General features: G+C 38.2%; 1 protein-coding gene across 1 annotated transcript; it reads left to right on the top strand.

Annotated features, from left to right (window-relative positions):
* The first annotated feature begins 39048 nt into the window (after nucleotides 1-39048).
* Nucleotides 39049-63561, top strand: LOC149818518 (ferredoxin-thioredoxin reductase catalytic chain, chloroplastic-like). Its single transcript, XM_089984929.1, has 6 exons — nucleotides 39049-39320; nucleotides 50979-51091; nucleotides 52488-52537; nucleotides 52646-52717; nucleotides 61701-61761; nucleotides 63315-63561. Exons 1-6 carry the CDS (start codon nucleotides 39197-39199, stop codon nucleotides 63357-63359), a joined length of 465 nt encoding a protein of 154 aa, XP_089841055.1. The 5' UTR covers nucleotides 39049-39196; the 3' UTR covers nucleotides 63360-63561.
* Nucleotides 63562-72089: the final 8528 nt, after the last annotated feature.

The following is a 72089-nucleotide window of genomic DNA, read 5'->3' as shown; positions in this document are numbered from 1 at the left end:
GGTTCACAAATCAGTTCTGCAAGTTCCATTGAGCAGTGGGGCATGACACCGATCACTGCTTCGTCTTCAAAAATATTGTTCAGGATTGCGTCGACAGGAGTCTCTTTGTTGAAGACGAAGAGGAAGATGACCTAGCCGTCATGACCAAGTCTCTCCCGGGCTACTCAGAAGACTGAAGATGCCAGAACTCTCCTACTTTTCTTCCCTTTTACCAGTCATCTTGTAGGGGGCCAGTCAGCCCAGTCTTTTTGTGATCTTTTGGTCAAAATACTTGTGAATATTTCAGTTCTTTGTTATCAGTTTTTGCCCATCAATGAAATGTCAATTTTCCTTTATATCTCTAAATATCACAATACTTTCTTCCTCTGCCACATAGGGGCATTTGCTTTTGAAAATCTATATTTCAAAAATCTCTTCATCAGCTTCTGTTAAAATCACATTTAAATTTTTGTTCTTTTCAGAATGCGGGACTAATCTGGACATCATTCATGAGAGAAATGATATTACCTATGAGGGCTTTTTCAAAAATCATGAAATTTTAAAAAAAAATCTTCGTTATGACCAAGGAGTTCAAATATTCCTTGGTCTAACCTTTGACAAAAAAATCAACCCTCGTGTTGATCATGTCTTCAAAAAATAAGTTTTTAAACCATTATATTGAAAGATCAACCCTTGTATTGGTCTTATCTTCCAAAATGAATTGTAAACTTTTATATTCAAAGATCAACCCTTGTGTTGGTCTTATCTTTCAAAATGAATTTTAAACTTTTATATTCAAAGATCAATCCTTGTGTTAGTCTTATCTTCCAAAATGGATTTCAAATCTTTATATTCAAAGATCAACCCTTGTGTTGGTCTAATCTTTCAAAATGGGTTTCGAATCATTCAAAATCAATCCTTGTATTGATTTTAAGTCATTATATTCAAAGATCAAACCTTGTGTCGGTCTTATTTTCCAAGATTGGTTTTAAAATATTATTTTCAAAGATCAACTCTTGTGTTGATCTTATTATCAATTTCGAACTGTTATTTTTAGAAATCAGATCTATTGTTGATCTTCTTCTTCAAAATTAGGTATTCAAAACCATTGCCTTCGAAAATTAACCCTCATGATGATCTCTCATGTTTGATTTAAAGGATCAGATCTCGCGCTGATCATTCTTCTTGTGGAGGATTTTTCTTCCCCCAAAATGATTTCTCATTTATCTTTTAAATAAACATTTTCCTTTTAAGATCCCATATGCAGGCAGGATCAGAAAAACTCCTTTTTCTTTTAAATCTTATAACTTTTCAGTTAATTTTGATATCTTTATCAGTTTCATTCATTTTATTCAAGTTTATATCAATTTTATCAAGTTTTTATCAAGTTTATCAATATTTCCTCAATTTCATTAAAATTTTATCAATCTTTTTACCCTTTCAGGTTAAGGGATAAAACCTGATGCCTCTTCCCCATGAGGTATTTCCTTTATTCTTATTTTCCCGCTCAGGTTAAGGGATAAACCTGACCCTCATTGTTCGAGGTGTTCCCATTCAGGATAAGGGACAATCCTGAAACCCCTCGTAGGAGCCACAATGCTACCTATGAGGATTCTTTCGTAAATACAAGTTTTGCCAATCTTTATTGATTCTCTAGATTTATATCAATTTTCTTCATTTTACTTTTCTTAAAATCAGGATAAAAGGATAATCCTGAAACCCCTCATAGGAGCAACAATGCTACCTGTGAGAATTCCTTTCCAAAATAAATTTTCAAAATTTTTTTCCTTTCGTCTTCTCCATTTTTATAAATTTTATTCTTCTTCCCTTTCAGGTTAAGGGATAAACCTGAATCATTCCTTTCTAAATTCTCATCAAATGTCTATTCCATTTCCCCTTCAGGATAAGGGAAAATCCTGAAAACGCCGACAATCATTCTTGCTCGAAATCTCAAGTATCTTAAAAGAATGTCGGTGTCCCCTTTTTTCTTCAAATCTCCATCAAAAAACCCAGTACTCATACTGGGGCATTTTTTTTAAAAATCCAATACTCATACAGGTAAGCCTAGCACTCGTGCTAGTGCCTGGCTGACCGATCAGTTAGCCTCTCAGGATCAGTCTTTGCACTGACCCTTCATCAAAAATCAAAGCTCTAAATCCAATGTTGACCTTCGGGTCATTCAAATCTCAAATTCAAGCCTTCATGTTACAATCTTTCCTCAATTCTGCCAATCTTCTTCTATCCCTTCTCATCAATTCTCCTTTAAGATTCGAGTTTCGACTCGAACTTCCAACTCTTTCCCTGAGATTCGAGCCCTGACTCGAATTTTCCAGCTTTCCTTTGAAGATTTGGGTCTTAACTCGAGTCTTCTTTCCTTCAAAAATCTAAAAACTTTCAAGTCTTCCTTGGAGATTCGAGCTCTGACTCAGACTTTCCTGCTTCCCTTTGAAAATTTGGGTTTTGTCTCGAGTTTTCTTGCCTTTAATAAAAGAATTTTCAAGTATTCCTTTGAGATTCGGGCCCTGACTCGAACTTTCCTGCTTTCCTTCAAAATTTTGGGTTTTATCTCAAGTTTTCTTGCCTTCAATAAATAGACCTTCAAAATCTTGATTCGAGCCCTGACTCGAACTTTCCCGCTTTCCTTCAAAAATTTGGGTTTTATCTCGAGTTTTCTTGCCTTCAGTAAATGAACCTTCAAGTTTTGATTCGAGCCCTGACTCGAACCTTCCTGCTATCCTTCGAAAATTTGAGTTTTTATCTCGAGTTTTCTTGCCTTCAATAAATGAAATTTCAAGTTTTCCCTTGAGATTCGAGCCCTGACTCGAACCTTTCAGTTTCCCTTTGAAGACTCGAGTCTCGACTCGAATTTTCCTATTTTCCTTGTAAAAAAATCTGAGTCCTAATTCGGGTGGTTTTTCAAAACCAACTTCCGAGTTAGGCTTACCTTCAAAATCCAGTTTTATGTCAAGCTTACCTTCAGAACTTTAAATTCACATTTACCTTCAGAATTCAGCCTCATGTTGGATTCTTCCCCCAGAATCCCATTGATATTATCAAAATTCGATGTTAAGCAAAGGTTTCGTCATTAAGGATTTCAGGAATATCTTGCCAAATTGCCATAAAATAGTTGTTGATCTCAAACTTTTATTACATAAAGAATTTCCTCAAATCTCCTTAGTATTCCTTCCAAAAGGGTGAAACTTTTGTGAAGAAAGGCTCAAAACGCCAAATTTTCTGTTGGTCAACCAAGAGGATGAAGAAAAATCTTCGACATGACCGGTAAAGGAAATATTCAATGATGCAGAAGAGTCATAAAATGAGCTGATATTGATCATAGCTATGGCACATTCTTAAAGATTATTCTTTGCCAGTAAGACAATGGAAATATTCTGGGCAGTCAGAAAAGAACCTACCCTCATGTCTCCTCAAGTCAGCTAAGCTGCAAATCAAATATCCGCAAAAGGGATCTCTCAATTGTCATCAAGATGAAGGTGAATTAAGCGAGTAGACCCCCGGGGCCAAAGAAGGTTTGAAACATCTCCAAGATGACGGAGTTTGCGATAGATTCTTCCAGGGAAAGTTCGGATCAACGTCGAGATGAAGGCAGATGTGATGGACCTACCGACAAACCCTAAAAGATATTTGATTCCAACTATCATCTAAATACCTTTGAGTCAATACCATCATATATAATCCCTGAGATAAATGAAGGATCGGAACATCTCCAAGATGAAGGAGTTTGTGACGTACACTTCCCCGAAAAAGAGAGAAAAGTCAGGACATCTCCAAAACGAAGGATGATGTAAAAGCCCAAGAAAGCCCCGTGACTCAAAAAAGTGCAAAAGATCATCATGGGAAAATGCCCAGGATATCAAACTGCCCAAACTGCAAAGAATCTTCTTTACCTATGTAAAATTCTTCTATCAATATCTTTTCATTTATTTGCTTTTATGAAGCTAAGAATATTTCCTCTCCTTTCATATCAAGGAAATTGATAGCATCCTTGAAGAAGACCAACAACTAAATTTGACTTTGATCCTGGATTCTATAGAGTTAACCTAGTTGGGGGTAATGCTCTAGGTGGAAGTGGGAACATCTTCTGAAAGTGCTTACCTTAAGATTACCTTGAAACAACTACAATTTTATCAATTTGGCAATATCTTTCCAGCTTTCCTGATGAGAAATGAGAACTTGACATCTGTTATTGATATATCTGGGTGTTGCCTTTTTCTCTCTTTCGCGTAGTCGAAAGAGTTGCCTTCCCCTCTTTCATAAGAGTCGCCTTCCCCGTCTTTCGCTTTGTCGAGAAACTTGCCTTCTCCTTGATAAAAGGATTGCCTTCTTCGTCTTTCGCTCTGTTGAAAGACTCGCCTTCTCCTTTCTGAAAGGATCGCCTTCCCCGTCTTTCGCTTTGTTGAGAGACTCACATTCTCCTTGATAAAAGGATTGCCTTCTCTGTCTTTCGCTTTGTCGAGAGACTTGCCTTCTCCTTGATAAAAGGATTGCCTTCTTCGTCTTTCGCTTTGTCGAGAGACTCGCCTTCTCCTTGATAAAAGGATTGCCTTCTCCGTTTTTCGCTTTGTCGAGAGACTCGCCTTCTCCTTGATAAAAGGATTGCCTTTTCTCGTCTTTTGCGTTGTCAAAAGATTTGCCTTTCTCCTTGATTAAATGATTGCCTTCTTTGTCTTTTGCTTTGTCGAGAGACTCGCCTTCTCCTTGATAAAAGGATTGCCTTTTCCCGTCTTTTGCGTTGTCAAAAGATTTGCCTTTCTCCTTGATTAAATTATTGCCTTCTTCGTCTTTCGCTTTGACGAGAGACTTGCCTTTCTCCTTGATTAAATGATTGCCTTCTTCGTCTTTCGCTTTGACGAGAGACTCGCCTTCTCCTTGATAAAAGGATCGCATTCCCTGTCTTTTTGCGTTGTTAAAAGATTTGCCTTTCTCCTTGATTAAATGATCGCCTTCCTCGTCTTTCGCTTTGTCGAGAGACTTGCCTTCTCCTTACCAAAAAGATCGCCTTCTTGATATCTTACATTTTGCCTTCTCCTTACCAAAAGGATTGCCTTCTTCATATTTTATATTTTGCCTTCTCCTTACCAAAAGGATTGCCTTCTTCATATCTTACATTTCGCCTTCTCCTTACCAAGAGGATTGCCTTCTTCATATTTCACATCTTACATTCTCCTTGTTAAAAGCATTGTCTTCTTCATATTTCACATTTCGCCTTCTTCTTACTATTGCCATCTTCATATCTTCATATTTCACCTTCTCCTTGCTAAAAGGATTGTCATCTTCATTGCCATCTTCATATTTTCGCTCTCACCTTCTCTTGTCCAAAGGATTTGTCTTGTTCCATATCTCGCCTTGTCAAGAGATTCGTCTCCTTGATAAGAGGTTTGCCTTATTCATCTTTTACCCCATCAGAAGATTCGCCTCTGGTTACCTTCTTCATCGTTCATCTTGTCTCACATCTCCTTACCTTCCATCTCTCACATTCCCAGAAGAGTTACCCCATTCAGTTGAAGTATCTCTCCTGTCCCATCACGGTTTCGAGAAATCCGTATTATTGTTCCCACTCAGGTTAAGGGTCAAACCTGTACTTCCTGTGAAAGGTCATTAAATTCAAAAGTTGGTTTCAGTCTCAGCAATGAGACGTCCAAAGTTCATCCCTTTCTCAAGCTTTAGGGAACCCCATTTCCTTCCTCCTTTCGCAAACCCCTTTCGGATTTGTTCGTCCAAACTCCGAAGGTCCCCATCATGGTTCTACCATCGAAGAATCCATGCTTTAACCCTACTCGAGCTTCATCTCATGAGACGTTTGCCAAAAAAAAAAAAAAAACATCCCATCGAGGTCCTCACATATTCCTTCCCCCATTCAGCTTATCTTGATATATCTCCGTCCCATCCAAGTTAAGGGCTAAGCCTGAGTCATTCCAAAAAGCTGATCTCACCTCATTCATGAGACTTGATCGAAATCCTTTCATCATTTCGGGATCTTCGCCCAAAGTCCCATCACGATTTCCTCATCTCTATCATTCAGTCATACCATTGTCGAGGATTTCGTCTCTCCCCAAGCCATTCAAGATAAGGTTTTAAGCCTGATAAACCATGTCTTTCAAAATAAATTCTTCCACACCCAGTTCAGATCTGTTGACTGGGCATTTTTCAAAATTTGAAGTATTTTCTTTGCCACTAAGCTCGGCTTTCAACCGTCTTAGTAGCAAAGAGGGGCATCTGTGAACACCCCAAATTTTTCAAAATCTTTTAAATATTCCCTTTTTGCCCCTGAATTCATTTTTAAGCAAATGGGTCATTTCAAATCTAAATTCCAGTTCAATTCTCAAGTCTTATTGAAATCAAATTCATTTCATATGTTTAAATTGATTTCGGATCTGGATCCATCGTCTAGATCCTAGTATGAGTCTCCTTGTTCAAATTTTAAATCAAAATTATAGAAAATACCAAAAATAGCCTTTAAATAGCTCAGATAGTCCATTCGACATCCGTTTGGATCCATCACATTGTATTTCTCGATTCGAGCATCAAAACTCGAACATTTTCTCAAAACCTGGGTCCAAACCCATTCCTTTGAAGAAATTTTCCCGAAATGGATTAAAATTCTCAGAAAAATACTTTTGTAAATATTTCTCAGAAAAATACAAAAATTTAGTGTTTGAAACTTTGTTTTCTTTTAAAATCTTAGTTTTCTCCTACAAAAGTGGAAAAGCAATACAAAAATCCAGAAATTGAGAAAAGCAAATAGTTTAATAAATTGAAATATTGAATTTTGGCCAAAAAAAAAAACCTCTTTTTGAACCATTTTTTTACAAAATTCTTTCAAGGGGGCCTTCTTTTGGAAATTTGGAAAATCTCCAACAACCATCTCCCGCGCACTTCCCCTCTCTCTCGCCTACCCTCCCATCTTCAACAACTTCTTCTTCTCTCAGCCTCCCATCTTCAACTGACCTCACGCTCAAGCTCTCGATTTCCCTTTAAGAAGAGGCCTTGGAGCCTCTTCAAGGGCATCCATCTTCGACCCCTCCATCCTCTTCTTCTCCTTCACAATGATCCGTTTCCTACCTCTCCATCAGCATTCCTTTCTTCTCCTTCACCCAGTCCCTTCCTCGCATCTGCCCACCTTCATCTGAGGTTTTTTTTTTTTCTCAGCTCCTCCCATCGATCGAAGAAAACCTTGCAGTATAGGGAAGCAAACCAGCTCCTCTCTTCCTGGTCGGCCGAAGGATTTTTTTTAACCTCCAAAAGAACTACCCGATCGATCAAAGGGTGTTAGCCTCTCTGTATCCATCCTGCAACACCAGATGATCCGGTAGGTGCCTCATCCCTTCTTCGTTCAGTTTCTCCCCTATTAGCAGAAAAAGATCAAAACCCTCTGCAAATCAGGTAAGAATCTCTTTCTCTCGACTCTGATTTTCGACTTCCTTTGTTCATGCTCCCGCTAACGCACCAAGGGTGGTGTCGGATTGCCTATAACAATCCTGACTCATCCCCTGTGCTACAACAACGGAATGTTCATTCCGACATTTCTTTCATGTTTGTTAAGTTTTTTTGGGTTTCTGATCAAATATCTGCTTATATTCGATTTTCTTATTCTCTTTTGCATTACCTCATTTTCCATTTACGTTTTAGATCTCTCATTCCTAATGAATTTCTGTTTTATTTTGATCGTCTGTTGATTTTTAAATTTCTGTTTTCGTTGTTTATGATTTGTTTGTCTTGATTGTCATAGTGAGTTTACATTCTCAATTCACATAGCATCCAGCATATGCCATCCCCTTTCATCACCCACATCATCCCTGGTAATCGTGGCAACAAGGCTGCAATGGAGGTCGTGCAGCGTTGATATACATTGTTGTATCTGTACGTTGCTAGCAATAATAAAGTCATAGCTTAGTAAGTTCTGCAGCCTCTGCTGTGAGTTATTGGCCTTCTGATATAACGTTTCAGGATGTAATTGAGTGTTAAAGCATAAAGATCACAATAGTGATCGATATTGGATGCTGCTAAAGTAGACCTCATTGGATAGTGCATAGGTAGCAATAACAACTGTAGTTGTTATTTTGTTCCTCTACATGAGCCAAAAAATTCTAGCAATACGACATGACTATCAATACCTTTTCCAGAATAAAACATGTAACCTTCGTTCAGTCCTGGCATAAGACTCGTTTGATAAGAGGTTGTCCATGAGAGTTATCAAAGAATCTCTTTCTACTAGTGCAAATGGTCATGCTAGTCAAATTATCAACATTGATTCGCTTGAAGACCTGATCAACAAGGCTAAAATAATGAAACACTGTCAAACCAAGCTGATGCATCTGTGTGTTAGAATATGCAGCTCCCCAGTTGATTCTTCTGCAAAGCCCCTACATTCTCCAGATGCATCCAGGAAACAGCAGAAGCTAATTCTACATATAGCATAAGTTCTGGTAGGACACTTTCAAAGAAATCATTGGACATGGCAATGAGATACATGGATATAGGCCGCAGCATCACTGAGAGCTGGAGGCCTCTTATGATGAATGTTCCTGCTTCCTCTATATACAGCATCACATCCAGGCCTGCAAAAGGCAAGCTCGTCAGCATTCTATATTCGCCTCTCGCTGCAAGCAGCAATGCTAGTCCAAAACATAGCGTTAATTTTCGCTTGGATGGAAGTAAAATTAAAGGCGAGGATTTAGTCTGTGAAAAAGGTTGTTACTCTTCCCCAGCAGGTCAGCCTGAAGGTGCATCTGGGAGGAGCAACAGTGATTGTGCTAATTGCTTTCACATCAGAGAAAACTATGTCTAACATCATCCATGTCACCATCCTTCTCTCCACTTAGTCTGATTCATTCCAATACCATATTCCACATTAGTCCTTCTGCATTGCCCCTTTATTTCCTGTTCTCATAATCTATGCCATTGATTTTTGTTCCTTACAAATGTTTTTACAATCTGCTCCATCCCATTCCATTGGCCTTGTAGCATCATAAGTTGTGGAATTATCGTTGGCAGAATACTTTGCATTCACCTGTACTCTTACTTCTTTAAAGTCTGCATAGGTATAACTTTTGCATAAACATAATATCTGCATAAGTATGGCATTTGCATTCCAGCAATTGATTAGTCATAGTTTTTCCAACATTGTTGCATTGTCACCTTCTGTGTGAATTAACATTATTCTGTTAAATATTGTTTTATTGTATCATAACAATGTTGCGTTCCCAGTTCAACTCAACACTCACCCTACCCTGCTGTTGTCGCAACACTACCTGTAGCCGCTTCGCTTCTCACGGTGGCTAAGACTAGACATTTCCCATGGCTGTTGTTCACAGCATCTTGATGCCCTTTGCCCACACCTTCAATCCCAATAATCCATCTACACCACCTATCACCTCTTCACTTTCACTTTCACACCCTATCACCTATAGTATATCGCCCGCACTTTACAGAAAATTTTAGTGACTGGAGCTTCTTAGGTGTACTGTTACAACATCAACTCTCTTCATTTACACAGCAACACCACGTTCACTTCTCCATCTCAATGTTCATACCACCTGCATACTCATCTGCACATCTGTTGTCAACACTTTCCAATGTGCTACACACACACACCTCACTTACTTGCAGCCATACGCTCACTACTTTCAGCACTCATCTGTGCACCATCACTACTTATCACCTGTACATAACCTCCAACACAGCATCAAGCACTGTTATAATACTTTCACCCTTCCCTTACACAGCTTCCTATCGTCTCTGCAATACTACAACATCATCGCACCTTCTCAAGTCTTCATCCCACAACAGACTCCACAAGTCCAGCAGATGCGTTTCGCTCCAAGTGTGACAGCAGCATCTGCCGTGAGATCAACTGCTGCAACCTCACTAGTCACTTCCACAATTCACTAATCCCTGTATATCACTCATTACCAGCCCCTTTGCGATTCTCGTTCAGTATCTTCCAGGTATGCCCTGCACTCCATTGTACCTGCAGTAGTCTTTTTTTTTCTTTTTTTTCCTTTTTACATATGTTGTAGCCTTTTGTTTGTGTTGTACCCCTTTTATATGTTGTAACTTTTAATACGCCTATAGCAGTGCTCATGCACTGTTGTGGTCCTTCCTCTGGACATCTATAGCAATGTCGAGTATGTGTTGTAGCCCCTTTTACATGGATATCACAACACCTCCCTCAGCCCATCACTTGTGCATTCTGCACTTACCTCCAATGCACGTGCATAAGTACCTCTTGCATGTTATTCACTGCCTATCAGCCCTCCCCCCCCCTATACTGCCTTAAGTTAGCATTTCCTTCTTCCTTGTACAAATTCCTCATTCTGTATAAACCTTCAGCTTATTTAGGCATCGGCATCTCATCAAGCATGATGCATTGAATTTTCCATTAGCATAAAAATGCATGAACATTCCATCATTTGCATTTTAAATTCAATATGATATTTCTTTCTATGTGCATCTTTTATCTTGTGCTAACTTAATTTTTGCAGGAAATATTCAGAAATTGTTGAGATGTCTTTAGATTCAGGATTTCATTATCTCTTTATATTTCCAAACTTGCAAATAACTAGATATAATGAAAATATTCACATTTGCAATCTTAGATAATAGAATGAATGAGCATTATAGATATCATAAAGTACTTGTTCTCATATTTTCTCTTTTATTTTCTCAAAATTCTCACAATGGTGAAACACGAATGGCATGTGCACCATTTCGTAAGAGGTAAATTAATCCTAAGTTGATGATTTACATCAACGGTCATAGTCGGGATGTAAACAAGACTTAGGATTTTTATCTTTTACGAAATAACACCGGATCCACACTGGATCCATTTTCAAAATTTATCATATTTTCCTTAAATATTTTCTTATTTTATTAGAATTTAACTTAAAATTAACTCAAATTATATACCAATGGCCATAGTCAGGGTATATTGAGAGTTAATTTCATTTTAAATTCTATAAAAGCACCAAATGTGTTTCATTCTTCATCTGAATTTAAATATAGATTATTATATAATACATTCAATGACCATAGTCAAGAATGTATCATATCTTCAATCTTGTTTTAATTCATTTACAGAATGGAATAGTGTGAACACCCCAAATTTTTCAAAATGTTGTAAATATTTCCCTTTTTACCCCTGACCCCATTTTCTGGGTAATTGAGTCAGTTTTAAATCTAAATTTCATTTTGTTTCTCAAATTTCGTTGAAACTAAATTCATTTTACATATCTGACTCAATTTCAAATCCGGATTTACATCAAAATCGAAATTTGAGCTTCATTATCCAATTTTAAATCAAATTCTCAAAATTATCAAAAATAACTTTTGAAAAGCTCAGACACTTCGTCCGGTATCCGTTTGGATCCATCGTGTTGTAGTCCTCAAATCGAGGTTTAAAACTCAAATATTTTCTCAAAACTTGGGTCCAAACCCATTCTTCTGAAGAAATTTCCCCAAAAATGGTCTGAAATTCTCAAAAAAATACTCTTATGAATATTTCTCAGAAAAATACAAAAATTTAGTGTTTAATCTTTGTTTTCGTGTAAAAAAAAAACTAGATTCTGTTCCAAAAATACAAAAAAAAAATAGAAAATCATGCAAAAAAAAAACCAAAGAGATTAGGAAAAACCACGTAGTTTTGAAGATTTTTGCCGAAAAACTCACCTTCAACCATTTTTTTTTTTTTTAGAAAAACCTGAAAAGGAGGCCTTTTTTTTGGAAAAACTAATTTTCGAGGTTTAAGGGTCGAGTTAGGGTTTTGAAAACCCTAACTCGCCTTCCTCCCTCAGCCGCCGCTCTCTCTCCCTCCATGGCCTCCATTGACCCCTCTTCGCAGAACCACCTTCCTTGTACTCCGCCCTTAATCACCATGGCCATCCACCATCCGCCCTTCATCTCCAACGAACTCGCACGCCCCTCTCCTTCACGAAGCTTCCACCTCCCATGTGCGATCTCCTCTCTACCACCCTCCGATGGCAGGAACCCCCCCTTTCTTCAACCCTCGGATCATCCTCCCCACGGATGGTCCGTCGATCCCTAACCTCCCATCTCTAACCGCCCTCCCATTCTCGAAACCTCCACGGTTTCTTTAAAAAGGAAAGCCTCCATCCAGGGAGGGGAGGACTTCTTTTCGCTAAACACTGATTCTCTACTCATCATACCCTCGAGGCACCCCCCTTTCCTCCCGAATATCGATCACTTCTGAGCATTATTCATTTTTTTTATCCACCGAAGTCCATCCACTCTCCGCCCCTCATCAGTCGATCAAGCCTCTCTTTCAGCAATAGAAGGTTCTGGTTGCAGAACGAAGGAAGATCCGGTGAAAAGGAGGGAAGGCCACCCTTCTCCACATTCAGAAGCCCTCTACGCACGAAAGGAATATCCTCTTTCCCCCTTTTCAAGCAGGCCACGGTAAGATTAATTTTCTTCTCTCCTTTGACTCCATTTGTCCGCATCATCAATATCTCTTTCCTCTTCTGTATAAGCACCATATGCAATATTGGTTCACCTATAGTGACACCAATCGGCACCCTGCAACAGAAATTTGGCCCTCTGCTGGGTCATATTTTTTTTATTTTTTTATCTTTTCTTTTATATTTCTATCATTAGTCTTTTAAAATTCTTGTCTTATTCTATTTTAGTTTACATCTCAATTTCTGATTTGTATTTGAGTCCCTGTCCCTTACTTTCTCGCTTACCTTGATCTTTATTTTCATTTTTTGTTTGATTTCCATTTCTGCTTAGCTTGGAATTTCGATTCCAGATTACTCTGACCTTAAAGCACGGTGATCCATGGTATTTGGTTGAATGACTACTTGATGGCCGACCAAACAAATTTTGTTGATAAAATTCATAGAAATAGTTCCTCCATCTACTTTCAATCGAGCTCCAGTAGAGCATCGTCTAACAAGTTTGCCTGGGGTCCGGATCAAACTTGAACGCCATTAACGGAGTCTTACTGGGTTTCACTAAGTTTGACAAGGAAGGTTAACATGGTTGTTACTGGTTTCATTTTTGGCTAAATGATGGTCTTCAAATCCTTTTTGTGTCTAATTTCTCATTTCATTTTTTGGTTGGCTTACAGTTTCCCCCTTTGATTTTTCGATTTTGTTTATAGCGATCATCCTCTGATTTTTTTTTTCTCTCTGCTTTTTCATTCGGTCATTTATTCTTATCCCAATCTCATGTTTCTATCTAAGTTTTGATTTGCATCTTATTTTATTACGTTCCATAGCATATATGCATTTACACTGGCTCCTTCAAGCATTCATATGCTTTGATTCACTATGGTGTTAACTACCTCGATAAGTTTTGTTTGCATCCAAGCATTCGTGCTTGAATCGATTTGGGAGTCATTGAACATTAGCTGCTGGCGATTCTCTGTGACATAAAATGGTCAAAATTAGATTTACGTCTGGTTTGTTGTGGAACCCCATGTCTGGTTTCAGTGCTTGAAGATTCTGGTGTAATCCCATCATGAAACTCACCTTTGTACAGATCTGTCAGGAGGGTCTGCATCTGATTCCATCATACCTCACCACTGATCCAACTTGCTCAATCAGTTCTGCGTGGTGGGAAGCATATACGATGAAACTCTGCTCAGCATGATTGATCGAGCTTTAGGTTCCATCATTGCCTGTATTGACTATTTGTCTGGAGTCACATTTTCTTTTTTTTTCCCTTTCTTTTTTTCTTCTTATTATCTTTTTCCTCTTTTCTTATTTTATCAAGGATATGTTTGTTAAGAATTCGATCCACCCTCAAGTATCATTCCTTATTGGTCCCTGTATGCTTGTCTTCTTGCCTTAGCTTATATATTTCCCTCTGATTAGTTTCATTGCCTGTTATATCTCTCATTAATTGTTGATTGCTTGTTTTGGATTTCATCTGTATCTATCCCCTCCCTATTTGGTACTTACGCTTATGATATAGCATCCATCAGCTTCATTTATTGCACAGCAGTGGATTTTCATCTACAGTTTTTTTTTTATGCACGTCGTATGTACTCTGTGCATCACAACTATCAGAATCCCTGTAAGTTTATGTCATGGATGCTTGAAAATTTTTAATGATCTGAAGATATAATGGGTGGAGTGTATGATTATATCTAGTTGATTTCGATTCGTTTAAACATTGAGGTCATGTGGGATCACTGAATATTACTGCAAAATTTCAATAATTATTGGATGTTAATGATCATCTAAATCGGTATCTAGCAATGCTTAAAAAAAAATTTTTTTGGTCATAATCCCAACTTTAATCATGGAACCAAACTATTCCAGTTGCAAAAATGTTTCAATGATCATCCTTTTAGTGATACGATTGTTACTGAATTTCATCAAGGAGCGCGGCCTTCTTGGAATAAATCCGATAATTGGTCTACGATGGGACCCATTTCGTATTCACCGATGGTCGCTAGTAGGAATGGCTAGATCTGGACTATGCAGCAGATTGGCATTGCATTCTTGGTTTGATATCACTGGCTGCACTCTCAATAACCAGCTCCAAGATTTTTGTTTTTCTTTCTTCTTTTTCTCCTTCTTTACCCACGACACATCTTCACACTAACAAAACCAATCTGTTCATACTGTTGGAGCCCATACTGATTTCTAATTAAGTGAATGGCTATTCATTTCAGGTTATCAGTGATCTACAAATAGTGCCAGTCTACAGCAGGTTCGATGCTTCCTCCCTAGAATTCATTTTCTTCTCTTTTCGGGCTCATCACGAATTCCCATCTTGAATTTGTTGTAAAATCTTGTTCATCATGATTTGCTAGAGAGATACGTTTCCTAACTGATTAATGGTATTCATCACAAGGTATATAACCTGTGTATTGCTAAACTTCATCCTAGAATCACTACCTGTAAAAAAAAAAAAAATTCTTGTCAAAACTTACATGCTTTACCCTCTGAGTATTGTACTGTGCACAACATTTCTGACATTTTTTTTTTTGCTGTGTATTTCTCCACCTCTATACAGCACTTGTCCTCATTTGCTGTCACTTGCCACTTAGATAAAACGGGAACCCCCGGCCACCTACCAGCTGATGCCCTGCACAGTGGCTCATGGGTCATCATGTTTTTCATTTCGTACCCATCTATTTCCTGTTATATACTACATATACAATTCTGATGGTGTTCTTACTCAATAATTCACCATCCGTCCATTAAATTGGTTTTGTTTCAGTGGCTGCTGTCCGAAATTCTCAGTTAGCATTACACTGAGTGAAATATTGCCCACCGAGACTTGAGATAATTCACTGAGCCCTTTTTTTTTACATGCTGATCAAGGCGCTATCTGCTGAAACCTGGGAGGATTCTGATCTTGCTAAATAAATGAACATCCGAATATTTGACTACAAGTGTCAAAGTGTCCAAATGACACTCGGGTTCTAGTTGATGGCCATCATTTTGGCTAAATGTCGGCCTTATTAATAGTTATGTTATCAGATCAGTTTAGTGCCCACTCATTGAGTTCAGTTTGAATAGTAGGATATTAAGTTTGAAATAGATCCTATCCTTTAATACCCAAATGATTATAGTCAAAGGTTTTTGTTAGGTATTATGACTGGTAAATTAGTATCATAGGTTTCAGCAGGTTAGTAGTGAACCTGAAGGTGTTAATAGTGGAAAATCCATCATGTTAATAGGGGTTGGTAGTTAACCTAAAATCAGTAAGTGTCAGTCTATGGTAAACAATATGTGTTAATGTGTTAGCAGTCCCTGTTAGCCTTGCATGTTCATAGTAAAGGTCATGAATGTTAGCCGAATGAGTGAATAAAAGTGACATCAGCCGGGTAGGCCATGTACCCCTCTCATTCAGCATGAGCATAGCACTTTGTGTTAAGATCAATACAAATCATATATGATCTTGTTTTCAATGAAGCACTTTTCTCCTATTAAGCTAATTCATTCTTTTACAGGGAAGTCATGAGAAATTTGTATTGTTATCTTAAGATTATAGATGTCCTCCTTCCAGATTTCAAAGATTGTAACAAATCAGAACCTTAATGAGAATTTACATTTTCTGCTCTAGATTAGAATGAATGAGCATGGTAAATATCATAAAATTGCTCATTTTCATGCTTTTTGCCTTTATTTCTTTCAAATTCTCATGATGGTGCAACACGAATGGCACGTGCACCATTTCGTAAGAGGTAAATTAATCCTAAGTTGATGATCTATATCAATGGCCATAGTCAGGGTATGGACAAAACTTAGTATTTTTATCTTTTACGAAATAACACTGGATCCACACTGGATCCGCTTTTTCAAAATTCATCATGTTTTCCTTAAATATCTTCTTCTTTTATCAGAATTTAACTTAAAATTAATTCAAAATATATACCAATGGCCATAGTCAGGGTATATTGAGAATCAATTTCATTTTAAATTCTATAAAAGCACCAAATGTGTTTCATTTTTCACCTGAGCTTAAATATAGATTATTATATAATACATTCAATGACCATAGTCAAGGATGTATTATATCTTCAATCTTATTTTAACTCATTTAAAGAATGAAATAGCTTTTCAAAAACCAATTTCAAAATTCTTCAAATCCATTCATCATTTAGGACAGAATTGCATCATATTTCCGAAATTTCCTTTTTTTCAAAACTCCAAGTGATGAAAATATCTTCCTCAGTCTATCTTCAATTCTTATAAAATCCAATTCATCCTTTCATTTTCAAATTCAATTTCATTTTCAATCTCAAAGTTCAATTTAACTTTTGAGATTTCAAAGTCGTTTTCATATTCAAATTCAAATCAGATTTCAAAGTTCAAATTCGACTTTGAAATTCCAAATTCATTTTATATTCAAAACCCTAAGTCGAACTCAAAGTTCAATTTTAACTTTGAGACTCTTGATTCATCTTCTAAATTCAAAAATTCATTTGACTTTGAAATTTGTTTGTATATTCAAATTCTAAATTTCATTTTGAACTTGGACGTTCTTGATTCATCTTCTGAATTTAACTCCAAGTCCATTTTAGGATCCAAGACTCAACACTCATATTGGATCTCAGACTTCAGATCCAATTCCTCTTTAGGATCAAAACTCCAAATTCCACTTTTGGATCTCAGACCTCAGATCCAAATCTATCTTAGGATCCAGAGTCCAACTCTACATTAGATCTCAGACTTCAAATCCAATTCCTCCTTAGGATCCAGAATCCAATTCCACCTTGGATCTCAGACTTCAGATCCAATTCCTCCTTAGGGTCCAGAATCTGATTCTACATTGGATCTCAGACTTCAAGATCTGAATCCATTCCAAGATCCAGAATCCAATTTTCATTCCCAAGTCCAACTTCTTTTCAAAACCAATTCATCTCCAGATTTCAAATCCAAAACATTCCTTAAATTCATCTCTATCTTTAATATCATTTGGATCCTTCAGATCTATTCTAAAATTCAAACTTCAAAATCTAAATTCAAATTCATCTCAAGCATTTCATTTCCTTTCCTAAATTCAAGTTCAAAATCCATTTCTGACTATTGAAACTTCATTTCCTTTCATTTTTTTCAAAGCTTCAAAGTCATTTCTTTCTCATTTATTTTCCCAAACTCTGATTTACTTCAAAGACTTAGAACTTCCCTGATCTATCTCAAGGTCTAAGTTAAAATTCAATCATTTCTTCACTCTCTTATCAAATTCATCTCAGAATACTTGGAAATTTCCAAAACTTTCAAAAGGAGCATACATTCCTGCATTACACAAGCATGATTCTTTGTGCATTCAGAGTTAGAATAAATTCTTAGATTATATTTAGGCAAAGCAAAAAGGCATAGATTCGATCCTTGGTTCGATTACCCCTGGTAAAGGCGCCAGGAACGGTCGAACCTCGTACCGACGAGCGAATCCCGTCTCTCCATTTTCCTGCAAATTTTCAAAACGGAGGCGAGTTAAATTTCTAAATATTTTTCAAATTAAGGTCAAGTGAGACCGCGCAAAATAGTTCCTCTTCTCTCTTTCTTTCTTTTCTCTTCTCTCTTTCTTTTCTTTCCTTTATTTTTCTCCCTTCAAAAAGGAGGAAAATAGAGGTCAGAAAAGGAAGAGAGAGAAACCACCAGAGAGGAAAAATTTTGCGATGACCACAGTTTTGGCGACCGAGATGGGACTCGTCTTCGTCCGGTTGAATCTATGCCTTTACTTTGCCTAAATATTTTCTAAGTCTTTATTCTATAAATGTCAGCTTCATTTCCATGCAAACCTTAGGAGCCTAGACTTTGTCCTAAGCTGACATTATTAGCATATAAGATCTAAGTATGGTTTGGTAGGACCATATTGAGGAGATTACCCATGTTCACATTAGACTTAGGTTTTAAATACAACTCTCCTTAAATTCTAGGGATTGAATGTAAACAATGTATGCAAGTGTATGCTTCTCTTTATTTAAATCTATCTCTTTAGGACTTGCATTAGAACCTTCTGATTTTATTGCATATTGATCATATTTTCTTTAAACATCCCTACCTATATTGTCCCGGTCTTCACATTGCTGGGCTGTCTCACTGAACCATAGTTCAGGAGAGAGCCTCACAACTGGACCACTTATTTGGGTTCGCGCCCCCTACCACGTACCTAAGGGTCATAGTCCAAGGTATATCGGTAGGTGCTCAAGGATGTTGGAAAGCCATTACCTTAGAACCGGAGAAATATCTTATATGCCACGTACTTCGAGCTTCGGCTTGAGTATATCGGCATACCTTGATTGGAATCAGATGATCTGAACCGTAGAGTTAGGATTAAGGTCCTACAAGCTATCTCAAATATTGCATATAGAGTCAGCCTTTAGGGAGTGTTGTGTGCACATCCTTGTTTGTGCAGCTATGATTATGCGATGTTTTCCTTGTGTTCTCCTATGTATATCAACCTCTTTTAAAAACCCTGGGTGTACTATTCAAAATTTTCCTCTATTTTCCAAAAACACCAAGTGTATACTTTTCCTTTTACCTACATTCTTTTCTCTTTTGTGTCAAAATTTTCCTTAAAAACCCTGGAAAGTCTTTTCCAGAGCCCCTTGATCTTTCGGAAATTTCCAGGATTTGTGTCTATCCTTTTTCCATCATCAAAAGTCTATCCGTAAGTCCTGCATTCTATCTGACTCTTTTCCTTTTTGCCTCAGTATCACTCCGATGGCATCTGAATCTCCCGATGCTATCTTTCCTTGGGATCATGTCTTCTATCAAATAAGGGATGGAACCCCAGATCATCGGGACATCCAGTCTCGTACCTTCTTCCCTCGGTGGTACTATTCTTGGTTCACCGCCTTCTCGCGTATGTTCCCAGACCACTTGGATGATTGTGGATTGGAGATGGCATCGACAGTGGGCAAGCGAACCATCAACGGCAGTCTGATTCAAGCTATGGCAGAGCAATGGAATCCGCGTACCTGCACGTTTTGGTTTCCATGGGGAGAGATGACTTTGCTAATGGATGAGTTCAGTGATATCATGGGATTGCCAGAACCAGCTGGTCAGCCAGATGATCCGATCGAGCAGCAATTCTTGATCAATGTCAAATGGGTAGATGTTCGAGAAGCATTGGTCAGAGCTACAGGGAGCAGATCCTGACCCCTTGCAGGGATCAACGGAAGTCAGTTCATCGATCTGTTTGAACTCTATCACAAGTATGGAGCCTATGAAGAAGTCGATACCTTGTCCCGGGATGCCATGGTCCTATGCACAGTGGGACTAGCGTTCTTTCAGGATGGTCAGAATTTCATAGATATCAGAGTCGCCCAACTTTTTCGAAGATGGGGAAGCAAGCAGACTCGTCAGCTTTCAGTCTCCATGGCGGCTCTAGCTTTTCTCTACAGAGGTTTGGCTCGATTTGCCCTCGGAGAGACCATTTTGGTAGAAGGGTGCACGTATGCCTTGCAGTCGTGGTTCTTGCAACATGTGCCGTCAAAAGCCAGTTCTTTCAGATTCAGCAACAAGCAGCCAAAGTCAGCCATTCAGTGCCGAGCTTTGATCGAGAAACTGCATCAGGAGGAAATCATTTGGGACTTCTTCGACAGAAGAGAGATCGTTCCTCGCTACACCTATGCTCGTGACAAGCGCTACAAACTACTCGGCCCTTTCTTCTGCGTAGACTATCAGCCAGAGAGATGTCTCAGACAGTTTTCGCAGCGGCAGGTTCGTGTCAACACTCGCTTCCCGATAGGCCGCATGCCAGAGTTCGATCTACGGTCGGATTAGTGGTCTGGATCATACCACGTCGCCAAATACACTTGGGACTCCTTTATTCCTTTGTCTATATTTCCCGGTCCTAATGTATCATCAGAGTATCGAGAATGGTGGCAAACTGTCTGCCCACCTTCTCTTTGTATTTAAATTTTGTCATTTATGAAAATGCAAACTTTTGTCCTGATAAAAAGCTTTTATGGCCAAATCTTATTTTGTTTCATGTAGTTACGAATTCATCCCCAGTGATGAGACCCATTTTTTTACATTCTTTCTTCGATTATCTCTCGTCATGATAGACGACCTCGCCTAGGTCATAAGGCACATTTTTGTTGCCACAAAAGGTGACACAATCATTGCAAAAATTTGTGATGACCCAATCTCTGGTGATGGGATAACTTATTTAAATTGACTATCAAATTCTTCCTTCATGTCTTTTCCTAAAAGAAATCACATTTTCAAAAATTTCCTCCGAACCCTAACCATTCCTTTCACCTTCGCAGGAAATCACTGGCATTGGCAAAATGGTTGTAACAAGAGCAGGAAAAGAAACAGTTCCTCAACACGACGACAATGAGGCCGAAGGGATAGATTCCCCCAAATCAGTCAGGGGATAGAATCAAGTAGATGATATAGATCCAGCCATGTATAATCTATTCAAAAGAATGATGACCAAAATGATGACTGAGCAGGCCGAGGCTAGTCAGAAAGAAGTTGCTCCAAAAAGCAAGCCAAAGAAGAAGGTTGTAAAGAAGCCAGTCAGGATTGTTAGAAAGAAAGTACAGCCTGACACCACTTCTAAAGAAGCGGAATCAGTAGAAGATGAATCGGAAGAGGAAGAGCAGTTTGTTTATCAGAATCCTCCACCGCAGTTTGTAAAAACCACTGCAGAGCCCGAATCAATCAATAAGTATGTTCTCGTTAATGACCCAATGCAAGAGCAGATTAAAGAAATGAATCGGGCTATCAAAGATATCCAGGCTAAAAGCAAGGGCAAGCAGACCTACTCCGGTGAAGATTTTTATCATGGTCTGGACGGGGATGACAATTTGGAGAATCTCCCCCGCAAGTTCCTTAAATTTGACGGAACTAGCAACCCTAAGGCTCATTTGGCAACCTTTTATGTCGAATGCGGCCATTTCAGGAAAGACAACCGGGCATTATTCATCTGCTTTCCTCGTAGCTTAGAAGGGGTAGCAGCCATGTGGTATGCAGACCACATTAATCCTATCGAACTACGAGAGTTCGATAAGGTCGTAAACTTGTTCATTGAGCGCTTCATGTTTAACGTCGAAGCCTCACCAACCCTCAATCATCTGTACAATTTGAAACAGATGGAGAATGAGAAAGCCAGCGAATTTATCCACAGGTGGAGAAGCATCTGTAACAGAATGAAAGTTCCCATCCCAGAGGAGCACGCCCTGCAGATTATTCTGAATAATTTTGCCCAGCCTCTGAGGAACCTCATTTCTACATCACTTGCTAAGTCATTCATCAAACTGATTGAGAGAGCCGAGTGGCTCGAGATCGGCCTAGATAATGGCCTGTATGAGGGTTACCCTTTCGTCCGAGGAAACCCTGAGCAGAAGAAAAAGGCTCATGTTGCTTATTCCACGGATTTTCCCGACAACAGAAGTAGCTCTGGCAAAAAGAAAAGCAAGAAGAATCGTAGCAAGAACTCAGGGCATCCCAGGGCCGAAAGGACAAATTCGGCAGCCCAGAAGGGAAAATTTGTTAAGCCACAGCCTGTTCAGTCAGCGCCCCAGTCAGAAGCAAAGCAGCCGGAAAAGCCAAAGCACGAAGGTTGGAGTTATGATCGGGAATTTTCAGCTTTAGAGCAGTCCCGCGAAGACATCTTAGAATATATGATGTCGAAAGGAATGATCAAGCTCCCCAAGGTGGCGGACCCTCCCGTCGCTATGGGTAAATGGACTGACAAGTTCTGCAAGTTTCACCAGACTGTGGGACATGACACCGAGCATTGCTTTGTCCTCAAGAACATCATTCAGGATTGTATTGACAAGAACATGCTGATTGAGGATGAGGATGAGCAGCAGCCAGAAATTTTGTCCAAGCCATTTCCTAAACATTCAGCTTCGGTCATCACAGAACAGGTATTCTCTCTGCAAGGCAGTATCCAACCATGTTCTAAACAGGACATTCAGGATCAACATCAGGTCCTAGTCCTTCGCCAAGCACAATCTTCCGCCAAGAGGGCGAATGACACTACACTTTCTAGTAAATCAACAAAGGCAGCGACAGGAACTGCCAAGCTAGTTCCCAGGATCCCGAAGCGCTTTATCAAGGCAGCTTCGAAGAAAGAAGAGGCTTCAGGGTTAGTTCAGAAGCCGATTACTGCATTATCCAACATCTCTATCTTGGACCTGACTCACGCTTCATCTGAGCACCAGCAAGTGCTAGAAGATCTTCTCAGAAAGATCAAGGTCAAGCCTAGCACGACTTCGCAAGATATGGCTCAGATCGTCAATCAGGCCATGACAAATGCACCGATCACTTTTTCTGATGAGGATTTGCCAAAACCTCATTCGTTTCATAACAATGCCCTATATATAGTCGTGCGAACCAGGGGCATGACAGTCCCTCATGTGCTCGTTGATGGAGGCAGCAGCCTAAATATCTGTCCAGAAATGACAGCCAAGGCTTTGGGACTAAAAGAAGAGGAATATACCCCGGATCCGATCACGATCTATGGTTTTGACAACCACGGACAGACAGCCAAGGGGAAGATATTTCTCAAAATTTTCATCAACTATTCGGTACATACTGTCCTGTTTCATGTAGTGAATGTGCCACCTACATACAATCTGTTGCTGGGGCGCACCTGGATCCACAATGCCAATGCGGTCCCATCAACCCTACACCAGTGTATCAAATGGTCGAAGGGGGGCATGATCACTACGGTCCTAGGAGAGGATCCGAAAGAACGACTCCCGCAGCCAATGATTCCCCGTCCCACTTTCACTGCCGACATCCCGAGCATCCGGGAAGCCGAAGAAATTGATCTGAGTGAAAGTCTGAATATGCTAAATTTGAAAGAAGTCCAGCCAACAAAAAATGTCACCGCAGTTGTTCAGTGGCAGGGACCTCGCTTCTTCAAGCTAGGAGGATGCCTCGATTGTACTTTATTCAAAGATCACCCGCTTTTTCCTCGGTTCTCAAAAACAAGGAAAGGATTTGATCTCCTAATGAAGCACGGTTACCAACCCTTCAGGGGTTTGGGCAGAAATGAAGACGGCATCTTGGAGCCGATCGTCCCCGCTCAGCATATCACCGGCACAGGCTTGGGTTTCACAGGTCAGTCATCAGGAAGATCTACCATCTTCGTCAAGGGAGCCCGACAATGAAGACAATGCCAGTGTTTTCTGTTTTCTTTCCTTTCTGTCATCTTGTAAGGGCAAGATCTGCCCCAACTCCTTTCTTTTCTTCAAATAATCACTTGTAAATATCAAAGTTTACTTAAATCAATGAAAAGTTTGTTTGCTCTATTCATCTCGGTGTACACGAATTCTTTGCTTATATTTTTTTCTATATTGTCATTCTCCGTTTCTGTACAAAAGGCTATTTTTCGAACATTTTACCTTTTTCTCAAAGGCCTCCTTTTCGCTTGCAGGATTGCCGGGATTATGGCTCCTAAATCGTTCAAAAAGCTCGTTATCAATACCAACCTTTTTCAAAATAAACCGGCCAGAACATGCAAGGCGAAGGCAGGAACAAAAGTCAGCAAAATGACAGAACAGATTGAAGAGTCGGCAGAATTCGACTCGACAATTCAAGATTTGCCAGAATTTGCCAGCATTCAGAAGCAGGATGAGCCATCGCCGTTAGTTCAAGATCCAACGGAGGATGTCAATATTGGTTCGGAAGACGATCCAAGAATCCTCAAAATTGGTTCCAGTCTAAGTTTAGATGAGAAGGAAAAGCTCATCTACTTCCTCAAGCAGCATCAAAAAGTTTTTGCTTGGACTTATAAAGATATGCCAGGTTTAGACTCCAAGTTAGTCGAGCATCGCCTTATGTTGAAGCCGGATTGCAAACCAATCAAGCAGAAACTAAGAAAAATGGATCTTCGGGTGGCACCGCAAGTCAAAGAAGGACTTGAAGAATTGTTAAAGGCAGGATTCATTCGGACTATTGAGTACCCAGATTGGTTGGCGAACATCGTGGCGGTTCCCAAAAAGAATGGCAAAGTTCGAATCTGCATCGATTTCCGAGATCTGAACAAAGCAACCCCGAAAGATGATAATCCACTCCCCAACATCGATCTTCTGATCGATAGCACGGCAGGCCATGCCATGTTCTCCTTTATGGATGGATACTCAGGCTATAATCAGATCAAATTGGCCGCTCGTGACCAATCCAAAACCTCTTTTACTACACCTTGGGGGACATTTTGCTATACGGTCATGCTATTTGGGCTCAAGAATGCTGGAGCAACCTATCAGAGAGCTATGGCCGTTATCTTTCATGACCAGATGCACAAGAACATGGATGCCTATGTGGATGACATCCTGGTCAAGTCCAAAGAAGGAGAAGATCATCTTGATGCTCTTGGCCAAGTCTTTGAAAGACTTATTCTCTACAAGCTGAGGCTCAATCCACAGAAATGCGTCTTCGGAGTGGAGTCAGGCAAGCTGCTTGGCTACATGATCAGCAGGAAAGGCATAGAGGTGGATCCTGCCAAGGCAAAGGCGATCATTGATATGCCGCCTCCCACCAATCTTAAAGAGCTGCGAAGCCTTCAAGGTCGTATTCAGTCTATACGGCGCTTCATCTCCAATTTGGCCATGAGATGCGAGCCCTTCAATCACTTATTAAGAAAAGAAGTGAAATTCGAGTGGGGACCAGAATGTCAGCTCTCATTTGAGCGCATCAAGCAGTACCTCCTCAATCCACCTGTTTTGAAGCCGCCAGAACTTGGAAAGCCGCTGCTCCTGTATATTTCTGTCAACCACAATGCTTGCGGCGGATTTCTCGCACAGTATGAGGAAGGCAGCCGGATAGAGCATGCCATCTACTACATCAGCAAGACTTTCATCGACTACGAGAAAAGATATTCTCAGATGGAAAAGACATGCTTAGCCTTAGTGTGGATGTGTCAGAAGCTGAGACATTATCTAATGACATCAGAGATCAAAATTTTGTCAAGACTTAACCCTCTCAAGTACATCCTTGAGCAACCTTTCCTTACTAGACGGATTGCGAAATGGCAAGTCCTCCTGATGCAGTACGATTTGGAGTACGTTTCTCAAAAATCAGTCAAGGGTCAGTCCATCGCAGATCAGTTGGCAGATTTCCCGTTAACAGAAGAGATCAAGGCGGAAGACGATTTCCCTGACGATCGCATCTGCAGTGTTCAGGAATCTTCAGTCTGGACTCTATTCTTTGATGGGGCTAGGAATATGTCTGGTATAGGGATTGGGATCTTGTTGATTACTCCCGAAAAGGAGATGCTCCCTTATTCCCTCAAGCTCAATTTCCAATGTACTCATAACATGGCCGAGTATGAAGCTCTAATACAAGGCCTCAAAATTTTGCAAAGCTTTGATGTCAAGAGAGTACACGCCTTCGGCGACTCATTACTTGTTGTCAGTCAAGTTAATGCTGAATGGCAAGTCAAGGATTCAAAGTTGATCCCTTATCAGAAGATTGCCTTAGCTCTCATAAGCAACCTTGAAGAATTTCAGCTCAATCATGTCAAGAGGGAATACAATCACATAGCCGATGGCTTAGCCTGCTTAGGCTCTATTTTGCCTTTTAAAGACAGTGAATCCTGTCGTTCCTTCGACTTGATCAACCTGCCTACATTTCAACTGAACAAGTGAACCAAGCCACCCAGAAAGAAAAGCCTTGGTACCAAGATATCAAAAGCTTTATTGAAACCGGCGAGTTTCCAGCAGAAATGCCAAGAAAGGAGCAACACGCGATTCAACGCATGTCAGTCCGCTATTTCATCCTTGCCAATACTCTCTACCGTCGTGGGCTCAGTTTTGAATATGCCAGATACTTAGATAAGGACGAAGCCATGGAAGTTGTCCAAGAGGCACACGAGGGAATTTGCGGTGGGCACGTCGGCTACCAAACACTCGTCAAGCAGATTATCCGCGCAGGATATTACTGGAAAACCATGCAGCAGGATTGCCATCAATTTGTAAGGAAATGCGTCAAGTGTCAAATACACGCACCTTCCATTCATGCACCAGCCGCATACTTGCAATCCGTGATCTCTCCTTGGCCCTTTTCAATGTGGGCCTTCGACGTAGTTGGTCCAATCACTCCTTCGGCTTCTAATGGCCACCGATATTTCCTCGCAGCTATAGAATACTTCACCAAATGGGTCAAAGTTGTAACTCTGCGAACAGTAGAAGGCCGACATGTGGTTTCGTTTATTCATAAAAATCTTCTTTGTCGTTTCGGCGTCCCGCACGATATTGTGTCAGACAATGGCAGTCATTTCAAGAATAAGAAGATGAAGACCTTCTGCTCAAAATTCGGAATTCATCACCACTTCTCAGCCCCTTACTATCCCCAAGGGAACGGCCAAGCAGAGGCCAATAACAAGATTTTGATCCGCATTCTGGAAAGAACTGTGGAGACAGGCCGTGATTGGCACGAGAAGATGCACGACGCACTTTGGGCGTACCGAACCACCATTCGAACACCAACCAATGCTACGCCTTCAGAGCTTGTTTATGGGACAGAGGTAGTGTTACCTCTCCACGTTCAGAAGCCCGCACTCAAGTTTGCGTCGCTCATTGAACTTTCGCTTGATCAGTATCAGCAGCAGAGATTGGTACAACTTGATCTATTAGATGAAAAAAGGCTTAAGGCAGCAGAGCACGCTCAAGCCTATCGTCAAAGGATAGCTCGTCACTACGCCAAATCGGTCATTGAGAGAAGATTTCGAGTCAATGATCTTGTGCTCAGATCGACAACTCATCTCAAGCATCGGCCAAAGGGCATGTGGTCACCCAATTGGGAAGGCCCTTATGTGGTTAAAGAAGCCCTGCCTCGCAATTCCTATCGTCTGATCAACGCAGATGGAGCAGAACTGCCCGATCCTATTAATGCTTTACATTTGAAAAGATTTTACACTTAAATTGTTCGTCATAGCCTTTTGTGCTCCTCAAAAGTCTTTTCAAATAAAGCAATATTCTTCTCACATTCCTCTCCCTGATACTGGGGCATTTTATTTTGATCTATACTTATTTTCCTTCATCATGATGCAGGCAGGATCAGACGAATCCTTTTCCTAAAAATCTTACTAATTCATTGCTAACAATAGTTATCTTTATTAAATTGCGTTCATTTCATTCTCTTTTCAAATTTTGTCAGTTTGTCAAAATTTCATCAAGTTTTATCAATTTTACTAAATTTTATTCCTTAAAACCCCCTTCAGGTTAAGGGATAAACCTGATGCCTCTTTTCAATGAGGTATTCTTTTATTTTCCTCCTTCAGGTTAAGGGATAAACCTGATGCCTCTTTTCAATGAGGTATTCTTTTATTTTCCCCCTTCAGGTTAAGGGATAAACCTGATGCCTCTTTTTAATAAGGTATTCTTTTATTTTCCCCCTCAGGTTAAGGAAAAAACCTGACCCCCGTTGTCCAAAGTATTCCCATTCAGGATAAGGGGTAATCCTGAAATCCCTCATAGGAGCATCAATGCTACCCGTGAGAATTCTTTTTCAAAATAAATTTTAAATAAATTTCCTTAAATTCTTCCCCATTCTTTTATTTTCCTTCTTCCTTCAAGATAAAGGATAATCCTGAAGTCTTTCCTCATCAATTTCTTTCTCAATTTTTTATCAACTTTCAATTTTATCAAATTTTGTTGATCCTTTGTTAAATTCTTCTTTATTCTTCAAAATCTATTTGTCATTTGTTCCTTCCCCTTTCAAGTTAAGGGATAAACCTGAACCTCGTTCTTCGAGGTACATCCCTTTCAGGTTAAGGGATAGACCAGAATTATTTCCCATAAATTCTTCCGCTCATATCAAGAGAAATCTTGAAGTCATCATAAATAATTCAAGGTTCAGACCATCTTGGGTCAAGAATCTTGAATAAATCTTTATATTCGTCGGAATCTATTCATGCCTTTGTCAATCCTTTCGATCCGACTCTTGGGTAGTGATTATTTTCTTCCTGTCTGAGTTCCGACTCAGGTTTTCCGTTTTGTTTTTGTATTCATTTTTGTTTTCAAGATCCGGGTTTCGACTCGAGTTCTTTTTCCTTTTTATATATCGTTTGAAGTTTCGAGTTCCGACTCGGACTTCCTATCGGATTCAACGCTCGTGTTGGAACCGATCGTACCCTTGAAGATTCGAGTTTTTCAAAAACTCTGGTTCTTCCATTTTATCATTATTTTAAAGAATCTGGGTTCCAACTCGGGTTTTTCCCTTTTATATATCGTTTGAAGTCTCAAGTTCCGACTTGAACTTCCTTTTGAATCCAATGCTCGTGTTGGACAAATTGTTGTGTCGAGAATGCGAGTTTCCAAACTCAATTCTCATTCATTTTCTTATATTTAAAAACCGGGTTCCGACTCGGATTTTCCTTTTTGTATATTCTCATTTCTGAAGATTCAAGTTTCGACTTGAACTTCCTTTTGAATCCAATGCTCACGTTGGACAATTCATTGTTTTGAGAATTCGAGTTTTCAAACCCGATTCTCACTCATTTTCTTGTAAAAAAAAAAAACGGGTTCTGACTCGGATTTTCCTTTTTGTATATTCTTATTTTTGAAGTCTCAAGTTCCGACTTGAACTTGAATCCAATGCTCGTGTTGGACAATTCATTGTTTTGAGAATTCGAGTTTTCAAACCCGATTCTCACCTTCTTTTCTTGTATTTAAAAACCGGGTTCCGACTCAGATTTTCCTTTTTGTATATTCTTATTTTTGAAGTCTCAAGTCCCGACTTGAACTTCCTTCTTCTAATACTCGAATTGGACAAGTTATTCGAGTTTTCACACTCACTCATTTCATCCCCTTCAGGATAAGGGATAATCCTGAAACACCGGCAATCATTCTCGCTTAATTCTCAAATATCTTTGAATGTCGGTCCCATTTTTCAAATCCTCTTTTTGAAAACCTAGTGCTCGTACTGGTATGCCTTTTGAAAACCCAGTGCTCGTACTGGTATGCCTTTTGAAAACCCAGTGCTCGTACTGGTATGCCTTTTGAAAACCCAGTACTCGTACTGGTATGCCTTTTGAAAACCCAGTGCTCGTACTGGTGTGCATTTTCAAAACCCAGCGCTCGTACTGGGGCATTCTTTGTTGAAATCCAGTACTCGCGCTGGTACATCTAGCGCTTGTGTTAGTTGTTTGGCTGACTGATCAGTTAGCCATCCAGGTTCAGTCGTTGTACTAACCAATCATCAACAATTCAAGCTCTAAATTCTCGATTTCAACCTTCGGGTTACCATTTTTTCCAAAAATCAATCATCTTTTTCTTGCGAAGGATCCTCTTTAGGGAGAGTTCGAGGAAGCTCGTTCCTTTCGCATGAAACCATCTTCCGTTCACAAGAACCCCCCTGCAGGGAGAGTTTGAAGGGACTCGTTTCTTCGTAAACAGTTTGCAAAACAACAACCAGCTTTACACAAAAGAACCCTTTTTGCTAGGGAGAGCTTCGACAGAAGCTCGTTTCTTTTTGTGGCCCCCATTTTTCTCATCTTTGGCCAACCCCTTCGCAGAGGACCCTTTTCTAGGGAGAGTATGATGGACTCGTTCCTCTATGATACTTTCTCAACTTTGTTTTCGGCCGCCTTTCCATAAGAGAAGCCTAGAGATAGGGAGTTTTGACGAAAGCTTATGACCCGGTATCCGTTTTGTACCGGGTCCGACCCGGGTCTGTTTTGGACCGGGTCCGACCCGGGTCAGTGATGGACCGGGTCTAACCCGGGTTTTAGTTTGGGCCGGGTCCGACCCGTATTAAGGATGGGTCGGGTCAGACCCGAATCCCATTTAAAACTGGGTTGGATCCATAAAAACAGGATCCAAACACTATTGAGACTGAATTGGATCAGGAACCTGATCTGACCCCTTCCGGAACCGGTTCGGAGCCGTTTTTGACCGGTTCTTTCCAGTTTTTCACCGGTTCCGGGATGCTGAGACCCTGTTTTCATAAATATAAAGAAATACAGGGATTTTGGCATACGGTTATAGGGTTTTATGAACTTTTGTTCATATTATGTATCGGTTTATAAGGTTAAGAACCGGTTCGGACCCTTAGATGACCGGTTCGGGGCGGTTTCAGACCGGTTCAGAGTGTTTTTAGACCGGTTCCTATATGAGGACTCTGGGTTTTACCCATATGAGCATGCTTTTGTTATTTTTCATGCTTTATAAAGTATTTATTTTGAATAATGCATGACTTATGCATGTTAATTCATGTATTTAGCGTTGGTTAAGTTATGCATGATGATTTTAAGCATGAATTGTAACTAAATTTATGACAATTAGTTTATGCATTTTTCGTTGAAGTATGAACTGATATTATGTCATGAATATACATGCATTAAAATGTGTGCATGGGCGTGCTCCATAATACGAATAAGTTTTTTCGGTAAAAGATTTTGATTAACCGATTCATGTAATCACCAAAGTGATCTGAGTCGTGTTAATTGAGGATTCTTTGGACCATATTAAGATTCGTAATTATGATTGTGTGTGAATTTATGAAACATCGATTTTATCCAAAGGTAGGTCGTTGTGTTCCAAATTTACACAGGGTGTAATAGTAAATGTGCATTCCAGCCCATGAAGCATGTTTGTACCCAAAGGTACAGTGCTAAATTACCTCTGGATTCATGATCTACTAGTTTCACCAACTGTAGTCAATTCCTTGGGAATTGAAGAGACGGAGCAATTATGAGTGTTATCGTTTTCACCAAAGTGAAACGATAATGACTCAACTATGCTTGTCTCAGAAAAGGTGAAAATAAAGGGTCTCACTTTTACCTTTTCAACACGAGTCTCGTTTGAGCAATAATATTAACATCTTTCCGTTTTTCGTTCCTTTGATTTATCAGGTTCCTTCCATATCGACGGTTCTAGTAGTATCACTATCTTAGACAGATCAAATTTTTCTGATTGGAAAGAAATTGTGTTATTCACTTTGGGCTATATGGATTTAGATCTGGCTTTTAGAATTGACAAACCTCCCGCTCTTAATGAGCAGAGCACAACCGATCAGAAGGCTGCCTCTGAGAAGTGGGAGCGCTCGAACAGACTTAGCCTGTTGCTTTTGCAATCTCGGGTGGCTAAGAACATTCGAGGCGCAATTCCTCATTGTAGGACTGTGAAGGAATTTTTGGGAGCCATTGAGGCTCAATTCGTCACTTCTAATAAGGCAAGGGCCAGTACCCTCATGTCCAAATTAGTGTCTATGAAATATGCTGGTGACAGTCACATCCGACAGCACATTTTGGAAATGAAGAATATTGTGACTCAACTGAATGACATGAAGTTCGCCATCTTTGACTCGTTTTTAGTCCATCTGATCTTAACCTCGTTACCTACTGAGTATGGACCCTTTAAAATCTCCTACAACACACATAATGATGAGTGGTCTTTTAATGACCTCTTGAGTAAGTGGGTTGAGGAAGAGGAGAGATTGAAGGGTGAGAGGGTGCCAAGTGCACATATGGCCTCTCATAAGGATACACAGAGGTCGAGGCCAAAGAAAAGCTCCTTCAAAAAGAAGAATCAGAAGAGAGCCACTGGGGAGAGTTCAAACTCTCAGGCGAAAGCCAAACCTCAGTTAGGTGGTCCTTCTATAAAGTGTTTCTTCTGCAAAAAGAAAGGGCATAAGAAGGTGGACTGTTTGAAGTTCAAGAAATGGCTCGAAAATAAAGGTAATAAGTCATTCGTTTCTCATGAGTGCAATCTAATTCATGTTCCATTGCATAGTTGGTGGATTGATTCTGGTGCCACGGTGCACAATGCCAACTCTTTGCAGGCATTTCTGAACAAAAGGGAACCAACGGAGCATGAAAGAAGCATCTTCTCAGGAAATAAGATGCGTTCACATGTCAAGAGCATTGGGACCTGCAGAATTGTGTTGGAGTCGGGATTCATGTTGGATTTGGTCGATACATTTTATGTTCCATCTTATAGTCGGAGCCTAATTTCAATTTCAAAACTTGACAAGTTTGATTTTGTATTTAAATTTGAAAAATCTGAACTTATTATTGTGAAAAATTCAATGAATATAGGTTCTGCATATATGTGTGATGGTTTGTATCGATTAAGAACCAAACTCCAAATTCAGGAATCTCACTCCATTGAGAACACAATGATTGGCAATAAACATGGTCTAAAGGATGATCAATCCTATTTGCTTTGGCATCAAAGATTAGGACATATCTCGAAAGAGAGAGTCCAAAGACTCGTGAAAGAGAGAATCCTTGGATCCCTTGATTTTACGAATATAGAGCCATGTGTTGACTGCATAAAGGCTAAGTAGTCTAACACATACAAGAAAGATGCCAAACGCAGCAATGGAAAGTTAGAAATAGTGCATACGGATGTCTGCGACCCTTTTTCACCGTGTTATACGGGTGAAAAGTATTTTGTCACCTTTATAGACGATTACTCACGGTATATGTATCTCTACTTATTATCTGAAAAATTTGAAGTCTTTCAAGTTTTTAAGGACTTCAAGAAAGAAGTAGAGAAACAAACCGGTGAAGTTATTAAGGTTGTCAGATCAGATAGAGGTGGCAAATATTATAGTCGTTTCACAGAGATGGGACAAAAGGAAGGTCCATTAGCGCGGTTTCTAAAAGAGGAAGGCATTGTACCTCAGTATACCATGCCTAGTAGTGCTTATCAGAATGGTGTAGCTGAGAGGAGAAACCGTACGCTTAAAGAAATGGTTCGAGCGATGTTGAATCACTCAAACCTTCCTTTGACCTTGTGGGGTGAAGCTCTTAGGACTGCAGTGCATATTTTGAATAAGGTTCCTACGAAGGTTGTTCAAAAGACCCCTTACGAGTTATGGACAGGTAGAAAACCTTCTTTGTCATATATGCACATATGAGGATGTCCAGCAGAAGCTAAATTGTATAACCCACATATAAAAGCTTTTGATCCTAGGACAACTAGTGGCTTCTTCATTGGTTATCCAGAAAGATTGAAAGGCTTTAGGTTTTATTGTCCATCTCATACACCACAGATAGTGGAAACAGATAAAGCAAGATTTCTTGAAAATGGTTCTGTTGGGATAAATGCATCTCAAAATATTGATTTTGAGAAAATGCAGGATTCAGGTTCTACACCTGCTGAGGATAATGACCCGATTTTCTCTATCATTGTTCCTTCGAGTAATATAAGAGAAAGTCCAGTCAATGAACATCAATCCCAATTAGATTCGGTTGTTGATGAGGATATACAACAACAACAGGATACAGAGGCTCATTTTGAACCACATGTAGCACCTGTATGGAGGTCCACCAGAATTAGGAAATCTGCTATCCATCCAGACTATGTTGTGTATTTACAAGAGTCAAATGATTTCATAGACATTGATGAAGATCCCTTCACATTTACAGAAGCCATTGAAAGTGAAAGATCAACACATTGGATCAATGCCATGAAAGAAGAGCTTGACTCTATGGCAAAGAACCAAGTGTGGGATCTTGTACCTCGATCTGATGGAGTTAGACCTGTTGGTTGTAAATGGGTTTACAAAACCAAAACAGACTCTAAAGGTCATGTGGAGAGGTACAAGGCTAGGCTTGTTGCAAAAGGTTTCACACAGATAGAGGGCATTGATTATAATGAGACTTTTTCTCCTGTCTCAACTAAAGAACCATTAAGAATAATCATGGCCCTCGTAGCTCATTTTGATTTAGAGCTGCATCAGATGGATGTGAAAACTGCCTTCCTGAATGTGGATCTGGATGAGGAGGTATACATGCAACAACCTCCTGGTTTCAGTATAGATGACTCGAATAACTTAGTTTGCAAATTGAATAAGTCAATTTATGGACTTAAACAGGCCTCCTGCCAGTGGTATAAGAAGTTCAATCAGGTAATAATGAACTTTGGATTCACTGAAAACATTGTTGATCAGTGTATTTACATTAAGACTAGTGGGAGTAAGTTCATAATTTTGGTTTTATATGTTGACGATATTCTTCTTGCAACTAATGATTTGAGTCTTTTACATGAAACAAAAGACTTTCTTTCCTCTCATTTCGATATGAAAGACATGGGTTAGGCCACTTATGTTCTTGGAATCAAGATCCGTCGTGACAGAACTAAGGATGTCCTTGGCCTATCTCAGAAATCCTATATCCTTAAGGTTCTTAAAAGATATGGGATGGAGAATTGTTCTCCTAGTTCGGTACCTATAGTGAAAGGGGATAAATTAAGCTTGAAGGACTGTCCTTAGGATGATATTGCGAAGGCTCAGATGGATGATGTCCCATATGCTTCAGCAGTTGGGAGTTTACAGTATGCGCAGACCTGCACTCGACCTGATATAGCATTTGCTGTGAGAATGCTTGGTAGATATCAGTCAAATCCAAGCATTGCGCACTGGAAGGCAGCGAAGAAGGTCATGCGCTATTTACAATGAACGAAAGACTATATGTTGACCTACAGGAAAGCTGACCACCTAGAGGTCGTTGGATACTCTGATGCAGACTTAGGAGGGTGTATTGACAGTAGAAAATCCACTACTAGATACATTTTCCTTCTAGTGGGTGGTGCTGTCTTATGGAGAAGCGGAAAGCAGTCTACCACTGCTGCTCATACCATGGAGGCAGAATTTATTGCTCTATACGAGACTTCGTCACAGGCCATTTGGATAAGAAACTTCATTATGGGTCTTGGTATAGTGGACTCTATTGAGAGACCACTAAAGATTTTTTGTGATAATGAAGCAGTTGTGTCCTTTTCAAATAACAACAAGAGCTCAACATCGTGTCGACACATGGAGTTAAAATATTTTGTTGTTAAAGAAAGAACTGAGAATCATGTGGTATGTATTGATACAATTGGGACGAAGGAAATGACTGCGGATCCCCTTACTAAAGGGCTACCACCGGGATTATATTCCCAACATGTAAAGGAGATGGGTCTTTTTGATTCCTTCTGATGTATGACAATACATTATGTAATCACATTTGTGTTTATGTTTTGATTCTCTGATGTTTTGTGTTATTGTTGATTTTGCATAAAGAATCTCTCATATGGATTAGAGAAAATAGCAGAATAACAATATTAAAGGACCAATAGAATAGGTGAGAGACCAACCTATTCATAAAGGTAATTTATTTACATGCCTAAGCACTGAAGGTGAATTGTAGTGTAGTACAAGGAAATATGACATTTCATAAAGGGGTGTTCATATCCTTGACTCATATGATTCATCCTTGTGATAAAGGGTGGCATGTGAACCCACATGAAGAATTAAATCGAGATAATGGTATACACCTCGATTTAGTACACTTTTGGTGTCAATGGGTCAAGTAGGAGAATGTTGGACATTTTGGGTTACGGGTCCAACCCACAATCTGACCCGGTTTGACACCCTGTTAGTGAGTCACGTAAGTGGCTGATTAATGAAGATAGTGGTTGGGAGTTACGTGAATGTGGAGAGACCACATTCACGTAACTGCCCAATTCCTCCATTATATAAAGGGCTTAGGGGTTACGATGTTGATGAGAGTTCGTAACGAATCCCTGCCCAAATTCAGTTCCGCATTCAGGCTTAGCAAAACAGGGTCCTGCTCACCGTCGACATTAGGCCTGGGCTCATTGTGGGCGTCGATCGGCTGAGGAGAACGCCGAACTGACTACACGGACAATGGCGAATCCAGGTACGCTCCCTGTCTTGTTTGTTTTACAGGGTATCGCCCAACAATTTTTTCATAAAAATCATGGATATTACCCCCTCTTTTGTACATATTTTTCATATCCATTCAGTCAAGAGGGCTCTATTAAATTTTTGCAAATTATAAAAGCTCAATCCGCCAATGTCGACTTGTTGAAACATGACCTATGGAGTGGTCGTCAAAATTACCATTCCATATGAATCTCTTGAAAATTGTATTGATAAGCTTTTGATCTACTTTAGATTTGATCTTGAAAACTTGTAGAAAGTATAGCACCACACAAGATATATTAAAGCAGACAAGATTGACCCTTTCCATGCTCGATAATAGGCAGGATGCATACCTTTGGGTCTTGTCCCAAACCAAGTTCTCCACCTAACCTCAATGGAGTTCCCTTAAGACCCCCAAATGCAAGGAAAGGCACAAGTATTTCATTGTTTGCAAGCCCACTTAACAATTAAATAATTTCAATGCGGTCTATTGTTCATCACCATGATTTGGCTCTTGGTCCCATTCATGCGAAAGGCCTAAGATCACCACAAAATATCTCAACACCATCCACAATGCTCACATATTGTCCTTTGTAGCTTCCCTGAATACCAATAAATCATCTGAAAATAGAAGGTGAGAGATAGCGACACTATTAGATACCTTACAAACATGAAATTTGCTTTGACCAATTAACAAGTTAAGCATTATTGAAAGAGCTTACATAGCTAAGATGAAAAGGGAAAGTGGGTCACCGTGGAGTAATTAATCCTCTTCTTGATTTGAAATAATCGCTGTTAACCCCATTCATAGATAATGCAATAGACTAGGGGTGGCAATCGGGTCGGGTTGGCGGGTTGGCGTGTCAGCATACCTCAACCCGAACCCGACCCATTTATTAAACGGGTCGGCTGTGGCAAACACGAACCCGACCCGTTTAATAAACGGGTAACCCGACATGACCCGCCAACCCATTTAATAAATGGGTTGGGTCGGGTAAACGGGTTTTCAGGTTGGCGGGTTGATAGATCGGGTTGGCAGGTAGGCAGGTTGGCGGGTCGGGTTGACGGGTTGACGGGTCGGGTTGGCGGGTCGGGCAGGCGGGTTGGCGGGTTGACCCACCCGCCTAACCCGTTTATTAAACGGGTCAGCCGGGTTGGCGGGTTGGCATACCCCCAACCCGAACCCGACCTGTTTAATAAACGGGTTACGCGGGTCGACCCGTTTATTAAACGGGTTGGCTTAAGCCCAACCCGAACCCGCCTAAGAGGCGGGTTGGCGGGTCATGTCAGAAATTGCCACCCCTACAATAGACTCAATCAAGAGTAATTAAATCTTCTACCTAAGCATGCCATTTCCCACCAAATCCCAAACAAAAATTTATGAACCATCAAATCATTAAAAACATCAAGTTTATGCAAAGCTTATATATAATATACATCCAATTATTTGATTGGATGACTTAATGTGGTCCGCACATGTAAGTATAATATAATTTGTCATGCCGATATATATATATATATATATATATATATATATATATATATATATATATATATATATATATATATATATATATATATATATATATGTGTGTGTGAGAGAGAGAGAGAGAGAGAGAGAGAGAGAGAGAGTAAGTGGTAGCTGCCATAGTGACAAATATCATGAGATTTATGAAAATCTTGAGAAATTGTCTAAAAGTTAAAAATGGCAATTTCTTGCCAGAATTTCAAAATATCATGAGATTTATGAAAAAACGTAAATATCATGATTTAAATGAGATATTTATGTTTTAAACAGCTATTTATCATAAAAAAGCCTTTTGTTTTTATTTTTAAATAATTTTTATTAATATTTTCTTATAAAAAATATTTTTATATTTTTATATTTTTAATTTATTTTTTATTGTTGAGATTTTGCCAAAAAATGTGAGATTTATGAAAAATTTTCAAATTCTCGTGAGTTTTTGAAAAACGATTTTTTTCCATTTTAAACGTTTGTCACTATGATAGCTGCCTACCACTATCCTACTAGAGTTTTCAATGTTTTTTTATTGTTTTCTTAAATCTGACTATACATGTGATCTGCACGCTCGGTTTTGAAAGAATTAACTCTTAGATCATTTGATTTTGAGACATAGGTAGTTTTTCATAAGATTTAAAAATCAATAGTCTAAAATTTTGATAAATATTTAAAGCTTAAAATATCATGTTTTATAACGAGAAAACATGATTCGTGTGTCATTTCCTAACAAATTGGCCATGGCAAATACATTTGTCGGGTCAAATTTGTGAAAACAACTTGAAAATGCTCTTTACCTTATGGTAGGCTGGCAGTAGGTTAGAAAAGTGATAGTCAGCTACAAGTTTTAATATATATAAAGAGAGTAATAAATACGTGTCAAATAAAATATGCTAAATGAGTTTTTCATCTTTTTCAGTATTTTTTCGCTGTTCCGACCCCATAAATATGTTGGGCATGGTTGATTTAATATTTACAGCTTCAAAAAATTACAAAGATTTTGAACCATTGATATTTTGAACTTTGTAAAAACTCACCAGTGTCTAAATTGAACGCTACAAAAGTTGATCCCTAGAAAATCTAGAAAATCAAGTACATAGATCACATCAGGAAAAAAGCCTGAAAAACTTATTTATCATGTTTTGTTTAGCACGGATGTATTGCCCATATAATTTGTTGAATTTATTCTTCGAAACCGTTACATGTCATTTAGATGAACCGTTCTTCCCGTAACGTTAACATCAATATTTTCTATAATATTGGCTTTGAAACTATCAATTATTAAAAAATAACGGCAATATTTATGATGTGATCTTCCCGGGCAGCCGGGCGCCCAAGGTTATACCACCGAGCGTTCTTGCAGGGCTCAGACGCACGTGCCCACCAACAAAATTGGATCAATACACACCTAAAGTTGCAAGAGAGAAAGAGACAGGAAGAGAGAGAGAGAGAGATAAATGCAAGATAAAATATATATAGAGACAGAGGAGAGAGAGTTGGTGTTGGTGTTGCATATCATTTTTTTCTCAAATCTCACATATATGAGCGCACCTGGTACACATATTCTGTGTGTGGTGCACGGCCCTCTTAACCGGGAAATCTGAGAGAGAGAGAGAGAGAGAGCAGGATGACGGCAGTGGTGAATGTTCGATCACTCGGGAACGCCGTTAGCACACCTCCATTCCTGACGCCACTGCCATCGAGGCGTGGTTTCAGGGTTCCCTCCAGACGCAACAGAATCCGGGCTGAAGGTGAGCACCCATCTTTGTTTTTGCTTACCCTCCTTCCATTTCCATCAAATTAGGTATGTGGGTATCTCGAAATTGGTCATATCTCGTTAAAAACATTCTTGTTTCTCAAAAAAAAAAAATCTATTGATAGCTGTGAAGTGTCTTTGCATCCCATGAGAGATGACTTACTTTTTAGTGAGGCATCTTGGATATGCCCATTTATCCAGAAAAGTAGGACAATTCTTGATATTGTGTCTTTTGTCCATAATCAGCGTGCCCACTTCTCCAGAAAAGCGATCCCAATTTTCTAGATAAGTGGGTGCATCCAAAACACCAGAAATATGATCGAAATGATTGGACGGTTTTGCTTTTGTAGATTGTTGGAATTGAGAGAGTTTATGCGATAGTGAATGGAGATTGTATCTTTCTTATTTTCAATATCATTTTGGGAAGATATCCTATGGGGACCTTGTTCTCATTGTGGTAACCTTAGTTTGGTTGATTGAAGGAATCTTCGCAGAAGGCTGACAATTGAATCTTGTGATACTGTTAGAACAAGAATGGTCGTTATTCTGAAACATGTTCTATGAGTAACGCCGACTTATTCAGCCAAATGACATGGTTGAATTTGTGAAATGCAATCTTCTTACTGTTTAGCTTCTTTAATAGATTGCTGAAGACTACTGATACTGAAGAGTGACTTAGTGCTTTTGATGAAACGGAAGGATCTGTTAATCATAACCCATCCTTTAAGTCAAAAAATGGAAAGTAATGGAGATAGATTTCCAGATGCTACTACAGTAACCGTCTCTGGTACTCTTGTCTCCAATTGAAACTGACTTTGTTGCTCTTTAATGCTTGATGCTTGAGCACATTGCTGTTCCTTTTACCTATTGGACTGTTGATGGGTTAACTTCCAAGGGTCCTCAGTGAACAAGGTGGACTGAAACTGCAGAGGAGTTCTGAAATTACAAAATGTTTGGTCAGAAGTTTTGCCCTTCTTGCTTTGGGTTAAGGCATGCATGCGTGGACAGAGGAAATTCAAAGGGCCTTGATTTTTGGTAAGATTTTAGACGGCAACTGTGTCAAATAAAAGGAATTAGGGAAACAGTCTTGTAGAAACTAAAAGGCTGCATTTTTATTTACATGAAATTTAAAGGCAGGCATCCATTCACTGAAAACTTGTGTAGAATGATTTTCTGGAAATTTGCCACTGATTGTGGTTGTCTATGATTTTCTTAAGAGATATATGCGTGCTTTGAGGACCTTGGTTCATTTGAAGGGCCTTTTCTCCACTTTTTTTTAGAATAAGAAACATTTATTACCAATAAGATGATGAGGGGTCACCAAAATACAAGCATACTTTGAGAACAATAGAGGCCCTCAGGATCAACGGCAAGTGTACCAATCCAATAAACATTACTGCCAACACCCACCCCCCACCTGCCCCCCTGCAATACTGATTTAGCTCATCAGATAAAATATCCCATTGAATTATTTGATTAAGAGCCTTAAGCTTATTGTTGGAAAATTTGAAGATTCAACTATTCCTTTCCTACCACACCCTTGACCAGGCCACTGGCAACCAGCAGCTCCATATTTTCTGCCATCTTTCAATTTCCTTAGGTGTGTTGATCAGTGTTATAAGTATCGTACTGTATCGTACGATGCAATATGGTGTGATATGTAGCATTACTTTTGGGTTTTGCAATGTGTATCATACGATATACCCATGTATCATGTTGTATCGTACAATACGCCCCTGTATTGTGTCGTCGCACGATACACCTTTCGACGCATTTTAAAAATATCAAAGTTACTTTTTTCATTTTGGGTTTTAAATACCTTTTGAGAACCGACTTCTTCATTTGTTTAGAGGTCATTAGAAGTGCATTTCTACCATTTTTTTACCCAAAGAAGTGGGTTAAGGTAAAAAAAAAAACTGCATTTCCACCATTTTTCACTCAAAAAATGGGTTAAGGTAAAAAATCTTTATTATGAGTAAAATTATAAAACTACTCTCCAAAAAATTTCTGCCTCAAGGGGTGTTGCCCTCCCCCCCCCCCCTCCCCCCCGCCAACTTACCGCGAAGTTGAATCCACAAAAATTAAAGATTTATATCAAGGTAGAAATCAGACTCCACACTCAAACAAAATGACATCAGAAATAGTTGGCAAACCCGTGACTCGGGCTTGGATCGCCCGATTCTTGACTAGCGAGTCAATGGGTTGACTCAATAACTCGGACGGGTTATGACCACATTTTTTTTAGTATTCCTTTTAATAATACTTTAAATATTATTGTGAGCCTTGCAGAGGGAGAGAGAGAGAGAGAGAGAGAGAGAGAGAGAGAGAGAGAGAGAGAGAGAGCATCGGTTCGCCTCTCAGAGGGCTTAATGCTCGCCTCACATAGAGAGAGTGAGCATCGAAGCCTCTGAGAAGCTCGATGCTCACGTGCCAGAGGCGAGCCGCCTCTCAGAGGGATCAATGCTCACCTCACGCACACACACACACAGAGAGAGAGAGAGAGAGAGAGAGAGAGAGAGAGAGAGAGAGAGAGAGAGAGAGAGAGAGAGAGAGAGAGAGAGAGAGAGAGAGCATCAGCTCGCCTCACAGAGGCGAGCCTCTGAGAGAGATAGATAGAGAGAGTATCGGTGAGCATCGGCTCGCCTCGCGAAGAGAGAGAAAGAGAGAGTGAGAGTGGTTGTCGGCAGCGTGGGAGGTCATCGATGGTCGTCGGCATTCGTCAGTGATGATGGCCACCGAAAATGTCAGGGGCATAGGGTTTCAGAAATGAGGGAAGGAGAGAGTGTCGAGAGACTCGAGCCCCTCAACCCCCTTTATTTACATATGTTGGTTTGTCTCATAAAAACCTGCTACACATACGGTTCATCTTGGTGAATCAGTTCAGAATCGGTTGGCTTGAAACTGACTTGACTCGTCTGATTCAGCATTGACTCGGCGAGTTGCTGAGTCAATGCCGAGTCGGGCGATTCCTGAACACTTTCAGCCCGAACCTGGTTAAAACAGGTTTGGGATGGATCGGTGGACCAACTGCTGGGCAATCCTATCCGACTCGTACGATTTCGAGTTGGATCACCGGGTTTGCCAACTATGGCATCAGATGATCCAGCATGGCAATGGGGCACTCAAGTAATGAGTAAAAAGTAGAAACTAATTGAAAATCGAGTGCAACTATTGTCATAATATTTTTGTTTATGTAATATGAAAGTATGAGTCTTGTGGCATGTTCTTAATTGCAAGATATTTAATATTTTGCATTGTTCTTGTGAGATAGTTGGTGTTTGTTGATGTTTTATGCATCTCATAGAGACAAATGCTTCATATGTGATTTTATGGTTGTATTTTGTGCAATTCATCATTGTTTCATATGATATGATTTTTTTTAGATCTTTTGCTAATTTTTTCTGATTTTTATTTTTTTTGGATTTTTTGTAAATTTTGTATTAAAAAATTACAATATGATACGATACGATACGGTCTTAATTTGGGCCTGGATACGAGTACCAATACGATACTTACAACCTTGGTGTTGATCCCCAAAGGAGCTCCCTAAATCACAAAACTGGGCAAATTACCAATGTATATGCTGTCAAGCATTTTGAATAGATACTGAAAAGAATCAAAATACCAAAAAAGGTAGGTTGCTGATTCCAGCCTATGTCACATGGGTGTGGGTGTGGGGGTGCGGTAGGGGCAAAAATGTGTATATATATATATATATATATATAAAGCGGGGTCCGGGGGTTCCCCCCACGCGGGTCCATTTCATAGGGCAACTTTTTTAAAAAAAAAAAATTCCAAAAAAATGGACTGAAATGACCCTGGGTGCGGTCAACGCACCCAGGGTCGGGTTGACCGCACCCGGTGCCGCACCCGCGTCGAGTCGCGTCACCGCGGGTGCGGCACCCTGCTAGCCAAATCCCTGTTACATAGATTCCAGCTTGTCTACACACTTCACACCTATTAGCTGGCTGGATTCCAAACATCTTTGAGATTATACAGTGTATGTATTCTACCCATGCGAAAATAGCAGCTCATGGTGTAGGTCCCCAACCCCACAGCACATACTTGGGAAATACATCCTTACCTAGATCCAGCTCAGGTCTATAGAAGGAATATGTTGAGTAGATACATCTTTTGAAAATTTCCAGCTGGCAATGTCATCCTGGTCAGAGCGCTTCTTTGAAGAGAGTCTTTGTTCAAGTATCAGCCTGTCTTGGAATTTGTGCTTCTTTAGGTTTCTAAAGAAGGTGATAAACCATCCATCGTACTTAGTCCAGATATGAACAACAGAGCTGTCTGATTCTTTTGTTATGCGAAACAGCAAAGAAAATAGTTCCTTAAGGGGCATGTTGAGACAAATGTCCTTCCAAAATGAGACCATAGTTCCTTTGACAACTTTGCCTGTCGAAAAAAAAAAACTTTGCTGAATTTTCAAAAAAGCAGAGGCCTTCCTCCATTGCATACAACTAGGTTTTAGCAACTTAGTCCATAACGCATCGGGGCTATCCTCCGCCACCAATTTATTTCCTAACAACGCTTTGTTCAAAGGCCCTAGAAGTAATGAAACAAGGTACAATAGAACAATAGGGAAACAAACACAATGCCAACAAAGGGCTTTAATAAACTCACTTAAAGTTGGTCACTAATGGACCAAATACATTCTCAAAAGAGATAAAAATACCAAACAACACAAGAGGCATACAAGCCTATAAGATGGGAAAAAACTCTAGAGAAAACCCTCAAATGCTTCTAAAAGCATTGAGGAATAACAAGGGAGTGAGGCTCTATTTATAGAGCCTCACTCCAACACATGGGAGGCAGTCCAGCTCTTTGGACTGCCTTCCAACAGTCATGAATAATGACTGTTGGGTGGCAGTCCAACGTCTAGTTGGACTGCTGCCCAACAGTCATATTTTGACTGTTGTGCCCAACAGTCATATTTTTTACTGTTGTGCACAACAGTCATAAATATGACTGTTGACTGTATGACAGTTTATTTATTTATTTATAATGTTAAATTACATTTCAGTCCCTAGTGGACTGTACTATATGATAAAAGACAAAAATACCCTTATTGGGTATTTGGATACAATTTTATTTTTAACACTCCTCCTCAAACTTATGGGGAAATCACCGAAAGTTTGCTAAGAAGATACAAAAATTGAGGTAGTGGAAGAGCTTTGGTGAAGAAGTTTGCAATCTGAAATTCGGACTGGACATATGGCAATGTAATGGTCCCCTTCAAATATTCTTCGCGAACATAGTGACAATCCATCTCAATGTGTTTTGTTCGCTCGTGAAATGTGTGATTGCTGGCTATATAGATGGCACTTTTATTATCACAACATAGCTTTGAAGGTTCTGAGACATCAACACCCATATCGGAAAGTAGTGCTCTCATCCACACAACTTCAGTGGTTGTGGTAGCCATTGCCCTGTACTCAGCTTCCGTAGAGGATAAAGACACTTTCTGTTGTTTTTTGCATCGCCAAGAAATGAGAGAATCACCTAAAAATACACAAAAGCCAGTAGTTGAGTGACGGTTATTGGGATCTCCTCCCCAGTCAGAATCAGTGTAAGAAATAAGACTTAAAGATGAGGAAGAGGATAAGAATAGTCCTTTAGATATAGTTTTCTTGATATATCGAACTATTCTTAATACTGCACTCATGTGGACGGTTATGGGTGCATGTTGAAATTGACTTGCAGAATGTACGACATGCGCAATATCTGGCCTTGTAATGGACAGGTACATCAACAATCCAATAAGTTGTCGATAAGGGGTTGGATCATCTAATAATACTCCATCTTCAGCTCGCATTTTCGCATTTATTACTTCAGGAGTATCAGCATATTTTGTGTCCGTGATTCCTGAACGCTCAACAATATCAGCTGCAAACTTGATTTGAGATAAAATATATCCTCTTGGTGAGTAGGCTACTTCAATTCCTAAAAAAAATCTCAAAAAACCAAGATCAGTCATATCAAAAGATTTTTTAAGCAAAATTTTAATATCTTCAATTTTCTTTTGATCATTCCTTGTGATGATCATATCATCAACATACAAAAGAAGAATGATCAATGAGGTACCTGTAGATTTCACAAAAAGAGCAGTGTCAGTGTAACAAGATTTAAATCCAAGTTTTAATATCGTACCACTGAACCGATCATACCATGCTTTAGGGGCTTGTTTAAGCCCGTATAGGGCTTTTTGAAGACGAAGGACCATGCCTTTTTCAATAGACAAACCAGGGGGAGGATCCATATATACTTCTTCATTTAAGTTTCCGTTCAAAAATGCATTTTTAACATCTAACTGATATATCGGCCATTTTCGAATGGATGCTATAGCAACTAGAGTTCTAACTGTAGTCATACAAGCTACTGGGGCAAAGGTTTCTTCATAATCTATACCATATTCTTGAGAATATCCTTTTGCAACAAGTCTTGCTTTATATCTCTCAAGAGACCCGTCACTTTTTGTTTTAATTTTAAACACCCATCTACACCCTATTGTCTTCTTTCCGATAGGAAGAGGTTGAATTGCCCAAGTGTGAGCCTTGTGTAATGCATTTAATTCAATTTCCATGGCTTCAACCCATTCGTTTATATTTTTGGCCTCGTTATAGTTGGATGGTTCATGATAGGAATGAATGGCTAGAAGACATGCCCTGTAGTTTGGTAAGAAGGATTCATACGAGACAAACCTACTTGGAGGCCTATCTGTTCGTTCTGACCTTCTAACACTAGTTTCTTCAGTATTTGTTAATTGATTATATCTGTCAAGGGCACATGGATGCTCCCCAGTATTTCGTCTAGAGTATTGAAGAAGATCTTGAGATGGTTCACTACTTGAGTCATTAATAGACTCGAAGGTTTCAATATCATTACTAATACCTTTATTGGGTAACAAATCAAATAAGAAAGCATACTCGGATTCTTTTTTAGGAAGTTCAAAATCAAATCCACTGTCATTTTCTAGAAAGGTAACATTTCTAGAAACATAGAGTTTATCATTTGTTTTATCATAACATCGATATCCTTTTTTATTATCAGCATAACCAAGAAAGACACATTTTATGGCTTTAGGAGAGAGTTTGCTATATTTTTCAAGAAGCACAAAACATTTACAACCAAATACCCTTAGCCTTTTTAATTCAGGAGAAATTTTAAAGAGTTTTTCAATAGGAGACTTGTTTTCCAAAGTTTGAGAAGGCATTCTATTTATCAGATAGACTGCGGTTAGGGCAACTTCAGCCCAAAATTGCTTTGGAATTTCTTTTGAAATAAGTAGGGTTCTAGTAGTTTCAATGATATGACGATGTTTTCTTTCAGAAATCCCATTTTGTTGAGGTGTCCTAAGGCATGATTTTTGATGCACAATTCCATGATTTTTTAGATATAATTGAAATTCATTTGAAAGAAACTATCCCCCAGAGTCGGAGCGGAAGACTTTAATATTTGTTTTAAATTGATTTTTAACTAGATTATGAAAGTTTTTAAAACATGAAAAAACTTCGGATTTGAGTTTTAGAAAGTAAATCCAAGTATGTCTACTAAAATCATCTATAAATGTAACATAGTATGAATAACCACCTTTTGACATAACAGGGGCGGGACCCCATACATCCGAATGCACTAATTCAAAAATTTTATGTGTCACAGAGGTTCTAGACCCAAAAGGTATCATTTGCATTTTTCCAAGTATACAATCTTCACATACAAAATTTTTATCTTTACAAAATTTTTCCAAAAATGGAAAAAGAGATAATTTGGATATACTTGGGTGTCCTAATCTTTTATGCCAATGATCTATATTAATGTCTTTGACATGATTACAAAACGAGTATTTTGGTAAACACAGGAAATCCATGTAGTAAAGGTCTCCTCGTCTATGGCCTTGCCCAATCAGCTTCCCTGACTGGAGATCCTGCACCCAACACGCCTTAGATGAGAAGAATACTTTACAACCATAGTCAACAATTTGAGAGACCGAAAAAAGATTCAAATCCAGTTTGAGAATGACTCTCACTTTTGGAACAAAGAATTTTTTTGAAATATCATCAAGGTTTCCTAAGCTTTTGACTTTTAAAGAGGTACCATCGACAGTTGACACACATGAAAAATATGATTTAGTGCAATCAGATAATAGAGACTCATTATGAGTCATGTGGAAAGAAGCACCTGAGTCTAGAATCCAAGAGGTCTTATCTAGAGGAGACGAGGAAGAGATGGCAGCTCCGGATGTAGAAGGTGCAGCCTTAAGAAGTTGTGAGACGGCTTCTGCTATTTGAGCAAGATTTAATTCATTGAAGCTACCCCCTTTTCTTGATTCTTGAGGTTCTTCACTTAAGGCGGCCACCTTTTTAAATTTGGGACATTCCGGCCTTATATGTCCGGGTTCCTTACAATGATGACAAATAATTTTTCCTTTGTATCCTCCTCCATTGTGTCCTTCTCCATTGAACTTCTTCTCAAAGTGAGGTGGTTTATATGTTTTCACAAAATTTCCGGGCCTTGCCATGGCAAGGACCTCATCATTAGACTTGTGCATTCCAAGTCTTGTCTCTTCTTGACAAATTTGAGCAAGGGCCTCACTTATAGAAGGAGAAGTGGTCCTATGAAGTAAGGAAGATCTTACTTGCTCAAATTCCGGTCGAAGGCCATAAAGAAAGGAGAAAAGATTTTCTCTTTCGATTTGGGTCCTTCTCATATCAATAGCCGAACCTTCCCATTTTGGTTCCAACATGGCTAATTCATCCCAAATAGGAGATAAAATACCGTAAAAATCTCTTACACTTTTATCTCCTTGTTTTGAATTACGTACCTTATCTTGGAGATAATAAAGTCTAGCCATATCCTTTTGGATAAAAGTACTTCTTAGAAAGCTCCATGCGTCACATGCCTTCTTGAATTTGATGATATTGGTGGCGATCTTGAACTCCATGGTATTCATAAACCATGAGAGTATTTGTGCATTGCTTGCCTCCCAATCTTCCAATTTATTTTGAAATTCTTCTAAGGCTTTTTCTTCTTCGGACAAGGCTTTGACTTGATCTCCTTCTCTTCTAGTCAATTTGAGTTGTGGTTCACTAGTAGAACCACTAACAAAACCCCACAATTTTTTTCCTTTGATATGATTCTCCATAGCCGTCGCCCACATTAAATAGTTGTTTTCATTGAGTTTGTAGGTGATGACGGTGGCGAACTCTCTTTCTCCCATAATGAATACTTGAGTTTAGACTAGAGAAGATAGGGAATGATCAATGATCGAAGAACACTTCCTTCACGAGATTCTCCTTCTTTCAAGAACCTCGCTCTGATACCAAGTAATGAAACAAGGTACAATAGAACAATAGGGAAACAAACACAATGCCAACAAAGGGCTTTAATAAACTCACTTAAAGTTTCACTAATGGACCAAATACAATCTCAAAAGAGATAAAAATACCAAACAACACAAGAGGCATACAAGCCTATGAGATGGGAAAAAACTCTAGAGAAAACCCTCAAATACTTCTAAAAGCATTGAGGAATAACAAGGGAGTGAGGCTTTATTTATAGAGCCTCACTCCAACACATGGGAGGCAGTCCAGCTCTTTGGACTGCCTTCCAACAGTCATTATTATGACTGTTGGGTGGCAGTCCAACGTCTAGTTGGACTGCTGCCCAACAGTCATATTTTGACTGTTGTGCACAACAGTCATAAATATGACTGTTGACTGTATGACAGTTTATTTATTTATTTATAATGTTAAATTACATTTCAGTCCCTAGTGGACTGTACTATATGATAAAAGACAAAAATACCCTTATTGGGTATTTGGATACAATTTTATTTTTAACACTTCTTAACCGCAGCCCACCTGTCTCCTTTGCCTGAGTAATGACCTGCCATGACACCAAACTTTTGCATTTGTGTAGCTTTTTCATGAGATGTTTTTCATGCATCTCATAATTCTCTGTTCCATTTTCTTCGGGAACCTGAAATTTGTCAGTTGAGGGACCTTTTAAAATGGTTTTCCTGTGTATGCTCATATGCTAGTGAGGGAAGATTGTAAAATTCCTTCATATCTACCCTTTTCATAATATTTTTATGGTTCAGAACAACTTCAAAAATGTTTCTGATTATCCAAATTGAGTTGATTCATTTAGTTCCTTTGCATCTTGCATATGTTTTCATTCATATTCATTTTTCTGAATATCCGTGCCATTGTGCTGTGATAAAATTTCACTTGTACTTGCTACTATTTATGACCAACAAATTAGAATCACAAATTGTGTTTGAAAAGCCTCCTGATTGAAAAAAAATTGTGTTTATTGAAGTAAAATGGACTCTTTGCTTATGTTCCTTGGGCTAGATCCACAGTTTTACTGTGACATCATTTCTGTTGGCTCCTTTTCCACCTTCGTCTTCACCCGTTTTCTTCAAATGCATTGTTGATATCTCTCTCAAGATGTTCCATAGCTTCTTCATCCTATCTCCTTTAGAGAGGTATGCTCCTTTTTGGGAAGTTTTAGTCGGACGAAGATGTCTAGTTTACTTGTTAAAACATTGGATAGATCTAATTTTTTCGAAGGGTAAGTTCTTGATTGCATAGGCAGTCGAATTGTGTTACTTTTCATATATTTGGTGCTACTCTGTTTGAGATAAATTCTTTTTCCTACTCAGAGCTGAAAGCTCCTTAAACCAATAAGTCATGGCACTTCAAAAAAACTATAATTGCATTGTCAAGATGTGAATCAATTGTCACATGGATACTGATGCAGGAACTAGACATGATACAGATATGCTTGGTACAATACAACAATTTTCAAAAATTAGGATACATGGACACGGACTTACACACACGTACATGTATGTGTCTGTAAAACAAAAATTCTAATTCACTATCAAATAATGAAATTAAGTTGAAATTGAAATGTAATGTAATTAACGACAAATATTTAAAAGAAAACTCAAGTGCATGAAAAATAAGTAAATAAGATCATAAAAGGAATTAGATAAAGACAAATGACACAATGTTGACTGTGTGAAGCTGGCTTGATTGTGTCCATGAAGTGTCCTGGAGTGTCCATTAAGAGTCCTAGTGTCGTGTGGTGTCGACATGGGATACTCATGCTAGGTGAAGTGTCCGTGTGACATGGTACTGAATCAATCAAAATATGATTTGAGGAGGAATCTTTTAAGTACAAGATTGAAGATGTTATATTTCTCTAGTGTGATGCTTATTTTATCTTAGGCATTGTTTGTTTTTCATGCCACCTACTTCTAAAAAATGCAGTTAAGTGGTGATCTACGTTATCTATGAGATTTTATTGTGTGAGCCCTGTGTTTTATTAGGTAGAAAATAATAAAAGAACTTCATGTTTATGAATGAGATCCTTTTAAGAGGAATTTGAGTTTGTGGACGATGGTGCATCCTGTTTTACTTGTCGTTTTACCCTTGTTCTCTCTTTCTTCTGTGGTATTCAAGTTTCCTTTCTTGGATTATCTTCTAGTAGGTAGTTGCAATTGTTTCCCTAATATATGCAGTTGTTAGATGACATTGATTTTCAATTGTTTATTAATTTACCACATTTCTTGATCTCCAGATCAGTTGGGGATGGATTAAGCTTGATTATTTAATTTCTTAGAACATATTTTGTGCAGTTGAGCCTTCGGATAAATCCATTGAGATAATGAGGAAGTTTTCCGAGCAATATGCACGTCGCTCAGGGACATACTTTTGTATGGATAAAACAGTAACTGCTGTTGTTATAAAGGTATAAAGAACAAATCATGCGTGATTTTCCAATCTTCCTTTCATGATAGTCCAGTTCTATTTAACCTAATTTTTATCTTACAAAAGCTTGTGTTTTTATCTTGATGCAATTATTGCTAGTCTTTCATTGTTGATCGATCCTTCCTGTGGGGAGGCAGTACAGTCAAAACTCATACACCCCTCTCCCATGAACCAACTTCTTATTCCTTAACAATGGATCCTAATTGACATGTCCCTAGTAGTTTCAACTCATGGGTTTGGAGCCATCAAGTGTGCTGATATTTTCCCTGTTGTGTGTGCGTATAAATATATTGCATGTCTTTTTTCTGTTATCCTAGTGATTGTTTAACTGTTGAATCTAATTTGCAACCTTCATTTGTTTATCTGTAATGCAAACATTATAAAGAACAAGCAACACCTTTCATATTTGGTAAGTTTGTTGAAGTAAGCAACCAACATTCTCCATATTATGTTTTTTTTTTCTTTTTTCTGAAGATGATTTAGAACCATCATTGATCTCTGTTTTCACTTCTTGATTTATATGTTGTATCTCTCCATTTTATTAATAATCTTATGGTGAAATAATGTTTTTATGAAAAGATACAGACTTAAGCAATTTCTGAAGTTTGGTATGAAGTGGTAATGGATATAGCCACTTCCTTGGGCTGCACTATTCTTGACTCATAGCAATAAAGGACATGCATTAAAACGCTGAACTGGGGAGGAACCTCTTTGTTTGTTGCTGTCATTATCAAATGAATTGAGGGAGCCACACATAATGTTGGGAAAGTGTTCAGCATAATTATAATAGGGAGCAGTAGTTGGCTGTCAAAAATAGTAAAGGACAAGCAACTGGATATTTCTGTATCTTTTTGCTTCACAAGATCCTTCATTGGCTGCCAGTGGCTATTCTCTTTGTTTGTGTAGAATATTATTGAGTTTGAACATGGTACTATTAGAACTCAAATATTGACTTGGAAATTCATCCGAACGGACCAAACAGCTTTTCTGGATATCTCTTGATGCATTATTTGCATGTTTGTTAGATTCTTGAATTTACTAGGCAATTTCAATAATCTGGCCTTCAAGTTATAATGGCTTTCTTGGTGGTATATCTTTCCTGTAGATTTGTTGGTTGTGGATTCTGTATATTGCAAATCTTGGATACATAAGATGCATAAAAAATGAATTCAACTAATGCATTTCTATGTTCTTCCCCAAGATCAACTTTAAATATCTTTTTCTCCATCTCTTTTAATTCATAATTGCTGGATTAGGAATCATGCAATAGCTTTTTAGTCTAGCTTTGTGTTTATTTACTTTAATGTCTAGCACAGGACTTGGTTTGTGGATTATTTTTGTTTCTGAATGGGGAAATTTTATCTTGTGACAAACAGGGTTTGGCTGACCACAAAGATTCAGTAGGAGCACCTTTGTGCCCTTGTAGGTGAGTACATGATTCCCTTGTGAAATGTCCATTTGATATTTGTTTGATAATTCTTTCTACATATTCACATTTAGAATTTTCTGAATGCATAGTTGTTCCTACTTTCAGGCATTATGATGATAAAGCAGCTGAGGTTGGTCAAGGATTTTGGAACTGCCCATGTGTACCTATGAGAGAAAGGTAAATCTCCTTTTCTGATGTTGTCTTCTAATCAGGATTCTTTCAATGTGATTTTTCCACATATGTGAACATTGTCTTCACCATATTTCTCTAGTTACACTGAAGAATGTCATTTTCTTGTTTTGTCTGGGAAACATGGAAGGCAAGATTTTTCAGTCATTGAGAACGAAAGGACAATAAAGTACATAATTGTGGAAAACTTTCTGCCTATTGAATCAGATTAGTTGTCTTGTATCTAATTCTTAAACCTCCTATGGCTAAGCTTAGCTTTGTAGCTCTTCCCATCATTAAGAATAATTTGTTGCTTTTCCATAATGCCCTAAAACTTTCATGTAGTTTTAGTTTTTGGATTACAAGTCCAATGGGAATGAATCTAAATACTGCATAATTTAAGAAAGTTAGAATTGTGTTTTTAGCTTAAAAACAGGTCTATTTAAAAATTGGGTCATCTTTTTCCATTTTATGGGTTATCCATTAGTCTTGTGACTATAAATTGCACATTGTATGCTATGGCAGGACAATCTTCAATGTCACTAAATGAATAATTGTTCATCAAAGCTATTGTATTGTTTTATTTTTCAAGATAAAACTCAAATTAGTTCTCTCTCTTTCATGTAAATCTCAAAAATTAAATATCTCAATGTGTTGAAGGGATTTTCCGGAACAAAAGAATCTCTATATTTTCAAAATACTGTTAAGTTTGACTATGATACTGTCAAAATTTTAGAATGATAAGTTGGTAGTATTACAAGGTTATATCCTTATATTGCCCCATTGCTTGTAATGACCTTTTATTTATGTTCTAATTTAAACTTGCATTTTGAATTTTCTAATAATTTCCTTTTTGTTTTGAGAAATCTGTTTTTCAAGATCTTTGGATATACCCGTATAAATAAATTTTCCAAGAAATGACATTTTTGAATAAGTTGTTTGCTGTCAACTCCTTTTCTGTTGAAAGAGCTAAAAGTTTTAGGTTTGTACAGGGGAACCATCTTTGCAACATTTAATAAGTAGCATGCAAAATTTCTCAACTCACATGGTTTGTTTGAGCCTTCACTAACCAAATGTGCTGATGCTCTTTGGTAGAAACCTTCTACTAGATTTGTCTTTTGATACGCCTTACACTCTTGATATTAAAATAACAGCATCACAGCTTGCTACCAAAGGCAAATATGATATTCTAGCAAATAGAAACACTGGTATTATTGGACTGAAGAGGCTACTTCTGATACAAGTGCTCAGCTTTAGGCCATTCCCTTGAATTATTATTGCAAGGCCATCTGTGGACCAAATATATTGATATGGACCTCTATGGTCAACATGTTTGCAATTCAAAATTCCTTATAACATTTTCTAAAACCAGTTTGTGGATACTGTTACGATCTCTTATTTTCTGGCTTGCTTTCATATGCTCACATCTTACAGCATGCTATTTTTATGTCACTCATCAGTCACAGAGTGTGAGTGTAATGAAATGGTGGTCTTCAACAAATGCACAAATAACTCACAAACAAGTGTCTATTGGAGACACTACAAGCATGACCCTTGAAAGGGTATAAAAGGAAGAACACTTGAAAAATAAATAATACTTTATTCATGAACAAAATGCTTAAGAAGCATAGATAGTTTACATTGAAGGGGTTCACCCCTATATATACAAAAAAATGGAAGAGAGAGGAGAGCTCATTTTGAGCTCTCCAAAAGAGACGTTGGATTCCAACGTCTCTTAATATAGCTGTTGGACTACAGTCCAACAACATTTATTATTATAGCTGTTGGACTATAGTCCAACAACATTTATTATAGCTGTTGGACTACAGTGCAACAGCTATTTGCACAGTCAAGTTCCAACCGGAACTTGACTGGATCAAATATCTAGTTTCTATTGAACTAGATGCTAAAAAGAAAATAAAGAAAAATAGAAAAAGAAAATAATAAAAGAAAATATAATAATATTAAATAATATATATATATATATATATATATTACAGTTTACATTTTAACACTCCCCCTCAAACTTACGGTACAATGAGCAAAAGTTTGTCTAAGACGAAGTGAAATCTGGGAGCAGCGAGAGGCTTGGTGAAGAAGTCTGCTAATTGATATTCTGATGTAACATATGGCAGATCAATGGTTCCATGTAAGTATTTCTCTCTGACATAGTGACAGTCCATCTCAATGTGTTTAGTGCACTCATGGAATGTCCGGTTGCTTGCAATGTAGATCGTATTTTTGTTGTCACAGCACATCTTTGAAGCTTGCGTTGCTTTAGCTCCCATATCCGCTAGCAATCGTCTGAGTCAAACAACCTCCATAGTGGTGGTTGCCATGGCTCTGTATTCAGCTTCGGTGGAGGAAAGAGAGACTTTCTGCTGCTTCTTGCACCTCCACGAAATTAAGGTTTCACCTAAGAACACACAAAAACCAGTAGTTGAGTGTCTATTATTGGGATCACCTCCCCAGTCAGCATCAGTATATGCAATTAAATTTAATGAAGATGAAGCAGACAAGAAGAGTCCTCGTGAAAGAGAGGATTTTAAGTATCTAATAATACGCAAAATCGCTCCCATGTGCACGGAGGTGGGAGCATGCTGAAACTGACTGACTATATGAACCACATGAGTTATATCTGGCCTAGTAATTGAAAGATAATAAAGAGCTCCAACAAGCCGTCTATAAGGAGTAGGATCATCAAGAAGTTCTCCATCATCAATTTTCATTTTAACATTGACAACTTCTGGAGTGTACTTTCTTATCATCTGTAATTCCAGACCTGGAAACGATATCAAGAGCAAATTTAGATTGAGATATCAAATACCCCCGAGGGGAATAAGCAACTTCAATGCCTAAAAAATATCTTAATAAACCTAAGTCAGTCATTTCAAAGTGAGTTTTAAGAAGAGATTTGATATTTGCAACTCCCTGTTTGTCGCCTCCAGTGATGATCATATCGTCCACATAGAGAAGAAGAATAATGATGCCTGCATCAGATTTCTTAACAAACAAAGCAGTGTCAGTTAAACAAGGTTGAAAACCAATATCAAGCATAACATGACTAAATCGGTCATACCAGGCTTTTGGAGCCTGTTTAAGACCATAAAGAGCTTTTTCTAGACGAAGAGTTTTACCCTTAGGGATACTAATACCAGGTGGGGCTTCCATGTATACTTCTTCAACGAGATTCCCATTCAGGAAAGCATTTTTGACATCTAATTGAAAGATAGGCCATGTTCTAATGGAGGCCAAGGCTATTAAAGTTCTAACAGTGGTCATACGGGCCACATGAGCAAATGTTTCTTCATAATCGATGCCATACTCTTGGGCATATCCTTTTGCTACTAAACGAGCCTTATATCTTTCCAGGGTCCCATCACTTTTGGTTTTGACTTTGTATACCCACCTACAACCTATAGGTTTCTTACCCGGAAGAATATCTTGTATCGTCCAAGTATTGGCCTTTTCTAGTGCATCCAATTCTATTTTCATGGCTTCTATCCATTCTATATGATTTTTTGCTTGAGAATAGGATGATGGTTCAACATATGATTGTATTAATGTAATGGCGGCCCTATACGTGAGTGAAAAAGATTCATAAGACAAATTTTTCTGGAGGTCTAGAGATTCTAGACGTTCTTCTAGGTGAGACTTCAGAGTATTTTTGTAATGCACATGGAAGATTTTGCTCTCTACGTCTTGAATATTGTAGACTAACATCCCTATGGATTTGCTCTTCATTATCATCATTTTCAACAACAATAGGACTTTGATCATTGTTAAGGTCACATCCAACATCAAATTCATTGGATTTTGAAGTTGGATCAATTAAAAACGAGTATTCAGTGACATCCTTGGATTTTTCAAATTCAAAGAAGTTTTCTTTTTCCAAAAAAGATACATTTCTTGACACATAATTTGTTATTTTGAAAATCGAAACACCTGTAGCCTTTTTGATTATCAACATATCCTAAAAAGGCACATGGGATTGCACGAGGAGAGAGTTTCTCATTTTTGTTGGTGAAAACAAAACATTTGCATCCAAAGACTCTTAATCTAGAATAATCTGGAGTTAAATTAACAAGCTTTTCTATTGGAGTTGTATTCTTTAATGAGGAAGATGGCATCCTATTAATGAGGTAGGTAGCAGTTAGGACCGCTTCAGCCCAAAAACTTTTTGGAACTTGATTTGCAATTAGCAATGTCCTAATAGTTTCCATAATGTGCCGATGTTTGGGTTCGGCTAGGCCATTCTGTTGTGGAGTGTGTGGACATGATCTTTGATGTGTAATACCATGTAAATTGAGATAGTCTTTGAATTCGTTGGACATAAATTCTCCCCCTGAATCAGTGCGAAAAACAGAAATATCATTTTGAAACTTATTTTTAACCATTTTATGAAATATTTGGAAGTTAGCAAAAACATCAGATTTATGTTTAAGAAAATAAATCCAAGTATGTCTAGAAAAGTCATCAACAAAAATGACATAATATGTATAACCACCTTTGGAAATAACTGGTGCGGGGCCCCAAACATCCGAATGTATTAACTCAAGTGGTCGTGAGGAAACAAAAGTTCTACTAAGAAATGGTAACCTTTTCATTTTGCCAAGAATGCAGTCTTTACAAGAAAAATTTTCAGAATTACAAAATTTTTCCAAACTTGAAAAATATTGAATTTTAGACATATGAGGATGGCCAAGCCTTTTGTGCCATAAATCCAATTCTAATTTCTGAATATTATAACAAAATGCATTCTTGGGTAATTCCAAAAAGTCCATGTAATAAAGTCCTCCTTCTCTATGGCCTTCCCCAATCAGCTTCCTTGACTGGCGATCCTGTACCCAACGACCATGAGAAGAGAAGGAGATATTACATCCATAATCAGATATTTGCGAGACAGATAAGAGATTCAAATTAAGTTTAAGGATATATCTAACTTCTGGGATAAAAAATCTTTTGGATTTTTGAAGATTTTCAAAACATCCTATTCCTTTTACTTCAAGAGATGTGTCATCGGCTGTAAAAACCTTTGACACACTTGAGTTATTTTTAAGACATTCGGATAGACTATTAACATTTGGGGTCATATGAAAAGAAGCACCAGAATCTAAAAGCCAAGGAAAGTTACCTGGACCGGAGAAAGATGCAACTGCCGCTCCAGTTGAGGCTTCGGTTGAGGAGGATACCCCTTTGAGAAGAGGTTGAAGGATTTCCATCAGTTGAGCCATAGACACAGGTGCATCTTGATCTTTTCACTCAGATTCAACAGATGCAACTCTTTTTTCTTCTCTTCTTTTTAGCTTTGGACATTGAGGCCTATAGTGCCCCGGTTCATGACAATGATGGCAAATAATTTTTCTTTTATCAAAGTCGCCGTTTTGCCTTCCAAAATGAGGCGGCTTGTAAGTACGAGTATGATTCCCCGGTCTAGATACAGCTAAAACGGAGTCATCATCAACTTTTGGAGTACTTTTTCTAAGTCTATTTTCCTCCATAGTGAGCTCTTCTATAGTATCAACAATAGAAGGAATTTTTCCACGATGTAAAAGGGCCGATTTGGTGGATTCAAACTCCGGCCTTAGACCATTCACAAATTGATAGAAATGTTCCATATCGAGTTGCTTTTGGCGAAGCTCGATGTCTTCGGCACAATGCCATTTGGGCTCAAGAAGAGCCAACTCTTCCCAAAGTTTGGACAACTCATTATAATATTCTCGAATAGTTTTATCTTTTTGAGTCATTGTCCGAACTTTATCTTGTAAATTGCATACATGTGCAATATCTTTAAGGGAATACATGTTTTTGAGGTATTCTCAAGCCTTATCGGCATGCTCAAACTTAGCTAGACTAGAGCATTTTTTAATGTCTATGCTATTGATGAGCCATGATATAATTTTTGCATGCCCTATCCTCCATTCTTTCCATTTCTTTTCATAAGTGGCTAACGCCTTACTCTTCTCTTCTTCCGTTAGAGGAACCTCTTTATCACCCTCTTTCTTGGTAAGAGATAGTTTAGGTTCCAAATCGGAACCATCCACTATACCCCATAAACCTTTTCCCCAAATGTGGTGCTTCATAATCGAAGCCCACATTACATAGTTAGTATCATTTAGCTTCATAGGAATGATGGTGATCTTATCATTGTCATCCATCTTTTACAAGGGTAAGAGAGGAATAAATAGGAGGAGAGAGAGAAAAATAAAAAGAAAAGAAAAAGAGTAGACAAAGGAATAAAAGAGGATACAAAACCAAAATTTTTTGTAGCACAAGTTCGCCTTTCTTCAAACAAATCTTCTTGAGCCAAGAACAAGGTGATGAAACACCTTTTGTAAATGTGGCACGGAAATCGAGGCAGAAGCACTTCAAGATCTAAGGATTTCGTAGCTCTGATACCATGTAATGAAATGGTGGTCTTCAACAAATGCACAAATAACTCACAAACAAGTGTCTATTGGAGACACTACAAGCATGACCCTTGAAAGAGTATAAAAGGAAGAACACTTGAAAAATAAATAATACTTTATTCATGAACAAAATGCTTAAGAAGCATAGATAGTTTACATTGAAGGGGTTCACCCCTATATATACAAAAAAATGGAAGAGAGAGGAGAGCTCATTTTGAGCTCTCCAAAAGAGACATTGGATTCCAACGTCCCTTAATATAGCTGTTGGACTACAGTCCAACAACATTTATTATTATAGCTGTTGGACTATAGTCCAACAACATTTATTATAGCTGTTGGACTACAGTCCAACAGCTATTTGCACAGTCAAGTTCCAACAATCAAATATCTAGTTTCTATTGAACTAGATGCTAAAAAAGAAAATAAAGAAAAATAGAAAAAGAAAATAATAAAAGAAAATATAATAATATTAAACTATGTCACACGGACTCGGCTCCAAGGTCGCCGCACCCGCGTCGACACGCACCGACACGGGTGCGGACACGGGTGCGGCTCGGACTCGATCAACCCGACCCTGGGTGTGGTCAACGCACCCAGGGTCATTTTGGTCCATTTTTTGGAAAATTTTTTTTTTTTGAATTTTTTTTTTAAATTTTCTGGGCTACAGCTGTAAGGAAAAAAACCCATCACAACTAAAAAAACCTGTACACTTTCAAGTTTTAAGTACAGAATGGGCACAACTCAAGTTTTTGTGGTTTTTTCCTGTATGAAGAAAGTGAATTATTACAGTGTATGAAGAAAGTGCCCAAAAGTGAATTATTCCTGTATGAAGAAAGTGTACAGAATGCCTTCACAACTCATCACCTGTCCCCTAATGGGCACAACTTTGACCGAGTCTTATATATATATATATATATATATATATATATATATTTAATATATAAACAGCCGAGTCCCCGTGTCCAAAATTTTTGAAATTGCGCCTCACCCGTGTCGCACCCGCACCCATGTGACATAGATATTAAATAATATATATATATATATATATATATATATATATATATATATATATATATATATATATATATATATATATACAGTTTACATTTTAACAGTGAGGTTATGCACTTTTTCCACTTTATATATGGTATATAAAGCATAAAGTTTGGCAAAGGCTTGCTAGTCTTTTGCAGTTACCAGAAGTTTCTTAGATAGGTGGGAAGCTCGCTTCCCGGAAATTCGCTTCAGAAGCGCGATACTCCTCGCTTCCGAAACTTGATGAGAACCTCGATTCCCCCACACTTCTCCTATGCTTTTCACACACTTCATCTATTCTTCTTATATATTCTTTTATGCGTTTTCTCAAACTCTTTTCACTCACTTTCATGTGCTTTCTCTAAATTGGTTGTCATCATTTTTAGATTTTGTTAAAAATGTAATTCTTACACTAATTTATTTTAATTTTTATTTGTGTTTCATTTTGATTCCCATTCAATTTTTATATTTCTTTTTTTATTCCTCGCTTACCGCTTCCTATACATTTTAAAATGCATCGCTTCTCGCTTCTGTTTCCCATATTGTTTCCCGCTTCCGCTTCCTAGTCTGGCAACCTTGGTCTTTTGCACAAGCTTGATGGCAAGGAATAATTTAGTCATTTTGCTATATTGTCCCCTCATTAAGTAACATGAATAACCGATCTCATTTTTATGCACTGCCCAGAATATGTTTAAAATTTCCTGCCACATCCTTAAAAGCAAGGAGTGCATTCCTTAAGGTTGTGGACAATCAATAGGTTTTGGGTGTTTTCCTTGAAGAATCTGATACCTTTCTGTGTTTGGGTAATTGATAATATTCCAATATTAAATAAAAAAAGAAATGAAGACTAGTTATATGAGAAAAGTACATGAAAAGGGATTCCTAAGAAAAGAATGGCTAAATAAGTCAAGACAAAAGGTGGGGTTTTGAAGAAAAAAACACAAAAACAAGAATCTAATGCAGTTTGTCATGCAGTATCTAACCACCTAAAGAGTAAAGACGCATCCAACTGAGAACCTTAATGTCTGATTTCAATCCACATAGTCATGTTTTGCCAAGTGTTTTGCTAACAGCTTCAATAGGGACAATTTTTTAAAATTTCATTGTTACCTTGTGTAAATACCAGTTGAGAATCATTACCAATTCAAATTGGACTGCCACTTGGAGCTTTATGAAGCAAGAAGGGAGGATCAAATAGATGTGCAAAGTGATGAAGCAACTTGATCAAAGCCAGACAAATAAAGTATTAAAGTTAGTTGCAGAAAAGGAAGAATTATGATAATACGAGAGATGTTGCCATTGTTAATCTCTTAGGATTTTGTTAGCAGCAAAAATTTCTAGGCTAGAGTTTTTTTTAATATATTTTGAAGTATCATTTCCTCATTTCCCTTTCCTTCTTTACATATGTAGTGACTATATTAACCATGTTGGAAAACTCTTTTTAATATAAGTTTTGGTGTTATGCATTTCATGTATCATCTGATTACATTTTTTCCCTCTTCCTTGCACTGTTTCTAGATATACTAATAAGTATTTCCTTTTGGCAGAAAGGAGTGTCATTGTATGTTGTTTCTTACTCCTGATAATGACTTTGCTGGAAAAGATCAGGTACAGCTATAGCTTTCTATTCAGATGCATGTTCAAGAATCTGACATCCAAATGAATTCTGGCCTTGGATGAAAATTCATTCGTGATCAAATTGGATTTTAGTATGGAAGGTTGTGCATTCATCAACCATTGTCGTTAAATGGCTGTTCTAAAAGTTATATTTTTAATTTGGCATGCTGAAGTCTTTCTGCTAATGTCAAAGTAGGCACAGACATGACATCAACACAACCAAATTCCTAGATTCACATACATGTATGCACCTAAATCCTGTAATAAACTGCAGAAGTTCACATATAGAAAAATGTGTTAAATAAACCCACATGTACAAGAACACATTCTCGTAGACTTTGTCTCAAACAGGTGTCTGCTACTTTCATTACGCTTCTCACCTCCAAGATGAGCTTATTGCTTGGGCATCCTTGCAGGATTGGTGCCAACTGGTGCCTGCAGGGTTTTCTTGTAACTAGTGAGACGGTAATCACTAATAGAATTGCAAAATCATGCCAACCATTAAATGTTCCCACATATAAAATCAGTGGTATTTGGGGACAAATAAGATTAAAAAAAAAGAATTTTGGGAAAGTGGGCATAGCCTTAAATGTGGCAAATTGGTCTCGGGCTTTGACTTTCAATAATGTAGCCTTGCATTCTTTTTTCATTTTGTAAGCACTCAGGTGCAATTGTAGCACAGGAAAAAAGGATGTGACTGCACATAGGTGCTTCTATGGACATCCTTGTGCATGCAATGGAGTCCATTCTTTTGTTAGATGGGTGACTGCATCGCATAATGATTTGGACATGAACTTTCACTGTTTTAAATTTCTAATTGATGTTCTTATTAGAAGAATTTACTTGCATTAAGTAATTTAACATGTAGATGTATCAAATTCTTCTAAATATCTTCCAATATTTATTGTGAAAGCCTTGTCTTTTGACATTGTTATTTTGGTGGTGGAACATTCTGTCGAATCCTCTTTTCAGGGGTTGCTTCAACTTTTAGTTACTACAGGTTTGTCTGAAATCATTTTGAACATCTAATCAACATTATGAAAAACTTGTGGAACCTTGAATTTGATGTTGGTTTTGGTTGGTCTTCCTTCTCTCACCAAACATTTTCATGCATCTGCTAAATACTCTGTGTTTAATGCTTGCTTCCAGTGATTTTAAACATGTACTTACATGCTTGTAGCTTCTGTAGTGCATAATCATAATAGGAGAGCATAAAATATTTCAAGATAAAAGGCTGCTTTGAAGTATTCTATGAGGTGCCATCTGCATCAAATTTCCACCACCCAATTTCTTGCAAGTCAATCCATCAATTTTGTACAATCTGTGATAACAAGGGCTTGAAGTTCACAATATTATAACTGGTAGCAACCCCCATATTTTTTCATGCTGAAGTGTGTCTTCATTGGTAGCACCATTTCATGATACCTGCTACTTGCAGAAATATCAATTGATGTTTCTAAAATGTCACTGAAGCAGAACTTGTTAGCATATAATTGTTGTCTCTGTGTTGAGTGCCTCTTATTTTTATTGTCTTTATGATGCAGACCATTTCAGTGGAAGAAATCAAGGAAGCTACTTCCAAAATCTGACCTTTCATTTTCTATCTTGTCATCATCCTTAAGTATTCTTGTACAATTTGTGCTTACGGTTCTTAGTGTCACTATATGAGGCCAATGATGTAAGAATATAGTGTCATGTTGCACAAGCAATTGCTGGAAGGTGCATGATATTTGCTGGACACAGTCAATATTCTTTTACCATATTCCTTCCTAGTCAAATCTGCTAGTAAAATTTTCTAATGCAATCATTCATATTCTCATCCTATGGAAAAACGAAATGTTAGCTTGAAGAGAAATTATCTGCTCTTGTGAATATGAAAAACAGTTGCTACGACATGGTTCCTGGTTGTAATTAGGGGTGGGCAACAGGCCGGGCGGCCTGCCATGGACTGGGTTTGGGCCAAGGTTTTAGGCCTAGACCCGTTAGGTACCTGGCCGAAATCCGGCCCGTTATATATGTGGGTGGGGCCTGGGCTAGGCCACGGAATACCGGGCTGGCCCGATGGGCCTGACTTATTTATTAATTTTTTAAAAATATAAAAACTTAAAAAAATAACTATTACATAATAACTTGGTAATTATTACTATTTACCTAATTAGTTACATTAATTTTATGGAAACTAGAAAGATAATTAATTGGGTGCATGGGAAGTTGGGAACTTGTTAATTATTACTATTTACAAATGGATTTGGGTCAAGTCGGGCTGAACCTGACCCACTTTACATTGACCCAGACCCGTTGGGCCAATGGCCGGGCCATGGGCTGCTCTTCAAACATGAGCCCGTTAAGAACTGGGCCATCTCTAGGCTGGGCTGCACTTAAAGACCGGTGGGCTGAGCTCTAAATGAGCCTGGGCTGGGCCGGCCTGATGCCCTCCCCTGGTTGCAATTGTAATGAGTTTCGTTCTCAGTAACAAACAACTAGATCCGGCTACTATCAAGTTGGTATTTTGTTACCTGCTGATTTTGGTTAACCAGTTAGTATAAGACGTCAATCTTGCCATTTCCATGAAGGTCTGAAGGACTCACTCACTTAGGTGAGTCCCATTGTGCCCAGGGATGTCAACGGTACAGATTTGTACGGAATATTCTACCAACAAGAATCTGTCCCATTGGAATCGGCGGACATGAATTCTGTTTGTGTTGCTCTGTAATGACAAAACTTTGTGTGCTGCTTTCTTGGTTCTCTTTACAGGACCAGAAAGTGCAGTCCAGGAGTTTCATTTACATACTTAATACTTTTAATGAGTTAATACTGTGATAAGCTGGCTGCCAATTGTATCTATAAAGCGAGTCACCATCGTCATGCTTTCACATGTACAATAGCAAGTCAAGTTTTGGATATTTTTGGAAAAACGGTACATGTGGCAACAATTGCAAAGTTGGATTGTTTTTAAAACTCAAGCAGTTTTTTTTAGACATGGACAAGCCGAAGCTTGTCGATTCCCTGGGGTCGAGGGGTAAGCCCTCGGAGTTTTATGCCGACATGGACAGAGACCGTAGTATGGCAGGCTGAGCCAGCGCGACTAGGTCTCTGCGCCTGGGTGGATTCTCTGAGTAAAAATTCAAAAAAATAAGATATATCTTGCCTACTGTGCATGGATTATGTGGATCCAAATAGATCCTATGAGAGATGTTTCTGGGCAATAGTTGTAACATGGATGCTGAACACTTTGTCAATGGTTACTCTTGTGTTAATGTTGGGGATGTTGCCCAAGTGAATCACTAAGGTGTTTGGTGCATTGTCTGATTGATCACCAAACAGGACAATATGTAAATGATCTGAATAATGCAGGCTCAGGTTAGATATCTGAACAAACCTAATCTGTTTACTAAGATTTTGTAAGACCCTAAAGCATCCAGTTAGAAAATATTTGATCTGATATGGGCCTTGTCTGGCAAGATCCAAACAAAAAATCAAGCTAGAAAAAGATCTCCGATTAAATTATTTAAACATGTAAATTTTGATCTGAGAAGAGCTGAAAGCTAATCACCTTTGGATCAGGTAAAGGTCGCTAAATTTGGTTCAAACTTCATAGTCCAATTCAAGATGCTATAATGCTATATTGAATTGAGGGAAGATATTGGCTACACTTGTGGTTCCAAACCCTCTAGTTGGAACTCATAGGGTAGAGACTCATAGGTTAGGGACAGTTCATGTTGATCACTTCTGGCCTTATGGATATGTTGAGCATATTCAATTTAGTGGAGATCGACTTTTGGATTGTGTTTATCCAACATAAAATCATAATTTTTTGAGGGGTGTTGATTTTTCTACCCTCAAAAAAAATGTGCATGCACAACAGATGATCATAATTCAAGGGTCAGTCCCTACTTAACCAATAAGTAGGTCATATCTGAAGGGTCTAACCTACAGAAAATAAATAAAAAATAAAAAAAAGTGTTTTTCACTTTAGCTTTAGAACACACAAGTGTAGAGAACATTTCCACTATTAAAAATGTGAACAGAAATCTGCATCATTGACAACCCTAGATATGGTAGATGAGCGGAAGACTTGATAGAACTTGTGTCTTTACCTAACAGTTGCAGTCTCTCAATTCTAATGTCATTTTGAAATGAAATATTTGAGGAACCTTCATGCAAATTTTACCTAATAGTAATAAAAAACTCAGGCTATGTCACAGGAAACGTCATTTAGGGTCCCTTGTCGTTGGGGTGCACGACACGTGACGCATCAAAATTATTTTAATCAGTAAAATAACTAAAAATCCATGTCTTTGTGTTCTATTCTTTAAAATACATGTGAATTTGTGTTTCGCACTTGCATCGAGTCCTGCTTCGTGTCTGTCTTTATGATGTAGGTATTACGTAGAATACACGTCATGAAGGCAAGGTTAGTAGTCTATGAAAAACTCTTGACAATGAGCAGTCAGCAAATTGAGGTGACACCACCTTGCTAATGGGTTCTTGTGCTGAAATGTCCACCATTTGGTTTGTGCAATTCACTATCATGATCAGAGAATAGTACTTTGCACATGAATGAGCTCCCATCAAATAAGTATCTTTTGGCTTCTCATTTAGGGAAACGAGTGATATATATACATAGGAAAACTGAAATATGTAAACTACTATGAACCAAGATTTTCATATGGTTTTTGCAAATCTAACCCTTCTGATGCATTGGGCATGGTCCATTTGCTTGAAAACTACTATTGGATCATCGTAATAGGATCAAGAAATGTGATTTTGTATGCTTTAATATTTACGAAAATTATGAGCCATTGATTTTCAAGCCTTAAAAGATCCTTCTTATACATTATAATTGTATGATCTAAGAGTCGGTTTCTATAAAACCAAGTATTTATACCAGTTTACATATTTTGCTAGTTTACATATTCCAATTAGTATATATATAGAGAGAGGGCGACAGTAATTAGAACATGAGAAATAATGTGTGAATCACGATTTTCGTGGATTTTTTTTTCTTTTCTCTTGAATCTAACTGTACGGATGTGATCTACATACTTGGTTTTATAAGAATCCGCTCTTGAATCATCCGATTTTGATGCACAAATGAGATTTTCTTAAGGCTTTAAAATCAATGGCTCATAATCTTCATCAATATTCAAGCATTAAAAAATCACATTTTTTATAAAAAATACATGATCCAATGGTTGATTCCTAACAAATTCACCATGTCAAGTATATCCACATGGTTGGATTTGCAAAAAAAAATTGTTGGAAGTGCCCATATTTATACTTCTCATATTTCAGTTCTCATATTCTAGTGATATATATATATATATATATATATATATATATATATATATATATATATATATATAAAGAGAGAGACAAAGAGATGCGGATTTGCATAGTTGCATGATACTTTGAACCTATGTCACATATCTTGTTTTCATGAAAATCTCGGCAAGGAAGAATCCTGCAATACTTTGTGAAATCCTGTTTTTCTTTAGAAAATATCACATAAGAATTTGATAATACATGTATATATATCATAAAAACTAAAACTTAAAATCTTGGTTCATATCAGTTTACATATTTTGCTGGTTTACATATTTGGATTACCCATATATACTTATTTATTTAGATACACATCATCTATCAAAGTTCTTATTTTTGGGGTGACAACAGAAGAAACCAAGATAAGGCAGTGTTATGGTTTGAACATCCTGTTACAGACTGAGAGGGGCCACGGTCAACTCTACAAGTACTCTCCCCTGCCCCCCGAGGATGGTTTCCTGCTGGCTTCGACCTTGTAGCAAGAGATGTGTGCATTGGATACCGAACTCATGATGCTCTTCAACTTGAACACCTGAAGCCAACCTACCTAGCCAGGTGCCTAGAGCCCTTGTAGACTGGATCATACATACCGAATGGTGAATGGTGCTTATGGCTTCAAAAGAGTACTACATTAGGATGTTCAACGTGCTTAATTTTTATGCAACCATTAAATACATGAATCGGTTAAGGTATTCTGATAAGATTAAATATGGCCTAACAAAAATATGTGGCCTAAAACATTCATCAACAATCGTTAAAGAGTCGCCGCTATTGACCCTCATCCATGTAGTATCATCCTTTCAAAGCTATTGAACCTCATCAATGTAGCATCATCCTTTTGAATATGTTTTTGATGTGAGTGAAACATTTTTCTAGTTAAAATGTCATTTAAAAAAAAAATAGATGTCTCAAACTTGACACAATAGGTTCAATTCTAATGCAGACAACCCAACTTTTGAGTGTCCATATCAAGGTACATTTACTAGGGTACCTTTTTGGATGCAAGCAGAGTCCAATGATTTCCTGGACGTTCAAATTTTCTACAGAGTTTAAAGCTTTAGGAAACTTAGGATTTTCTGTGAATCCAATGCCATTACAAATCCATAGATTTTTGGATTTTGTAGGCATTTCTATATGAACTAAAAATTCCAACAAACAAGTCGAATTGCAATAATCTGGATATTTTGGAACTTATTTTGTGATGGAGACCCAAGAATGAGGTGTACTAGTTGGACTTGAATCATGGTTTTGACCGAATCTGATCTCCTGTTAATTTCTCATGTTGAAATGTAACGTTAAATATGTTTATACCCTCAGCCCCATAATTATTCCCTTGCAATTAATAGTTATTTATCATTAATGGGATAGGATGTCCTCTTGCCATGATGTGGGTCCTACATCAATATGGTCCATACCTCGTTGCAGAAAATATTCCCAGCAGATTTGATACCTCTTGAAGAATACGTGTGTCGTTTAACGTGATACATGCTATCAATATGCACCCTCTTTCAATCTCAATATCCATTCCAAGTCAAGGGAGTCATCATGATCACATAAAGCATCTCAAGGGCCTTGATAACCTTCAGGTAAAAAAAAAAGATTGTATGATATGACGTATGACCTGCAGCGTCATACGTTGATAGTAGCCGTCCAATCAAATGCATCCTGGCTGTCCACATCAATGTTGTTAGTATCGTATCGGTATCCGCCCTGTATCGTTTGGGCCAACCATTCAGATGAATCGGGCCATATACCGATACTGAAGTGAATCCTTGTGAATCGGCTAAAAAATAATTAAAAAATATTATGTGTCAATCAAAATATGACACGTGTTAAAAACATTCAAATAATTTTAAATATTTTTTATATGTATCAAAAAATAGCTGATTTAAGGGTGAAGCAAATCGATTTTCTGTCCATAATATGTCGACCGTCCATCGTGGATGATTAGTACCATACATACTAAAGGGCGAGAATGTGGACCAATGTTGTCAGTATGGGTGTGTATTGGCCTGTATCGAAAAATATGCACCAAGCTCGATAAGTGCAAAATTTCTTATGCCAAATAGAGAAAGAGAGATAAGGAGATGTGAGGAAGAAACTCAAGTGCACACACACACACACACTTAAATTCTCACACACAACAAAGAGGCACTCTCACGTTAGAAAAGGCACACACACACTCACTAGAACTCCAAAAGAAATTCTCTTCATTTCATATAAAACCCCTGAAACAAGAGGGTTTATGTAGGACTCAATGGGGGTGAAATTCTATTTTTGGAATGAGGTACAGTATCTCAAGGGATCTCTATTGGTAACCAAACAGCCACTCATTCAATTTTTATTATAAGGATAACCTATATATAGGAGGGGCTCCCTTAATTGACTTCTCTATTTATGGCCGACTTATATAACCCAATTGATTTAGATTTTTTTTATTTGATAGGCAAGATGGGGTTAGGCAAACCCCCACCAGTTATATACAATGTACCATTGGGTTTTAAACTTGCACATCCAACACAAGGTTACATGCACTAACACCTCCTACCAAACAAGTGGAGTGCCCGTTGGTAATTGATTTGGATTCTTGACTCAACACAAATTACCATTTTCAACATCCCCTTTAATTTGCTATTCTAAAAATGGATCTGAAATTTTCAAAATTATTTGAGGGTAATAGCTTGGTGAATATATATGCAGCTTGGATATTGTTTGACACAAACTTTAACAAAATTTCTTTCTCGACCAATTCTACAATGAAATGGTGATGAATCTCAATGTGTTTAGATCAACTGTAAAAGACTGGATTCTTCGTCATCGTTATAGCAAACTTGTTGTCGCAATTGATTATGGTTGGTCCTTCATGCATCTGCTGCAAGTTCAAAAGAATTCTTTTGAGCCATACTACTTCACTTGCTATGGAAAATGGATTGGAGATGGAAGTAAAACTCAAAGAGATGGACTTACTCTTACCCCTAACCTCCCCTTTCTCTGATCCCCGTTAATGAAATGATTAATATGCCTTTATTATATTATAAATTAATATTTAAATTTTATATATATTTCTACCCTAAGTTTCTAATTCCAAACCCTAATAACGGCTCTCCTTTCTCTCTTTTTCTCCATATTCTTCTTCTAACGTCTCTAAAGAAAGACTATTTAAATCTTGTATCGGGAAAAAAATGGAGTCCCATTAAAACCCGTCTCATTTGGACAGAGATGGAGGACATGAAACGGTGAATGAACCAGTGATGAAGGTGAAAATTAAAACCTGTCACAGGAATGAACCAAAGATGGAGGGCAAAATTTCGAGACGGGCGAGGCTGGAGAGCTTGTCCCCCGCACCCGCCTTGGTCCACTGACCTCCCTATGCCCAAGTTAGCCGAAACAAATCCATTATTGTGTGTGTAATATATATAGTTTTTGAATTTGATATTTTATTATTCATGTTTTTATCTATGTATTTGTGTAGCTTTATTTATATATGGATAGTTTTCTGAGATTGTTTTTTTAGAAAAACTAGACTGTTCAAAACATCACGAGATTTTTCGCTGTAGATATTTTCTTGAGCACCTGCTTTGTGACTGTATGGTACTAGTAAAATGTTTACCTTAGAATATATTTACTCGAAATATGTTCAACGGAGTGTGAGCTAGGTATTTCCAATATTTTTTTTTTTGCGAATCTGGCCTTGTTGATGCATTTAACACGGTCTGTTTGTTAGGAATTGACTGTGGATTGCGTATTTTTGACCAAAAATATGATTTTTGGATGCTTGAATATTTATGAGAATTTTAGACTATCGATTTTCAAGACTTAAAAGATCGTTTTATATGTCTTGATCGACAGACTCGAGAGCTAGTCCTTATGAAACTGAGCACGTATAATGCACCCATATGGTGAGATTTAAGAAAAAAACAGAAAAAAAGCACAAAAACTTTAGTTTATACACTGAGAAACATATTTAAGTAAAAATATTTTAGTGAATATATATATATATATATATTTTTTATAACTGGAAGAAACCGCACCTGACATGAAGACCTATATATATATAATTTATAACCCGAAGAAACCGCACCTGACATGAAGACCTGGTCTTGTTGGCTTAGCCTGCCATACTTATAATCATCATCAGCATAAAACTCTAAAACTAGGATCCTTGCTATTAGGGCTTATGCTACGTGTTAGCTTGCTGAAGGGCAATGCCCATGAGAATCAAACCTTGACTGTCAGTCTAGCAGCCAAGGCCTCACCCCACTACACTAACGGGCTAAAATATATATATATCGAGATAGAGTAAGTGACCACTTTTGAGCCTGATCGAGCCTTCCCTTGTCAGTCGTTGTATCTGATTTAAATTCAACGGCTAAGAAAAGGGGTATTTAATACATTTACAAATCCAACGGCTAGGAAAAGGGGCATTTAATACCTTTACTTTACCAAGACATGCCCCTTTCCCTAAAGCAGGAAAAGGGGTCCAAATGAGTGCCACGTATATAAGCTTGTGGGGCTTGTATCTTCGTGTGTGTCAGCATCACTTAGCGACGGAGTCCGGTGCGGTTGCAAAGACTTAAGTACCCTTTCCCGTCATTTTCGTCATGAAACGATGGTTCGAGAAAAGGACAAAAATATCCTCCATCCAGAAAAGGGAGGATGGTCTTAACTCTTCAAAGTCCAAATGTTTTGTTTTCGCCCTAAGCAGTAAACTCATATGCTGTCGCCGGATCACCCTTTGACGATGCACCATCTGCTGTAATAGGAGCTCCATTTGACAATGCACACTTTGTCGTCGTCTGCTACTGCCAGAGAAACCTTTACCGCCATTTATTGTCGCTGAAGCACCCTTTGTCATTGTCTGCACAGTGGGAGCACTGTTGCCACCATCGGCTGCATCTACCTTCTGGGTGTTTCTCCATCACTTTTGGATTACCAAAACTCATGTCATTTCAGTGAGTTTCGTGTAAGGTTTTGTTATGTAAAGAAATCGATTT

This window comes from Nuphar pumila, chromosome 13 (genome assembly GCF_984573655.1).
Source record: "Nuphar pumila chromosome 13, dmNupPumi1.hap1.1, whole genome shotgun sequence".
Taxonomy (NCBI): domain Eukaryota; kingdom Viridiplantae; phylum Streptophyta; class Magnoliopsida; order Nymphaeales; family Nymphaeaceae; genus Nuphar; species Nuphar pumila.
Note: the sequence above shows the minus strand (reverse complement) of the source record. Positions and strands in the feature narration are given on the sequence as shown.

Excerpts from the sequence above, each read along its gene's own strand:
- LOC149818518 (XM_089984929.1), top strand. The coding sequence starts at position 39,197 with ATGACGGCAGTGGTGAATGTTCGATCACTCGGGAACGCCGTTAGCACA. Across the intron at positions 39,321-50,978 it reads CAACAGAATCCGGGCTGAAG|TTGAGCCTTCGGATAAATCC; the intron begins GTGAGCACCCAT and ends TATTTTGTGCAG. Across the intron at positions 52,718-61,700 it reads TGTGTACCTATGAGAGAAAG|AAAGGAGTGTCATTGTATGT; the intron begins GTAAATCTCCTT and ends TCCTTTTGGCAG.